This window comes from Onychomys torridus, chromosome 3, assembly GCF_903995425.1.
Source record: "Onychomys torridus chromosome 3, mOncTor1.1, whole genome shotgun sequence".
Classification (NCBI taxonomy): Eukaryota; Metazoa; Chordata; class Mammalia; order Rodentia; family Cricetidae; genus Onychomys; species Onychomys torridus.
The window spans coordinates 28323802-28394419 of NC_050445.1; the positions used below are offsets into that span (position 1 = coordinate 28323802).

The 70618-nt window shown below is 44.0% G+C and overlaps 4 protein-coding genes across 7 annotated transcripts in view; all 4 read right to left on the reverse strand.

Annotated features, from left to right (window-relative positions):
* Positions 1–2704, reverse strand: part of Clcn1 (chloride voltage-gated channel 1) — a 28724-nt gene extending 26020 nt beyond the window's left edge. The window contains exon 1 of the mRNA XM_036182637.1: positions 2519–2704. Coding sequence (XP_036038530.1) covers positions 2519–2704 — 186 coding nt within the window. The remainder of the gene's footprint in view (positions 1–2518) is intronic.
* Positions 2705–8168: 5464 nt separating this feature from the next.
* On the reverse strand, positions 8169–26880 carry Casp2 (caspase 2). Of its 2 annotated transcripts, XM_036182349.1 has the most exons (11): positions 26758–26880; positions 24218–24368; positions 23781–23948; positions 23552–23633; positions 22636–22730; positions 22163–22339; positions 17935–18063; positions 13870–13960; positions 10726–10875; positions 10464–10573; positions 8169–10307 (listed from the first exon to the last, which is right to left on the reverse strand). In XM_036182349.1, the coding sequence occupies exons 1-11, from the start codon at positions 26829–26831 to the stop codon at positions 10176–10178; spliced, it is 1359 nt and encodes a 452-aa protein (XP_036038242.1). In that variant the 5' UTR covers positions 26832–26880; the 3' UTR covers positions 8169–10175. The 2 variants fall into 2 exon arrangements, with proteins under 2 accessions (XP_036038242.1, XP_036038243.1); XM_036182350.1 differs by lacking the exons at positions 8169–10307; positions 10464–10573 and adding an exon at positions 13727–13785 and having other exon boundaries at positions 10731–10875.
* A 575-nt stretch (positions 26881–27455) lies between these two features.
* On the reverse strand, positions 27456–30001 carry Tmem139 (transmembrane protein 139). 2 transcript variants are annotated; one of them, XM_036182035.1, is made up of 3 exons: positions 29362–30001; positions 28625–28885; positions 27456–28192 (listed from the first exon to the last, which is right to left on the reverse strand). In XM_036182035.1, the coding sequence occupies exons 2-3, from the start codon at positions 28867–28869 to the stop codon at positions 27793–27795; spliced, it is 645 nt and encodes a 214-aa protein (XP_036037928.1). In that variant the 5' UTR covers positions 28870–28885; positions 29362–30001; the 3' UTR covers positions 27456–27792. The 2 variants fall into 2 exon arrangements, with proteins under 2 accessions (XP_036037928.1, XP_036037929.1); XM_036182036.1 differs by lacking the exon at positions 29362–30001 and adding an exon at positions 29192–29247.
* An 11630-nt stretch (positions 30002–41631) lies between these two features.
* Gstk1 (glutathione S-transferase kappa 1) lies at positions 41632–46402 on the reverse strand. 2 transcript variants are annotated; one of them, XM_036181665.1, is made up of 8 exons: positions 46218–46402; positions 45407–45488; positions 45092–45220; positions 44459–44559; positions 44274–44309; positions 42588–42704; positions 42154–42247; positions 41632–41865 (listed from the first exon to the last, which is right to left on the reverse strand). In XM_036181665.1, exons 1-8 carry the CDS (start codon positions 46287–46289, stop codon positions 41816–41818), a joined length of 681 nt encoding a protein of 226 aa, XP_036037558.1. In that variant the 5' UTR covers positions 46290–46402; the 3' UTR covers positions 41632–41815. The 2 variants fall into 2 exon arrangements, with proteins under 2 accessions (XP_036037558.1, XP_036037559.1); XM_036181666.1 differs by lacking the exon at positions 46218–46402 and having other exon boundaries at positions 45092–45242; positions 45407–45474.
* Between the last annotated feature and the right edge of the window lie 24216 nt (positions 46403–70618).

Sequence of the window (70618 nt, forward strand, 5' to 3'; positions counted from 1 at the left end):
TCTCACATCTTTACTGTCCGTTCACACATGTCTGTTTTCCATTTGTTGTCCGACCCTGTTTCTGTTCCACCATTTTCTCCCAAACCAGGCACATCTTGATCCATAGTAGCTTTATCAAGGAAGTTAACTTATTCTTGGAAGTGAAGGTACTAAGGACTGTCAGGAATCATACATCCATATCATGCAGGCATTTCATGTGTCACCCTGTGTTCCTCATGTCTCTATATTTTCCTAGTACCTCTGCATTTGACCTCCCACCTCAGGATCCCAAATTAGACACAGAGAGGCTGTATGAACCTAGCTAGCAATGGCCTTTATGTTTTTACAGGGCCGGATGGTGGCCGCTTGCATTTTGCCTTGGTATGCTTGTCTGCCTGGAGACACTCAGCTTCCTTACTGAAGTTGTACAAAGTCCATCCAGCTCACATTCCAGAGCTTGTAGACACAAACAGGAACTGGGCTCAGAAAGGCAAGTTAATGTACTTCCCAAAGTACCCTAACTGGGTTCTACCAACAAGTGAAGGGTCCCCCCACCTCCGTTAGCATTTGTGCCATGAAGGATTTAAGAGTGTTAATCATTTCATGCTGGACCCACACACCCTCTACCAACTCATTCTCTGGGGCCAGGGTCAGGCCAGGCCATGTGGCTCATTCTGGGAGAGCCCGGGTAGAAGAGATCTCATTTCACAATATGAGTGGCAGTTTGATGTTTCAGTCCTGAGCAGGCACATACTAAGTATCCTGCTCATGAGGTTAGTGACTGAGGGAAGCAGCATTTCTCTTCAAACTCTGCCTATGATCCAGAGATTAAAAAATACTTCCAGCTGGGCATAGGGGTGCACACTTTTAGTCCCAGCACTCAGGAGGCAGAGACTTTGTGAGTTTGAAGCCAACCTGGTCTACATAGGAAGTTCATACACAGTACGATCTCATCTCAAAACCAAACACAACAAACCAGAAAATATTTCCCTTGAAGATCAACTATTGGGGCTGCCTAAGCACTCTGAGTTGTGGACGGGGAGAAATGAGGAAACAGCATGCTCTCTTCCAACACTCTGGCTGAGAAAACACTGTAAGAGCCAGATGTATTCTGCTGGTCCAACAGTAACCACCACACTATGGCAGGTTTGGAGGGGGGCGAGAAATCAAAACCCAAATGTACAAGTGATGGAATGTCAGCAAAGTGTAGAGAGTCCTCTAGTGTGTGCAGGGCTAAGGGTGGGAATGGAGGACAGAACCATCTTGACACAATGCTGATGACTGTGGACCCTGGGAGCTCATTACACCCTCCTACTTTATGTGTAAGTCTGTAGTCTTTGCTCCCAAGCAGGACAAACCCTGCTCCCAAACTAACTTGCCATTCTTTCCTACACAGCGCATCAGTTCTTTTAGCCAAGTATCCTGTCACCAGAAGGGGCTCTAACTAGCCAGGTGTCGGTGGTGCACACCTTTAATCCCAGCACTTGGTTGGCAGAGGCAGGTGGATCTCTGTGAGTTCAAGGCCAGCCTGGTCTACAGAGTGAGTTCCAGGACAACCATTGTTACACAGAGAAACCCCAATCTTTAAAAAAATAAAAAATGCCCTAACTGCACCTTTGCTCAAGTGGTCAGCCTGCCTTCTCCAGAAATGTGGCACTAGGGTGAGAATGAGCTGGCTTTGACATTTATATCCTGCTCTTCAACACACCTCCCTCCCCACTGGGACCTACCCTTAGCAATTGCTCAGAGAACGATCCTCAAGACCCTGTGCTGACACCACCCATACAGCCCACCTCCAGGTTCCCAGCCTGACTGTCAGCAACACGCTGTTGAAGTCTGATCTCTTTCCCTCAAGACTCTTTCCATTCTGTCCCATTCTCCATGCTTGTAGTTAAGAGGCACACTTACGTACATTAATAGTGACTTTTAAATCTCCCAAGGTAATTTCACCTTTCCTGTCTTGTGCCCATCCCCATTTCTCTTCTTTTAGTTGTCCATATACCACTGATCCCCCACCCCATGGTAATTGCCCCAGGACATAGCTCTGCAATTTCCTAAGTATCTTACGTTTCATAGGAATCTTAAATTGTTTTATAATTAATGTGTGTGTGTGTGTGTGTGTGTGTGTGTGTGTGCGCGCGCTCACGCGCGTATCCTACAGGGCATTCACTGAGTGAAGAAACCCCATGCTGTCTGCATGTAGGTGAGGGTAGAGGAGATCCTCATAGCATTTACAGTTCCTACAAGAACCATTCTGGTTACGTAAGCATGTAAGCACGCATTCTTCATGTTAGTGTGGCTCTGCTGGTTCCCCACACGGTTCGAATATTCTGCTAGTAAAGGCTATTTGAAAGTGCACGAAATTCTTAAGTAAATACACGAAACCCAGATCTTTAAAAGGCTTTCATATTTTGAACATATTTACCATTTAATTTTCAAAATAAATGCCATTCCCCCTTCTCACCTAACTCCCAATTCCCACCAATCCTTGTGGCCCCGCTGACACCTGCCTGCCGTTTCCCTCCCGCCCAGACTTTACCTGTGTTGGGTGGGCATTGTGCCTGGGACCCACGTCCTTTCTGGGCCGGTGCTGAAGGCCCCCATTCTCTGAGGGCAGTCCATAGCTGGTACAATGCTCAAAGGGCATGTACTGGTACTGGGGGGCACTGCCCCACCAGCTTTGCTCACCCCCATGCTGCTGGGAGTAGGACTGGGACCGCTCCATGTGTCCTGCCCCAACCCCCAGCCAGGCCTTGGCCTGCTCGCTCTCCCCCCAGCAGCTCCTTAAGCCTCTGCTTTTGCCTGTCCCCAAGGCGTCTGGGGCACCATGCCCACCTCCAGCTATTTATAGCTATCACTCCATCACATGACACCCCCCCTCCCCTCACACTGCCACATCTGATCCTCCTGGGGTCAAAGCAGGTGTGAGTGCAGTGTGGGGGGTGGGGTTAGGCTGAAAACCTATGGGACTGTCCAACAGGGAATTCCCTCTGCGAGCCAGAAGTATTGTCCCTTCCCTAGGAGGCTCACAGCTCTAGGTCACTAGTCCCTCTATAAATATCATTAGGACTACGATGAAAAATTTCCTAGTGCAATTTCTAGGCTGAGTGTAGAACTGAGTATAGAACGTCCATGAATACCTCATGGGAGGTGAGGGGAGAGAGAGTCGAATGAAGCCACTCAGAATTCTGGAAACGTTAGACAGGCTACTCACCTGGGAGAGTAGCTGACGCCTCTCTGCCATCTCTCCCTGTCGCGCTGTCTTCAGCTCCGTATCTCTTAAGGGTTCAGTCCTCATCTGGACCCTGAACTTTTCTGTGGCCAGCTCTCCACATACATCCCACTCCCAGCTTTCTGCCCTTTGAGTCTGCCAGAGGCGGCTAAAAACACTTGAGTGCCTCCCCCTTGATCCCACCCTTATCACCCACTGGGTGTGGAATGTTGTGGGAAGCAGGGGTAATAGCCTTGGGTTCTGCAGTGTCTCGCAGTTCCCAGACATATGTGTTAGCCCCATCAGCAGCTCGGATCAAGAGGGAGGGACTGAGCTTCCATCTGGACTGTGATGCCCGTGACAGCTCCACCACAGCAGGTAAGATAACAGGTAAGAAGAGGAAGTAGGCTGGAGTCATAGGGAAGGTGGGAGTGGGAACCCGGTAAACAAAAGAAGATGGCGTGGTAACCTTCTCTTTCCTAGTCAATAAATTAAATTTGACCAAGGACAAAGTACTCCATAAGGCATTGCGTTTTTCCCATCAATTTTTCTAGGACATTCTTCCCCGATGAACTCACTATAGAAGAAACTAAGGCAAACTGAACTTCAGGATCCACCATCAAGAGTGGTCAGGGACTGAAGGGTATGGACAGCGAATCTCTGGTCTACAGTGTGATTCTGACCTAACACAAATGGAATTGCTCAAAGTGGGAAGCTAGACACCATTAAAAATACCGTTTCTTTTGCAATTAAAAATTAATTTTTACTGTCATTTTTAATTATGTGTCTGTGTGAATGTACACATGAATACATGAATACAGGTGCCCATGAGTCCAGAAGGTGTCAGATCTCCCTGCAGTTGGAGTTATAGCAACTGTGAGTGGCCCAACATGGTGCTGGTGGATCCTCTACAAAGACAGTAAGTTCTTTTAACCATTGTGCCATCTCGCTGGCCTTTAAAAATCAGTGTGTGTGTGTGTGTGTGTGTGTGTGTGTGTGTGTGTGTGTGTGTGTGTGAGAGAGAGAGAGAGAGAGAGAGAGAGAGAGAGAGAGAGAGAGAGAGAAGAGACGAGACAACTTTTGGGAATTGATTCTCTCCTTCCATGTGGATTCTTGGGCTTGAACTCAGGTCATCAGGCTGCAAGTGCCCTTAGAAAAAGTAGTCTTGCTGGCCTAACAATACCTTTTCTAGATGTTGAATAATATTTATCAAAGAGAATTATACATGAAAACCAGTGAGACATCACATCACACCTGTTAGGATGGCTGACACCAAGGACAAGTGTGGCAAGCACTGGTGAGGATGCAGAGAAAAAGGAACAACTGGGTACAAATAGTGGGAGGAACTGTCATGGTCCTTACGGTAAACAGTAAGTTAGAAACAGAGCTACTGTATGACTCAGATCCTACTTATGCTTATAGAGAGAGGAAAACAAACCACCATCTCTCAGATATCTGTTCTTTTGTTCACTGTGGCATATTCACAACAGCCAAGATACAAAAACCACTTCCAAGTCTGTCAACAAGTGAATGCATAAAGGACGTGTAAACACATGACTCAGTGGCAAAGACACTTTCTTTTAGACAATGCTAAGATGTGAGACATATTCAAATACTGTGCTTGCTGTTTATATGCAGAATCATAACACATACAGAGTTGAAGGCCACGGGCTGAGATGGAGCGGGCTTTGGGAGACTTGGGAAGATGCTGGTCATGGGCATACTTGAGTTATTCAGCTCTGAGTTTTAGAGAGCTAATAAACATGGTGGCTACAGTTAGCAATACTGTGCTGTGTACCTGAAATCTGCTAAGGGTGCAAACATATACATAGTGTGAGGTGATGGTTAAGAACCTGGATCCTGGGGATCACTTCACAATGCACATATCACGTTGTGTGCCCTCACTATGAACACCATTTCTAATAGTCAAAGTGAAATAATAAAATCATCATTTCTTGAATCAGTCCTGAGATTGCAAGGCTTACAATCCACCCACCAAGATCACAAACATGGGTAGGAGAGGGAGTAATAGGTCAGATGAAGACAACAGAAAACCAGGTCAAGGGATTCCTAATAAAGAACAGAGACTGTACATTCTTGGAGGCCTTCAGAGACAGTCTTTACACACGTGTGGAGCCTGGCTCTCTGAAGGTGACCACTTTCTGCAGGAAACTTTCGGAAACAAGTGTCAGATGTGATCGCTGCTTCCAAAGTATCCCTGAGCACATTAGTGCCCTAAAGCAGAGCAGTGTGGTCATGGACTGAGAGACGAGCAGTGACTGCAAGGAGCCCATGCCTTGCCAAGCCGAGTGGGGAGGCATTTGGTCCACAGGAAAAGTACCAACTGCAGTTATAAGACCCAGACTCTCAAAGCAGGAGCATCAACATATGTAAGCTACTAGTGTTGGACTGCAAAGATTTAAGAGTTAAATAGCTTGTGTTCAAAATTAAGAGTAGTTTAAACCCCATGAACTATCATTTTACAGGAGAACTAAATGTGAACTATGCCCTCCCATTACTCCAAATTCTTAATGGGCTTGGTGCTTAGGCTCTGATTTGGAGAGTCCCCGTGGGCTGTGGGTAGTCCTGCAAAGGTCCTAAATTTGGAAACAAATTCATACGCAAGCATGTATGTATACTCTCCTATGGTCCTTGATACTAAGATTTAAATTATACAAGAAGATGGGGATATAAGTAGCTGTGTATGAGATTTGTCTTTTAGCATCTCTACCCCCAAATTTTAAGAACAGATTGATTTTCTTTCCAAGTTATGCTTGTTATCCAGCTCCAGCCTCTGCTAGTTTGACCTCCCCACTGCACAGGGCAATAAATATGACGGTAACTTTGCAGTACTGGGGACTAAAGTGAGGCCAGGCTAATCATGCATCCTATCACAGAGCGATACTCTCACCCAAACATCACTGTTTCTATGAGTCCAGCAGGCAGTTCATTACAGCCAAGTGAAGCACGCCCAAGGGCAGATTAGACAAGGGGTCTGATGAAGGGTGTGACAAACGGGTCATACACTGACCACCACTCTTTTTTTTTTAAGTTTATTTATTTATTATGTATACAGAAGAGGGTGCCAGATCTCATTACAGATGGTTGTGAGCCACCAGCTGGGAATTGAACTCAGGACCTCTGGAAGAGCAGTTGGTGCTCTTAACCTCTGAGCCATCTCTCCAGCCCTGACCATCACTCTTTAAGGATGTTTTTATCCATCTCTTTTCCTGTGTGTATCCAGGCAACATGGAACCCAGACCCACCTACTTCCTGTAATTTCAGCAAAGCAACCACTTCTCCAAGGTACTTTGTTTGCAGCAGGTCTCACTCCATAATACTCTTTATCCTTTGAAGAACCCTTGGTGTAACAGGCTTTGTTGACTCCCCATGGGAAGCCTTACCTTGTTGGAGGGGCTGGGGATGGGGCTGGGTTGGGGAACAAGGCTGGGGGGGGGGCAGGAGGAGGGAAGGGAGGGGGATCTGTGATTGGAATGTAAAATGAATTAAAGAAAAAAAAAGAATCCTTGGTCTTTCCCCATGCTCTGCAGATTAGGACTTCCGGTGTAGTATACCAGTTTTTCACCTGTTCCTGTCTTGTCGAACACAGTATTTTCCTGGCATCGTCATTTTTAACCCTTACAGTGATTTAAGACATCAACCATTTCCTTCTTTTTAGGTGAGGGCAAACAGAGCTATCTAAGCCAGTGTCTCAGCATCATTAAAGGCAGCACCATCATAAAATCAGACCTATGTGATTTTAGAGAACATGCCCTCAAACCTACCTACCTTTCTTTTTTGATAGCTCCAAGTCTCTGAGCCTTGTCTCTCCTGGGGAAAAACAGGGGAAGTGACTCCCTGATGGGACTCCAGGGAAGCAGGCTCCGAGGTAGGTGCCTGGAACACTGCACCAGCTCTAGCCCTGTGTCTTCCTCTTTAGACATTCCCTCCCCTTCTTACAGCTTTGCTCTGGTGAACGGTTTCATTTCTTCCTGTTTTCCTTTCCTGTTTGAGAAAACAGGATGGGGAAGGGCAGCAGAGGGCGGCCCCCACCTCAGGGAGGGGATAATTTTAGAAGAGAATCCCCTGGCAGAGGTAAGTGGGGGAAGGGAGGAGAGCTGTGAAATTCAACCTGACAGCCTTATTCAAGGGCGGGTGGAAAGGACATGGACTCCAGCTCAGGCGGGCACTGCTCTGTAATTCTCCAATAGTCCATAACTCCTGTCTTTGCTATCTTGAAAATGGGTACCTATGTCCACTTCACTTCTAGAATTACGTATTCTCCATCATTTGAACTACTTGTTCAAATGGTACTTTTTCTATGGTACTCTGGCCATCGCCCCTATCCTATGCTCCTTTGCCCCCAATGTTCTCCCACCTGCACTCCCTTCTCTGGTGACATGCTTTGACTCAGCTGGTTGACCGACACCCCTGTCATCCATCCCTCAGCAGCTTTCCATAGCTCTTCATTCTCCAATGTTCCAACAGAATGTCCTGCTTCTCACAAGCCTCCCTAGCCACAACTCAAACCTCTGTCTCTCCATGCATGCACCCCAACTTAGAGTCCATTGCTTATATCTTCTTATGGCCCACCTAGAATCTGCTAAATTTTTGTCTATTTTGAAAAACCTTCAATCTAATTTGGGCCAAATAAAAAATGGAATTCCAGTATCCTCCCCACTTCTACCTCCCCTTTTCAGCTCCACCTGCTATTTCGGCCTCCAACCCATAACCTATAAGCTGTAACCAGTACTACTTGTTCCTCTAGCTCATTTGAACATGAGAACTCCCAGGGTTAGGCCAATGAAGATAGGCCCACAACTGGCTGTACTGAAAGATAGTGATAGCAAACTCCAGGGGTTTCAGATCTAGGCATGCCTTGTGAGGGGGGAGAGATGATGCAGCGTAAGGGGTAAGGAAATGAAACACACAAGCTTTAGAAGACTGAGCAGCTACAAAAACAGACACCAGGCATACATCAGCAATAAGTATCAACGTTTATTGGCACCTGATGGCAATACAAAATCTTGGCAGTGGGAAGTGTGAAGAATCTACCACACAAATATATGCATCCTATACTGACCCAAAGGCAGAATTTGGCAGCAAGTCTTCAAACCACCTGGTTCATACAACAAATATTAATTGAGCACCTCAACTACCATGGGCCTCAAATATGCTGGGCACCATGGAGATGTGAAGGAAGTTGTCTCACATGTGATATGTCTACAAACAGTTTAAAAACAAACAATAAATCAGTGGATAAAAATAAAATACCTGAAAAAAAACCCAGAAGAGTTCAAATACTAATTAAACTGCATACTATAATAGCAATTTAGAAATTGTTAAAGGCAGGATTTAACTAGAGTTAGCTGTTTGCCTCCTTCCTTTATTCAAGAAACATTCATTGAAGACCTAGTAAGTTCCAGGTACTGGGTACACAGTAAGTAAGAAACATGGTTTCTGCTCTCTGGGAGCTTTCAGTTTAGTAGGGAAGGTATCAACAAGCAAAACATGCAAATGTGCCTTTACAAACCACAGTAAGCACAATGAAGCGCCACCAGGACGCAGTCAGAAGAGGTACAGAAGACTGCTTGTGGACAGCATGGACCAGAGGCCTCCACTAGACTCGAGAATCAGATTCTATCCTAAAGAAGTGCTCAAAACACCTGCGGCAGTGAAGGAGGAACTGAGGGGGCTGGAGCACAGTGAGAAATCACCATTTACTGAGATCCAAAGGGAAGGTAAGAGCCAGATCTCGTAAAGTGGGGTAAGGATTTGAATTTTAGATGAGGTGTTCTAAGCAGGGCAGTGACATCATCAGATATTTTAAAAACTGAAACTACTGTTATGTGGAGAATAAACTGGGAGAGAAGCAAAAATGGAAATGCTAAAGGTTTTAAAGAATAAAAAAGTTTCATAAAAGCAGAGACAAGTGCTTCTAGGTTAATGGACTAGCATGTATGCTACTATCCTCACTAACACACAGACAGTGAGAAGGGGGTAATGCCTCATCAAACTGAAGGAACCGTATGCTCAAGCAGATGGCGGGAACCAGATACAGCACTCCTTCAGTGGCCAGAAGATCCTGCAAAGGAGGACTTCACAGACTTGGCAGAAACAGTGACTGGGGGGAAATGAAGAGGGAATCAGTGCAAAGCGAGACATTTCCTGGAGGCTGGATGTGAAATTCAGTTTAACTGCACAGCAGAAATCACAGCAAGGAAGGAGACATCCTGGTGACAGGTGACAGTGTGAGTGAGACACAGCACACTGAGCCATCACTGCGTGTTTATACTGAAATGCCTACAAGGTTCATTTCAGTGACAATTCATGCAGACCTGAGGGTCTGGTCAAAGCAGGGTGCACAGAGCACAAAGGAGCCCAGGGTAAAGCTGAGGAGACGGTCCTTCACCTCAGACCTACACTCAAAAGTATGCACAGGAACTTCTGCTCACAGTAGCAGGGTCTGAGTCTCTCTGCCTCATCAAGATAGATGTACACACCCACATTAAATTGGGACATCTTCCAAATCTTCACTGTGGGAAAAATGAGGTTGTAGATATGAAAAAAAGATAGGAGATGATCTCTGAGATACCTTAAATGATGTTTAAAAAAAAAAAAAAAAAAGCAATGACCAAAGTATCCCTCAGAGCCCTGGGAACAGAAATATCAGACATTGAGAAATCCACATGCTCTCTCCCCACAACAATACTGTGTTCATAATGTCGTTTTCCAGGCTCTTTGGCTGTAGCCAAAATGCTTCTGGCAACAAATCCATTCATAGCTGGCTCTACAGGGAGAGAGCACCACACTGGAAGAGCTGCCCTTAAGTCTCACACCCAAAGATGGAGATGGTCGACAGGAAACAAGCCTGGTAGAGTCTCTTATCCCTGAGGGGGTAGACAGAACAAAAACCATCCTGAAGAGAAGGCTCCATTGTGCCCCAGCGGTCCAGTGGCCTCCAACAGATGAACAGCAGATGATATCACGTGGGTGGGTGGCCTGGGAACAGGTAGAGCTGCCGACATAGAGTACTACAGTACTCAGACATCTCTTTGCATCGGTGGAATTCTGTACCAGGGGCATAGCCTTCACGCTCCTTGATAAGGGCATTCACCTGGGAAGGCAGAACCAATGGTCCAAAGTCTGAGATCACTTAGTGCTCCCATGATACAGACCACTCAGAAGGGTAGACTAATAAAGTGTGCAAGGCAGGAAGGAAGGAGAACACTGAAGACACAAAGGTTTGTAGCGCCAGATGGCACTGACTTACCTTAACCAGCATGTCAGCCACATGCATGTCACAAGCTCTTTCCGAGAAAACCCGAGTGAGTGCTTCAATGTACCAGGAACCTCGTTTGGTGTTCCGCATGGCAGCAGTGCCTACAACCGGAGTGTGAAGGTCATGGGCAATCCTCATAAAGACAGACTTGTATGGCCTCTTCTGTCCTCCCTAGTCAGAGACCAGGTATGGAAACAAAAGAAACCCAAGTCTAGGACAGTATAGTCTACATTCATGTTGTGTCTCAGAATACCTTTCAGGCAAGCATAGCCACATATCATGTCCGAGCGAGTGGGCAGTCTCATCTTCATTAGTTCCTCTTGGCCAGCATCGCTCTCCTCACACCCAGGGGATTGTGGGGGGTTCTTTCCATCTTGCTGGTCGACCCCTCGATCCGTCTCCTCTATCAAAAGACCAACAGAAGAGATGAAGATGTTATTCTCCCCCATCTTTTACAGATCTGTCGTAGGTACACCCAAGTTCCCTCTAATCTCGACTGAAGAGCCATTTTCAGCTGCTGCTCCGACCTATGGCTAATGAACTAAAAATACATAAATAAATAAAATTAAAAAGTCATTACTTCCTGGACACGCATCCACTGCTCAAGGGGTAACTTTTAAAGGCCAGGCACATGTACCTATATAATTCTGAACATGTCTCATTCTGCCTAAGGGTAAAAGTGCCAAATTAGAATTGCAAATGGAATTAGAAATCATCACATTAACCTGTTCAGTTAGTAATGTATAGAAATAACACCTTTTTTTCTGTATTAAGACAATAAAATAGTGGTATTCTGTCTTATGAGAAAAACGAATCTGCTTCCTATTCATATTCTACATTAAAATTACAACCTCAAACCTTTCCAGTTTTTTTAAAAACAAAAACAAAACCTCTGAGACTAAGTATGATCAGAGGTTTTCACACTTTTAAAACTTTTTTATAATAGACTACTTGTTTATTAAGTTTGTAGGACAAATTATAGCAGGTGGCCAAGATTCAAAAAAGGGAGAACTTAAAATTAGAAAAAAACTGAGTATTTTCTCCTACAAAATGAACAGCTAATAAAAGCTGGTGTTTACTTCAGGGTCAGGAAGGAGTCACGGCTGTAGAATGAGATGGTGTGAAGGTGCACACGCCAGCACACCACACCTAAGAGCGTGCCTTCCACAGGACGTCCTGTGTGAGACTCAGGAGCAGAACCGACCGATGTTCAGAGAACTTCTGGGAAAAGTTCACTGACTCAAAAAAAGGGTTTTTTTGTTCCTTTTTTTTTTTTTAAATTAAGCATCGTACATGTACCAGGCACTGTCTTCTACCATGATCTAAGATCTAGGGACACACTGAGTTAAAAACAAAGGAGAACGAAACAAAAAGCCAAACCCAAACACCATGCTCTCATCAAGCTCACTCTCTAGTTTGGGAGTCACTGTATCACGGGAAGATTGGCAAGTTCAAATCTTCAAAGAAGCATTGGCTTCGGGTCACACTTTAATGGACTGGACTTTAGATATGGACTGGATGGGCACAAGGAAAGATTCAAATGACTCCTAAAAAGAAGCAATTTCTTCATCCAGCCTAGCACTACATGTAATTCTGAGGTGGGAAGAAAATGACCAACAAATGTTTTCGTTTTGTTACTGCCTCTTAAGCGATCTGGCCAGGCTACACATATCCTTTAAGGATGGAGAGCTTGCATCTTGCCTTCGAGTTTCAGGCCTCTTATTCAGTAAACATTATCATCTTCTCTTCACAACTGATTTCTACATTATTTCAATTTTTAGACACAAATCTCAAACTTTTAAGTGCTACTGTGTGTAAAGCAGTGCTCTGGGTTTTTCTAGAAATGAAAGATGCATGCCTTTACATGCCCTTTTCTTAGTGCAGGTCCCTGCCATGGTGACGTTCCTGAAAAACGCACCACACTATTTCATAGTGAAACTCCCCAAGTATTATCTGTTGAAGCTCAAAACCTCAGCTGTGACTAAAGGTTTGTAACTAGTTTGAGCAACTGCCTGTGATTGGCCACAGCTCACTACATCGCTTACAGAGATGCCAAGCTTTTTAGATCTGAGTACTGTGGCTATGTTACATAATGTGGGGCATGGTAGCACACTGTATAACCAGAGGATGAACCTTATAATCTTGGGCTTGTCATGCTGTAATGCTGCACCATCCCTTTTTCTGGGACTTTCTCCACACCTGTGTAAAAGCATGTATCCATGGTCCAGGTTAAGCCTTTCCCTATCCATAAATATCTTTTCAAACTAACCTCAGGTAAAACGATCCATTATGAGTGTATGGGAGTAAGCCCAAAGCTGCTATTGCACAAACTTTACCCTTGCATGAGAACTAGCCTCAAGCTGTTCTTCACATATACTTGATTTCCTGAGTAATCCATATACTACTTAGACACACTTAGATATTTTCTTCTGCTTCTGTGATGTCATTTATAGCCCTAGTCACACTACAGGACCTTAAAATATACCCCGAGGGAAACATAAGGCATCTGCATGTTTGGATATGGTGAACTTTAACCCAAACATTAAGGCATTTGAGGATGGTGATCATACTGTAATAGCCATGACTGGCTTTCTCTCCAGATTTACCATGAACCAGGTAGAAGCCAAGTAAGCATGTAGGTGCGAATTCACTTATCATCACAACAGCTTAAAGAAATTGTATATAGTAACTCCCCACAGTTTAAGAAGGAAATGGAAATGGAGTGATGTGAAGGGACTTCTCTAACTTCACATGGTTATTAAGTCGAGTCACAATCTGATTCCGAATTTAGACTCTTAATTACTACTGCTTTCTTCTAGATGAGGAGGCCTGTGTGTCTTCTGAGCCATGTTCCACAGGCCTAGCTCTTAAAGGGGTAGGAGAGACTGCATGCAAGAAAGAGGAGGATAGAAGCAGCTCAGGAGAGTCCGAGGCAGACATGGGTGCTGTCCTGTTCTCCTGCATGCTCTCAGAATGGTAAAGAAAGGAGGCAAGTGCATGGCATTGTGAACATGGCACAGACAGAAAATGGAGAAGGAAGATTTGGAAGAGACAAGCAGAAATCCTGAACTGGAATGAGAAACAAAACCAAGTACATTGCAGTTAATAAGCAGAGAAGAGGCCAGGTTCTTAGGAGAAAGGCAGACACTGGCAGGAGATTCCTGAGAACAAGATACGGAGGTGTTTAGAGCTGGCAGACTGAGAGCCACGGGCTGCCCAAGTCCTAGCACACCCATGCATTGGGAGACACTTACAGAGCAAGAGAGGCGGTGGCAGCAGTGAACAGAAGGAGGTGCCCAGGGATCCATAGCACCTGAGAGGAGCAAACAGCAGAGTGAGAGCTGGAGGAGGCTGCCCGGGAGCCACCACCCAGTTGCTGGTTTGCCAGGGCACTCACCTCCACGGCATGCTTGGATGAAGAACATTTTCGGCTTGTTCTGTAGGCTTGGACAGTTAGCATTGTCAAAAAGTCGAAAAACCTCTTGGAGCTACCAGAAATAAATGAAGGAGAAGGGAAGTTAGGTAGCCAGTGAGACCTCTTAAGTCCAATACATACAAACACAGCCATCATCTGAAAGGTGGAGTGATGGCTGATCTTGTCAACTTGACTAGTGTGCCTATGATGGCACTGAATTTCCAGACAGATCTAATTGAGGAGGAAAGACCAGGAGCCCAGACTGAAAGAAGGGTCTGGGGCAAACAAAGCCAAATATGCTGGCATCTCTTCTTCTATGCTGCATGATCTACTCAAATGCAGGTATGTAGCCTTGTGCTGCTGTCTCCAGGGGAGAGCTGGCTTCCTTGCCACGGTGGATTATTGTAGTGTCCCACAAAGGTTTCCCAGTGAGATGATCTGAGATTGCTTTACCCAGCAGGGTGCATGAGGGGATGGCCTGACCATGTGCATGGTTACTAGGTGACTAGAAGGGTCTGCACTTGGCTGTGCTGGGGGAAGGTATTTTTGTTCCACCCCTTGGCACTCCTATTAAATAGCCCTTTGGAAGAGACAGCAGGGGTGAGTGGGTTTTGATTCAGGCCCTCCTGAGGTTATCCTGTTTCTGTTTCTCTCCCCTCTATCCCTCTGCCTCATTTCTACCTAATGCTCTTACCCCTCTCTCCTCAAGAGTTGCTTGCCATAACAAAGTGGGAGCTGGTCTCCTATAGATTTTACCCTTACACAGGGAGTCCAGACAGACTGTCCCTCCCTTAAGTTGTCTCTTCTTACGAATTTGGTCTCAGCCCAAGAAAACTAACAGTGAAAACTGGTGCCAGAGACTGGGGTGGGTGGGGTGCGCGTGTGTGTGCCCCAATATAGTAATAAACCTTCCCCCATGGTTCACAGACTTTTGGAGCTAATTTGTTAGAGGAACATGAAAGAGTCTGAAGCTGCAGGCTAGAAAGCCCTAAAATGGTGTAAGCAGGGCTTCATGGGCCATTTAAGTGGGAATTCAAGAGACCAAAGTGCAAAGAGAAATATAAACACAGGCTAGGCTCAGGAGACCACAGAACAAAACAAGGACTCTGATGAGATCACACTGTGTTCTGCTCTGGTGAGGAATATAGATGTAGTCTGTCCATATCTTGAAAACTTGAGGTTGACTTTAAAATAATGGACTAAATGGTTTAGCAAAGACTGTTTTAGCATAACATTCAGGTTGTGTGACACGGTTATCACTCATTAAACTTACCCACATTTACAGTGAGTAAAGTGTACAGCATAAAAATATAAAGATACAGTTTTATGAAGAAAGACTCTTGAGTTGGGTTCAAGTTAAGGACAGGGTGGGAGTTCTTTATCATCAGACTCCCATGTCATAGGTTCTCAAGGAGAATAGAACCCAGTGCTAGACATCATGGGAGAGAGTTCTATTACAGCCATTAAAGCAAAATTTGAATTCTGCATTGGACAATAGGAAAAGTGCATTGGGGGAAAGATCCCAACCAAGAGAGTTCCAAGGTTGAGGGTACAAATTCACACAAAGGAGAGGACCTGAAAAAATAATCCTTAGGTGTTCCCTGATGGATACAGGATACCTATGGAAGTACTTTCCAAGGTTCAGCTAAGAGAACAGAGGCTGCTGAAGCTATGGCTCAAGAGGGCCATGCTGCACCTCAAGCTGGCAGCAGAGTGAGGTTTAATCACAGATACTTGCACAAAGGTACCAGAAAAGCCACCATGGATAGGGAATGTGAAGCCTCAGCAGGGCTGGATACCTGTATGGAACTTCTGAGTGGATCAAAGTTAAAGTGAAGTTTAAGTTGTAATGGAGACCCCACATAATAGGGGAACCAGAAACACGGGACCTTTGCTAAGGAAAGCTGTTGGCACCAAGTGAAGCAGGCCCCAAAGAGCCTGTATAAGCCACACACTAGAGCTGGAAGGACAAGTTTACCACGTTAGTTGGAGCAAATGATGCAATAAGGAACCCCTTATGGATGCTGAACATGGAGCTTCGTGGTTGGTATTCACTCAGGAGGGTTTCAGTCTCGTTTTCATCCACTTTCGTTACTATGACCCCATTCTTTTTCTTGTTGGAACAGAAATGGTTATTCTGTCACTGTATATGGAGCATACTTGTTTGTTTGTAATTTTACCCCCAGACCCACAATACTTTAAGCTCATCCTGTTGAACAGTGTTTAAACAGTTAAAACCTCGGAGATTCTTGGAGATACCTTTTTTTTTTTAACCATGAGATGCCCATTAAGTCTTAAGAGAACCGGAAATAGCTTATAGTTTAAAAGTCGTGTGTTTGGGTGTAGAATATTATTTTAAGGTGTGTTACTTTTGTTTATGTTGCATTTGTTTAACTCTGTGAAGCTGTGTTACTGACAGTCTAATAAAGAGCTGAATGGCTAAAAGTGAAGCAGGAGAGACAATATATAAAGGGAGAAATCTGGGAAAAGGGAATTGAACAGGAGCCAAAGAAGGAAAACATCAAGGGCCAGCCACCCAGCAATTCATGGAGTAAGAGTAAGATTTACAGAAGTAAGAGAATGGGAAAAGCCCAGAGGAAAAAGATAGAATAGTTTAAAGTTAAAGAAAGCTGGCAAGAAAAAAGCCAAGTTAAGGCTGGGCATTTGCAATTAAGAATAAGCTTCCAAGTGTGATTTATTTGGGAGATGGGTGGCTGGCCCCCTAAAAGAGTAAAAAAACAGCCAACATCTTAGGACAGAACTTAAAATCATCAAGAACAGTTTCTTTTTTGCTTTTAAAAATTGATTACTTTTATTTATGTGTATGTGTGCCTGCATTAGTTTATATAAACTATGTGCTTGCGGATGCCCATTGAAGATAGAAGCTATTGGATAGTCTACAACTATAATGACAAGCTGTTGAGTTGACTGATGTGGGTACTGGGAATGGGACCTGGGTCCTCTAAAAGAGCAGTAAGTACCCCTAACTAGTGAGGTATCTTTCTAGCCCCTAGACCAGTTACTTAAACTATAGGTCACAACTTCATATGAGGTCTAAATGTGGGGCTTGTCAAGATTTATCAAAAGGTTTCTGCATGAACAACAACCAACAATTCATTTAAATTCAAATGCATAACGAACCTGAGGTGTTTCTATAAGTGCTTTGTTGGTGTTCTATTGCGTGACACCATTTCAGCCTTAGTTCTGAAGATGTGACGTAGACACTATGCATTCCATGTGCCAGCAAAGCTGCCTTAAACACCTAGCCCAGATTCCTACAATGTCTTTACTGGACATACAAAGTTTTCTCTTTAGAGAGGCATAAAGGTCTAATTATAGAAAATGGACTTTCAGCCGCATGGTGGTGGCGCACACCTTTAATCCCAGCACTCAGAAGTCAGAGGCAGGTGGATTTCTGTGAGTTTGTGGTCAGCCTGATCTACAGAGTGAGTTCCAGGAGAGCCAGGACTATTTCACAGAGAAACCCCCTATCTCAAAAAACAAAAAAGAAAACAGACTTTTCATATTTTTCTGTTGTTACGCTTCAGCACAGACATATAAGACTGGTAATCTTTGAACTGTACTGTTTGAATGTTTGATTTAAAAAATTGCTGTTTGAATTGCTAGACTGAGTTTCATAAAAATTTATTAAATGAATTTTGGCTTGGGATTGGGACAGCTTTTCCAACAATTTCTGAAATAGCACAAAACATATATCTACCAATTCATTCTATGTATTCATGTGAAGCAGTGTTCTTAGCATTGATGACTATAAAATAAAAAATGAATCAACTCTGAAAAACAGTGAAGATGTTCTATGTCTGGGGGTATTCAATATTCAGCTGACATGGTATAACAAAGTGCCTTATGTCCCCACTGCCATGATGGACAGTATCCCTTCAAACCATGAGCCCAAATAAACCTTCACTTAAGAAGCTTCTTGTCAGGTATTTGGTCACAGCAAGGGAGCAGTAGCTAATATGGATGGACAGGCAGGAGGCAGAATGGCCTGTTTTCAATGCTCAGCTTCCACAAAATTATACACACCTGAAGCAGTTTGCCATCCACACCATAGATGCCACCTTCCACACCATGTGAGAGGAGTGCCACTATGCAGGAGTCTGTGACCCGGTGTGCAGGCAACTGTGCAAAACTCTGAAGTTTCTCTTGCATTTCCTAGAAGACAGAGACACCTGCTAGTGTTGTTCACTCCAGTCAGCACCAATGTAGACACGAACCTCTGGCTTGTTTGAAAGAAACCCTACCCACAGAACATCAAAGTGTGTTTCTGTATATTCCTATGACCGCCGATAAGGCACAAACTCTCTGAAAGGCTAAAGAAAACTATGTGCTCACGAGAAAAATGCACGTGACTTTGGTTATCCAACTCTGAATACGGAGTCACAGGGTCACTGAAGTAGGTAAGAACTGCTGCAATAAAGTGAATTACTAAAGAAGCTACACAGTGTGTGGGGGATAGCTCCATAGGTGGGGCATTTGCCATTAAAGTCTGAGGCTTAGAAATGTACCCCAGAACATGAGTGACACTGGGTGGGCATAGGGCTTGCCTGTAATTCTAACACTTTGAAGGCAGACATGGGGAATTCCTAGAGGAACCTGGCTAGCTATTAGTCACACTGGAAAGCTCTGAGTTTAACTTAGAGACCTCGCTTTAGCAAGTAAGGTAGAAATTGACCAAAGACTCCTGAAATCAACCCTAGGACCTCTAAATACACACACATGCACATGCCTCAACACATGCGAACACAAACACATACACGTTAAAAAAAATTATGTCAGTTCATCTTATCAAGATATGAAGAAATTATTATGAGGATGAATCTCTGCTCCTAAGCAGAGCAGTCACAGCACACAGCCTCCTACTTACCACCCCTCCATTCTCAATAAGCAGCTCACCTGTGCATGCTTTGGAGTTTCTAAAGGTGTGAGTTCCCAAAGCAGTGATTGCAGCAGCACCCAGAACTTGTGTGCAAAATATGAAAATCTGACCTTCAGCAAATTGTTTTCATAAACTCTCCCACTAATACTGGTATTTCAAAGTTTAAGAGCTGTTAATCAAAACCAGACATGATGGTACACACCTTTAATCCTAGTACTCTGGATACTGGAGGCAGGGGCAAGAGGATCTCTCTGCCACCCTGGTCTACAGAGTGAGTTCTAGGACAGCCAGGGTTGTTACACATAAAAATTCTGTCTCCCAAACCAAAAGAAAAACACAACAAAAACAAACAAACAAAAGAGTTGCTAACTATCTGCTTGGAAATACTTAGGTTCTTTGTTTTTGTTTTTTTAAAGACATGGCCTTTCTATGTAGCCCAGGCTAACCCAGAACTTACTATGCAGCCCATACTGGGTTTGAGCTCTCAATCCTCTTGCCTCGGTCTCCTGAGCTAGTGCTGGGATCACAAACACTCATTATCACACTTGGCCTATTTGAATACTTCTGCTTGAATACACTGTAATAACTGGAGATGGTGAAATTGGTTTTGGTGAGAAAACAGAGATTTTTCTGGGTAAGTAGAAGCAAGCCACAGCAAAATATTTGTTTATAAAATATATAATTTCACAAGAATGAGTAACTGTAAGTGCTCTATGGAGTCTAGTTAAAATTAATTTTGCTTGAAGAATGTAATAAAAACTGTATGTACATAATATACATACATTATATATTTGGCCATTCTAAACTTGCTGATTATTACATCAGTACAAAGGAAGATAATAAAGCTAAGTACATATATACTTTGTAACTGAATATAAAACAAATCATTCAACAAATATAGATTAGTTATTTGGGTGGATTTTTCTACAAGTGACATACCTTGAAATACAATCTGTAGATTTATTTTTTACAAAAGTATAGTACTTCTGTAAATAGCAGGGTTTGTAGCTCTTGGGGATATTTTGGCTGGGGGCTGGAGATCATATGAGGAGTATAGCATCTATAAACAAATGCAAAGCTATATAGATGGCTGCCATTTTCCAGGGGAACACATACAACATCCTTACATCCTCCTAGCCATCTGTAACCCAAATACAAATTAAAAAAACAATAGCATATGTGAGAGTAAAACTTACCACTTTAGAACACACCTTCACTTGCTAATGTGTTAGACTGTGATTCAAGAGTCAAGGAGCCTCCTGAGGCAGACACAACACACATTTGATGACAGACACTGAATACATAACTGAGTGGTGAAAGCACTAGTTAGTGTGCTCTGCAGCACCAACAGCAGAAAGATTCTCTATAATTAATTACACTATTTTATATTTGAAGGGAATTATCACTAGTCAAAAAGGACTGATAATGATAAAAAAGAGGGTCTTAGATTTCTTGGTCCTGTTTCTCTGCTTGCTAAATAATCATATGATAAAAAGACAGTCTTTAGAGGCCCCACTGGAAGAGGGCATTCTGCACATTCCCAATGCAGCAAAGTATGATACTCACAGCAACCACCTGGCTTATGACATGTTCATATCATTTGCACACTGCTCTCCTGCCTAGGCTATCTCCCCTAGGAGCGTCAGTAACTTCCACCTGCTCTATCCACTCTTCTGACCTCATCTACTCAGGTGGTTTTTACTTTCACCTCCTATAAGAATAGAAGCTCTAGCTCTGTTAGTGATACATGGGAACAAACAGATGTTGAGAGCTCACTCCACATCTGTCCTTGAATTCAGAACCACATTACATCTGTGTGTGTGCTAACAGCCCTCAAATTACAAAGTGCTCAAAATTTAGTTTCACTGCAACTCAAGTGACAGAAAAACTAGGGAATGAGAACTCAGACTCCCTTGAACCTGCCTTAGATACATCCTAAATGGAAATGGCCTATAAAAAGTACAGCTCAGGGATTCATGAAGTCTCCTGAATGTCTCAAAAACCAGCAGCATTCAACTGTATTAGTGACACAGTACTGATTCCTTTATCAGGCAACTAGGATCCATTGTCAGACATACTATTTAGAAAACCATGACAAAATAGTTCCCTAGAAAACTATAAGGAATGGACAGACCATACCCTTAGAAAACAAATATAGCACAAATCTGGTTAGGTGACCTTCCATTTCCCTCAAAAGTAGCTGAGGTGGGCAAGCTACCTACTTCAAGTCCCTTTGATGGTGGGAAAAAGTTGTTCCAGCTATGGCTTTTGTTCTTCCTGGTGCAGGGGATTGGATTCAGGGCTTTGCATACGCTAGGCATTTGCTCTAACCACAGTGCCACAATCTCAACTCCCAGCTATGGCTTTGAAGCAAGAATGGATCTATTAAATGGGCAATTGTGGCCATGCTGGCAGGAGTCAAGAATAGCACTGAAGTACCACTGGCCACATCCAAGGAATAGCAAATACGTAATTCTTCTCAAGGAGGGGGACAGCCAAGATGACCACAACAAACTCTCAATACAAAAACCAGGATCCTCTACCTCAAGGGACCAAAGGGAATTTTTTTTTTTTTTTAAAGACAGGGTCTCACATAGCGTGGCTGCCACCCCTCAACTTACTATGTAAAGAAGGCTGGTCTTAAACTTGAACTGCTGATTCTGCTTCCTCACCATGGCTTAGAATTTTAAATTATACCTCTGATATGCCCAAAGACCAAGTTTAGGAACATACTATTATAGAACAAAAATAGTACAGAGTAATGTACAAACAGATGATTATTAATTTCAAATCAGAAATCCTAAAAGCAGTGAAGTGACCAGTGAAGGTCAGAAAGAAGTCAGTGAGGACCAGCCCACTCATAAGGAAATGCTTATGTCATATGAGACCTGTCCAGAAGCAACCTACCCTAAAATGATCCAACAGACTTAATCAGACTATCACTAAGTAGTATTTGCATATATTTTTCTACTTGCAAGAACGGAATCTGCCAAAAGTAATGATTTAAACAATACTTGAGATCGTAAGTAATGGTATCAACTGTGAAGTAGTGCCTGTGTAGCCTGATTTATAAATATCCTTTCAGAGTTTGTGTGGAAGGATCTCAGTCTCATCACTTCCTGAGTGACTGGGAGTCAAGTTTCTGAAAACACGAATGTGGGAACCCAATCCTGGACTACGGAACTCCGTGAAAGCAGCTACCCTGGGACAGCAATGTTCAGATGACCGGCTGGCCCTACCTCTTTTTACTAGATTGCAGGAAGCAGCACAATGGAGTGAGAAACATCCAGCAGGCACAAGAGGAACAGAAGCAGCCCCTTGCTCCAAAGTGCAGCCCACTCCTGATTTACATGTCAGCCTTCCCACCTCAGATACCTGTGCAGTCTGATCATGTAGAACATGGACATTATAGCCCAAAAGCTTGAAGAGGGTGACTAGAGTACTGTGGTCCACATCCCCTCCAGAGCGAAATTCCAGGTCTTTCTCTCCAGTGAAGTGTACATTACTCAACACCAGTGCCAGGCCACGAGGCTGAGACTGCAACCTATAGGCCTAGAAGGAGGAGGGCAATTAGACCATGAGCTTCTTGATGATAGGCAATTTGGTTACCCTGTGAGATCAAGCATTTCAAAACACAACCCCAACAACAACCCTCATCCCAAAAGCAGAAACCCTGCAAATCCAACCTCCGCTATTTTTCACCATACCAGGTACAAAGAAAATGCCACAGGAGGTGTCAATCAGCAATGACTTTTTGACAAGGCAGCAAGAAAACATGCAAACTAGGTTCAGAAGACCTAGGAAAAGTCTCTCACTCCCCACCTCTCCTTGAAATTATGCAAACTCACCAGCTGGTAGTGTGCCTGATAAAATTCAGGAGTGCATGGCTTCACCTGAAGGCAGGGAGGCCCATCACCATTATCTAAGGAGTGTTCCGTAGTACCTGTGGTAGGGAGAATGCCAAAAGCTAGTAGACATTTCAGCACTGTTCTTTACAACTCCCCTAATTAATCATTTTAGCTGTAGGCTGCCCTTTAAACTGAGGTTTGAAAGAACACTGTTCTTACTCCTCCAGCATGTAAGCTTCATGCTGTTACAGACCCTGTTGGCTTCTGCTCATCACTAGGCCCCCACATGTGGCTTCATACAGAAGATACTCAACTCGCTGAATGATGGAAAGGGCTTCTGAGACAAACCTGGTTATAATCACCTCAGTATATACAGGGAGCCCTGAGTTTTTTCTTGTTTGGCTTTAAAGAAAAGACAAGTCAAATCCCACACAGGAAACCATAGTTCCCACCTGAGTAAGTGGCACAAAAAGCCAACTGTTCCCTTTTTTGGAGAAGGGAAAATGTTTGTACTATCCCTTTTATATATGGTAACATCAAACTGAGCCTTGCTCACCTTAAATAATTCACTTGAACTATAAAGAGAAGATGCAATTTGCATTTTAAAAGGGAGGGGCTAAAGTAACACTTTTCTACTTGTATAAGTTATAGATCCTTGATTCATGCACCCTGTAGGAGCTCAATAAAGATTTATTAAATTGACAAAAAAAAGCCAACTGTTCTGAAGAACACTACCTGTGATGGATGGAAATAGGTCCAACTTATATCCCTTCTAACCTGCCCTGTTAGCATGTCAAAAGTTCATAAAGAACTGTTCATTCAGGAAATACACCTCACCTTTAAGGGAAAAGTGAGACACCATTGAGAAAAGCAGGTAAGTCAGTGTGGGAGAGTCCTTTGTCCCATTCATTCTCACCTGTGGATAGGCGAAGCTGCTTGTGAGGGGGGCAGGTCTCACACACCGAGAAAGGGAGACTTGTGTCATAGTCACAGCTCAACTGTAAGAAATCAAGACTCACCATCAAAGACCTTAGAGAGATGATTCTGTCCAAATCAAATCAAGTTTCTCTCTCCCTGGGTCCCCTGCTCCATTTCCTTCCTGGTCAAACTAACCCATACCAGGATACATTTCTAGGACTTCATACCGGTGGAAGTACATGCTGAATATCAGAGAGGGTCGTGAGCAGTAAGTCTTCCAAGTGACTTTGCCTGGTCTCTCGCAGGGCCTCACAGAAAGCATCAAAAGCCTGGGGACCCCTCTTGGGCAGCAGGTTGAGGAGTTCCACATTCTGGCTGAAACTGCCCCCTTTGGCCTAAGGCACAAAAATAAAACATTACATTACATTTACTTATCTAGTTATAAGTGCTATTTTTCCACATGAGTTTTCTAAGTAGTGTTCTCATTCGTCTTAGGAATTCCTTTTTACAGAGTGAGTGTGCACAGGTGACGTTTTCTGTCACATTCTGAAGGCTGAGAAGGGCATTCCATTTCCTCAGCCAGGGAGCACATCCTTTTCAAAGGAGGTTTCCTCCATCCCACCCCTAAGACCAGTTTATCTTGGCGCCTTTTTCACCTCTATACCTGGATGAGCTCCCTCATTTCCAAAGTGATGATGTCCTTTTCTAGGAGATGTTCTAACAGTTCACTCAGCAGCAGCTGTTTGGCCAGCACCACACGGTTCTTTTTCAGAGTTTCCTGATGGTCAGGATGCATACCACAGAATGCCAGTATCCTACAGAAAGAAGGCAGACAGAGGAGCTGTCAGGTAAGCCTGGACACAGAAGAGAAGAGAGGTGGGTAAGAAGAACGAAATGGACTTAGGAGAAGATGAAGCAGATTTTGTTAAATCTCTTTAAATCAAAAAGTACTAAGGAGTAACATAGTGACCCTAAAGAAACAAGGTATAATTCTCTAGAGAAAGTTTACATCGGACTATCTGAAATAACGATCTGACTAGGAGAGGAAGCAGCTATCTTGGTCACATTAATATAAAGAAGCATAGATATATCCAAGAGAGGAAACATTCCTCTGATAGGCAAGCCCTAACCTTCAGAGAACATGGCATAATTTTTTCTTAGAAAACTAACCTAAGTAAAAAATGAGCTTAAGACAGAAATAAAAATGTAAAGCCAACAGCCACGTTTCTAACACACACACACACACACACACACACACACACACACACACACGTTCTCTAGACTGCTTACATAAATTATATCAAAAATATTTTACAATTCCATGATAAATACTAAAAAGTGATCAAAATAATACAAGGTGTGGGTAAGCAGAAATTGACAAAGTCACAGTAGATAGATACCAACGATGAACACGACATAACTTGAAATCACAAGGATATGTGATTACAAGCAAGTGCAAGCCGGTTAGATTATTTTGGTGATTTAGTTTACCAGCAATAGCTGTGTCTGACAGAGTCCCTGCTTTTGCTCTCAAGTTTGGAAAGAGACCTGCTTCTGCTCATGAATAAAAAATCCCATTTCCAATATTTGTCCTTTATGTGCCCACTATATAAATCCAGATCTCCAGTTTGTTTAGTATGAGAAGACGAGTAAGGTCTGATTGCAGTAAAGGTGATATTGTAACAGGCTCACTTTATACAACAAACATTTTTAGATGCATCCTGATTTCAAAGGGGGTAAAATATAGGGGAGCAAATGAGCATCTTCAATCAGTGAAATACCAAGCATTGGTCAAATGCCCCTAGCTTAAAGACTCCTTGAGCTAGAGGTCTACAGTTAGATGGAAAAACAGGGTCCTGGGAAATTGTGTTAGCAAGAGGTATAGAGGAAGACCAAGTATTTAGAATGTATCCGCTATTTCAAAATTCACTGGAACCTGCTATAACAACATCTACATGAATTTAAAACTTCGGTTAAGAATCGTTTTACAAGTCAAAAACACAGTAATGGGGCTAAATATAAAATCAGGTGAAAATAAAATTAACACTGCAGCTATTGGCTGGGCATATCCTTAGGCACATAATCAATGGTACAGCAGAGTTCTTAGTTCATCAGGAACATTCATTTCTTCAAAGGTTGTCGTCTCTTAGCTTCCACACTACCTTCTCTCCAGGACCACACAGCTCAACACACTCTGGTTTCCTTTAGAGGGCATTTGACCTGTTCCCCATCACCTCCTTCCCTTTGATAGGACCAGGCCTGGAGCTGTGTGTAGACCAAGCAAGTCTAGAGGTTCTGACCCTCTTGCCTCAGCCACCAGGGTGCCAGGATTACAGCCCCTAGCCTTTAAATACGGACAATGCACTAGGACTCCCCTGCAAAAAAAGAAAAAAAAAAAAAGAAAAAAAGCCTCTTCCCTGGACAGTTTCATCCCCACGCACAACTTACTGACTCCAATTCTGAACCCTCTTGTGTCCCAGACCCGAATTTTGAACCAAGCAGTCACCAGTTTTTATCTGAAGCACCACCCATTCCGCGCACACCTGCTACTTCCTTTATTTCAAACTACTAGAAGAGGCTTAAATATGAACTTTCCAAAAGTTTTCAATCACCTGGAATTTTAAGAAACCCGTGGAAAGGGGAAGGAAGAGAAACGACATCAAGAGGATTCTAATGTTTTGATTCTGTGTCCTCTGAAGGCTCCCGTTTCTAAGTTAATGTTACAGATTCGAACAGGAAACATTCCATTCTGTCCTCCCGTGCCAAGTCTGCATCGAAACCGACTGGGGAGAAGGCGAAGGCACGGGAACCGTCTAGCCCTCTCAAAGGATTCCAATCCCCTACGCCTGCGTGGAGTTCTCTGCCAAGCCTCTATTATATGGAAAGCAGTGCAGGTCACGTTACAGTCCAACCCAAACCCAAAGCGCCCCAGGCCGAGCAGCCAAGTCTGCAGAGAGTCTCCTCGGCTTTTGAGGAGACTCGCGTTTACATCCCCAGGCGAGAACTGCAGGGTAAAGGACGGAGCATCTTTTCCAGAAACGCCGCAGGCGAGATCTGGCGGGGCTGACAAGACCCACCCCCGTACCGACTCCCCTGCGCCGGACAAAGGGAGGCAGCCGCAGCCTCTGCCCACGCGGGACCAGGCCGAGAGGCCGAGCGGCCGCGCCACTCGCCGGGCCGCCTCCCACGCCCTGCCCTCCTCACCTGCTCCTCCGGTCAGCCGCCATCAGCCCTTTCCTGTGCAGAGTGGACTGCGACCTCCCGCTCGGCGCGGCCATTTCCAGCTTTCCCCCGGGCTGCACACGTACCACCCACAACACAAACAAACCCCAGGCCCCGCCAGCCCCCGCGTCCCTCCCCCCCCAGCCGCCCACCCTCGCCGCGCCTGCGCACCGCCCCGCCCCGCCCCGACGCCAGCAGGCCCCGCCCCCACCGGGGCACGCGCAAGCGTACACGGCTTGCGGGGGGCCCGCGCAACCCAATGGGCAGAGAGGAGGCTCTGGGAGGAAGGGGAAAGGGCGGGGCAAAGAGCGGGGCTTCTCCCACCGGGGGGTCTGATTGGCTATGGATTCCCGCGGAAACCGCAGCCCCCTCCCCCTGGAACCTCCCGCCCCTCATGCAATAACTTCCAGGAGACCAAAGTGGGCTGGGCTTCTCCTCGTTGTTCGCCTAGAACTTCCAGGGTCGGGTGCACGAACATGGAAAGCCCTAGAAGGTGCGCTTCGCCGAAGCTGGGGGTGCTCTTGGCCGCACTTATCCTACCCTATGTGGCCCAAGACGAGATTATCAAATCGTGTGGATTGCCCAATTGGTATTGAAAACAATAGGCACTGGGATTAGGATTTGACTCTTGATGTTTTTACTAGCCTCCTGTTCTTGTGCAAACTATCCAGCTCCCCTCACTCCGACTCTCTCATTTCCCTGGTAGGTAATACCCCACCAGGAATCTAAGCGAGGCTTGGTGAAGCACAGCTGTCACTCCAAGATACAGCTCCAGTTTCTTTTGATCACCTCTCTCTCATCTTTCACCTTACTCTGGAAATGCTGGTCATCAGGTAGGCTCCAGAATGTTTCCAGAAGAATCCAGGTGTGCCACCTATATCTCAACTGGGAAGGACTTGCCATAGCCTGACTCCCCGCTGGTGTGAAGGTCCCATTTGTGATGTCCAGGCCAAACCAGTAGATATTAGGAAATGCTGGACAAATGAGTGCAGAAATGACAGGTTCTGAGAGCATCGCTTAGGGAAGTATCCTTTTATCTTCATAGAAAACATTGTCATCGTCAGGATGAACAAAACAGATTTCATAGGCAGGGGGTGGAGTAGCGGGCTCCAATTTGGGGGCCACCCGCAAGCTTTGCAGATCAGGAGCAGTGGATACAACTCGTGGACCCCTAAGTCGAAGAGGTCTTCCAGGGTTTCCTCTGCGAGTCATTGTCCCCTCTGAGCCCACTCGCCTTTTCAGCCTTCCTGGGCTGGGCCTCTCTAGCTGGATAGGCTGCACCCCCTCAGCTCCTGGGGATAGGACAACACTGTTGTAAGGGGGTGGTTGCTCCAGCTCCTGGAGGTGGTGTTGTGATTGTGAGTCCATGACCACCACCGCCTGTTCATAGGTTGGCACCTCAAAAGCTGCATTGTCCCTGTGGGAGGAGAAATATGGACATTAGTGGCTGCCTGAAAGGAGTCTTTTTTTTTTTTTTCCCTCTTCTGCTCTTGCAAAGACCGTCTATTGTCTGCTGACAGTTGCTCTTAATAATACCAGCGACAGAGGAAAGTAGAATCCTGGCTTAAGAGACCAAAGGCATAGAGAGAACAAGGGCCTATGGCAGTGGTTCCCAACATGTGGGTCATGACCCTTTGGAGGTCTAATAAGATATTCTACATATCAGATATTTACATTATGGTTCATAACAGGAGCAAAATTACAGTTATGAAGTAGCAATGAAATAATTTTATGGTTGGGGATCACCACAACATGAGGCACTTGTATTAAAGGGTCCCAGCCTTAGGAAGGTTGAGAACCACTGGCCTAGGGGCGTTTTCCTGTCATCAGGCTCTCCCCATTAACTCACCGTGCATTGCCCGAGGCCTCTGGATTCTCCGTCTGCCTTGAGCGCGGCCTTGATTGGAGGCCTCGCTCCACAGCACAGGCCAGGAGGCAGGCAAGAAAGCAAAAGCCAGCCAAGCAGAGGAAGAAATAAGCAGCAGGGGCCACATCGGGCTGGATGACCAGTAAAGCCAGCCCCAGGAGGAGCGAGGCACTGCTCAGAAAGAGAAATGGCTGCTTCAGGTTTCCCCACAACTGCCTCGGCACCATGGTCCCTCCAGGGCACCTGCAGAAAGACACACAGCTGTGTGTTAGCTAGCCATTGGCACCACAGCAGTGCCAGACCCCGAGGTAAAAATATGCTCCTCTGTTTTCAGTCTGAAAGACATGATCTTCAGGGCCTCCATCATTCTCTCTAGGTTATCGGTGTGGAAAGCTGGGAAACAAGTCCAGTTCGGACTCTCACCCTCATGAGACTTTACAACGCCATGGCACTGCCATGGCACTGCCTACTGCGTTCCTTGCTTTCTCTCTCCCCTGCAGTCCCACTTCCAGCCCCCAAGTACACCGTGCAGGATTCAGGGCCAGTTACCTTGCCTGTGGCCGCAGTGCACACAGGCATCTCTGGAATCCAGGTGATGGGTCAGGCTTTCCCCATTTCCTGTTCTGGTCAGACCTGCGTTCTTCTTCTCCCAGTTAGATCCCCCGTCCCCCACCCAGTATGACCCTGCTGGAAAGAGAGGGAGAGGGCCCATCACTTACCTGTCAGCCAGACTTTGCTGTCTGCTACAGTTGAGTCAACCCATGCTCTGGATGGAGGAGAATGTGAACCCAGACACAAGGCCACACACAAGGCCCCAGGGACACCAACTAAGTGAGAAAGAATCTTAGAAAGGCCCAAGCCAACCACCAGAAGGCCTAATGACTTTCTGCACCCCACCTAGTCCCGACCCAAGCCTCTTCCCCCAAGTCATTAAACTCTGATTTCATGTTTCCTGTCAGCACAGAGGCTGGGAGGTGCGTAGGAAGGGGACACGTTTTCTCTGAGAAAACAGCCAACAGTCAATCTCAGGACAGCTCCCACCAGACAAACTCCCTGCCAGTTTCCTGAGGTCGGTGTGGCCGGAACTCGCAGACCCTCTCCGCCTACACCAGCGGGACGCCTGCCGCCTGCGCCCCGCCCCTTCTGGAGGCCCCAGGAGCTCTGGCTCACCTGTCTCATAGGGACGCAGAAAACCGGTCTCAGACCTGGAAATCAGGGGCAGAAGGAGGAGCCCACTTGCCCCACCCTCTCTTCTGCCCCAATCCTTCCTTCGGGCCTAGGTTTTCTCCACCCCGTTCTCCCAAGACTGACCTGTTACTGGTCCACCTTACCTTTCCCTTCACCCACCACTAAAGCCCCGCCCCCTCCCCTCTCAATGGTCTTTGTACTTGGGACTGGAATCGGAATTAGTCTTCCCGTCCTTTTACTCAAAGCATCTTGGGTGCTGATCACAAGCCTAAGCACAAAGTACCTTCTGATTGGTTTTTGTACTTGTCTTTCCTGAATGACTGGAACAGAGACAGTGGCGTATTTAGAATACTGGGTACAGAGGAAGCCATGGTCGTAATCGGAGTGGTGCATCATACCTCAGCTGCTGTGTCTGTGGATTCTTTGTCTCGGAGAGAGTCGGAGGTGTGCTCTTGCTTCCCAGCTCAATTAACTGGCTTCTTACAAATCCAGCTCCTAGCTGAAGCCCTCTTTGGAGTCTGCACTGCGTAACTACACCCTTACTTTCTCAGCTCCAGCTTTTGCCTGGTTATATAGTATTTTCTGTTTCTTTCCTCTTCTACTTTGAGTTTCTCAAGAGAAGTGATTCCTTTCTATCTTCTTCGAATCCCCGAAAGTAAGTGGAGTCTTGACACTAGGGAGATTCGTGCGATTGAGTTTATGCCCTGATCAGGGGCTGTACCCACTCTAGCGCTCTGGTTGTGGGTCTGGATGTGAGAACCAGGGAGGAAGGTGGCTGGGGTCCTGTTGTGTCTCAGAGCCAGAATAGAATGAGTGGACTCTGTTCCTTCCCTGCGTTAGCATTGGGCAAACCCAAGAGAGCCTAGAATACAAATATAACACAGGGTCTTCAGTTGTGTGGGCCATAGACAAGACTGATGGGGGGCGGGGAGACAGAGAGAAAGACAGAGAGACAGAGACAGAGAGACAGAGAAACTGAGAGACAGGCTATGGATTTGAGAATGAATATATCTGAGTAGTATATGGGTTGTGGTAGGGCTTCCGAGGGAACCTCTGTCCGAGCTTGCTTTGGAGGGAAGGAGGGGCATGGCCGGCTGTAGTCCCCATGTGAGATGTATCTCTATATAAAGTAGGAATGGAGACGGGGAGGAGGGCAACTTGTACCAAAGTATTTCGTTTGTTTGTACCAGTTTCCTTACTATTCAGCTCATATGGAGAAAATATAACTGGAATCCAGAATTAAACCCTCAGTTAATACTCCAATAGGAGGAAGTTGGTGAGGAAGTCCTTGGTATACTTTGTAAGTTTTCTTAAGGTGTGGGTTGGGAAGGGAGAGGAATGGGGTAAGAGGCAAATGGCCAGAGGGTGTGGGTAGGAGTGTCTACTGCGTGAGGTCCTGGCTGTGCTCCTGAGGGGGAGAGCTGGGACCTTTATAGCTTATGGCTCTTGGTTGCCAGAGGAGGCTGTAACGTTGAGATCTAATAACTGTGATAAGCACTAGATGTAAGTCAGAGAGTCTGGACTGTTTCGGTCTGTGTTCTTTAATTTGAAATCAATTGCATTACTTTCAAAAAGTTATAAAAGTTATGAAGATTAGTAGTTATCTTGATACCTTTTAACAGTTTTGTAATTCTAGGCTGTTCACAAGACGGACCATACTCTGGTTCATGCTAGTGGACACTCGTTACTGTGCAACTGTGAAAGGTTTTAGAAATTAGGCGGCATGTATTTCACTTGATGATAAAGTCTTTACTAGAGTAATTTCTGTTTAGGAATCAAACTCAGGGCCTTTCATAGACTAAGCAAACACTCTGAACTATCTATCCTCGGCCTCATTAAGTTAGCTCTAAAATCCATGAAACATTTTATTGAATGGATATGCTGTGATTCTGTTAACATAGCATTCTGAAGTCTTACTCAATAACAGCCAGCTTTTTAAATTCACTTTATCGTTAAAAATGGTGCTAGAGGAGATAGCAAGGAGGCTAGAGAGTGCGAGGGCCAGAACAGGGGAGGAGCAGAGGAGTGGTTGTCAATGGGGTTCTTGTGTAGTGACAGACATTCTAGCATTAGATGGTAGTGGTGGCTTGTGCACGTCAAAGACTGCTCGGTGCAATGAACATCTTACACGGACTTTCTCCTAGTTTTTATGGACTGAATGATGAATTCTGAGGAGAGAATAAAATCTAATGTAAGTTTTTATTGAGAGAAAAATAGATAACGAAAGTTTTATTGCCCTGAATACAAATGGCCAAAAGGCTGCACTTCCCTTTTCTGTCAGCTTAGTAGCTGTATCAGTTACTGTCCTGTGGCTGTGATGTGATACTGGCTCAAGCAGTTGAAGGGAGGACAGGTTTATTTTGACTAAGGGTTTAGGGATGTGAGGACTTTTGTAATGAGAAAGATGTGGCAGCAGGGGCTTGCTCCTAGCTGACTGGATCAGGAAGCAGAGAAAGGAGAGTGCTGGTGTCATCTAGCTTTCCACTTATCCTCCTCCCGTTTCTATTATGTATGGAACTCAAGCTCATGTGATGGGACTGCCTACAGTCAGGGCAGGTATTTCCTCTCAGCTAATGCTGTCTGGAAACACCCTTAGACACACCCAGAGTGTGCCCCACTAATGTCTGAAGAGTTCTGTTTGGTTTTGAAATCCAATCAAGTTGACAACATTCACCATCACAGTATCTTTAGCCTTTGACAGATCCCACTGAGTTCCATTTACTCCCTGTGCCCATTGTTCTCGATTTTTAGGAGATTATCTTAGGGTTTCTATTCCTGTGATAAACACCATAATCAAAAGCACCTGAGGGAGAAAAGGGTTTATTTTATCTTACAACTCCAAGGACATACTCCATCAGCGAACAAAGTCAGGACAGAATCTCAACACAGGAACCAGGAGGCAGGAACTGAAACAGAACCATGGAGGAATGCTGCTTACTGGCTTGCTCCCTGTGGATTGCTCACCTTACTTTCTTTTACATCCAGAACACCCTGCCCAAGGATAGCACTGCCTTTAGTGATCAGGGCCTTGCTACATCAGTCATTAATCAAGAAAAATGCCCTCACAGACTTGCCTACTGGCCAACATGAAAGAGGCATTTTCTTACTGAGGTTTCCTCTTCCCAGATGATCCTAGACTGTGTCAAGTTGAGAAGGAGAACAATAACAACAACAACAACAACACCCCACCACCAAAAAAAAAAAAAAAAACAAAAAACAAAAAAAAAAAAACAAACAAAGAAAAGACAACCAAGGTAGAGATGGTGGAGTAATAAGCTGATGAGATAATAGGTTCTTGATGTGATTGCCAGGCAGGGAGATGCAGCTGTCCTCTGCTGTGTGTTTATCTCTGTGGCCTCTTAGTTCTGCAGTGTTGTGAGTGTGAATCTGGATTTCCTTTATAACTGTGGCTAATGTGTAGGGTGTTTGGTGTGTACGGCTCACTGTGTTGAAAACACAAAGTGAGAAACTTATAGTTCATATAATATGAAATAATTACTGTGATAATTTCCACTTTATGGATGAGGTCAGAAACTTAATGAATATAGAGCTGGGGATATAGTTCAGTTGGTAGAGTGTTTTTGCCTAATGTGTTTGAGACCCTTGGTTATCTTTGGTAGGGCATGAACTCGGTGTAGTTGTAGTACATGTCTTAATTACAGCACTCAGGATAGAAGCAGGAGAAGCAAGAATTCAAGGTCACTAGCTTGGGCTAAATGAGACTCTATTTCAAATAAAACAGGAAACACAAATGGTAGGGGTCAGGTCAGTTATAGCCCCAATTCTTTTTCTTTCTTTCTTTCTTTCTTTTTGGAGATTTATTATGTATACAACATTCTGCCTCCATGTATGCCAGGAGAGGGCACTAGATCTCATTATAGATGGCTGTGAGCCATCATGTGGTTGTTGGGAATTGAACTCAGGACCTCTGGAAGAACAGCCAGTGTTCTTAACCGGTGAGCCATCTCTCCAACCCAGAACCCCAATTCTTAATCACTGTATACCTCATCAAATACTTTTGGGGGACATAAAAATGCCTCTGACATTCTACAATCATTACTCTGCTCTTGCCAGAGGAAGGGTTAGTTGAAATATTTCCTCCTGTTTGGCATCATGAGAGAAGGCTGGTACTGAGGTATTCCCATCTGAGAAAGAGTGAGGAAGTGATGAGTACAGTATTCCATTAAGATGCTAACTTCCCATCACCTAATTAAGACCCAATAGGCATAAACTCAGTGCTGATGGTTCTTCTTAAAGCATGTGGCAGTTTGGACATAAAGTAGCACCTCGAATGATCATTGAGGGCTAAGAGGATCAGGAGAATGCTGACTCTATTAACAGATTGATCCATTGATAAGCTCATAGCTGAATAAATTAGGAGGGAGGGCCTTGTTGATGGAAGTAGGTCATGGGAGCATGACTTTAAAGGATGTATTTTAGTCCTAGACCCTGCCTTTATCTTTATTTCTGCTTCTTGACCATTGTAACGTGAGCAGCCTCCTCTGCCTGACACTTTGGCCACCTTTCCTCAGCCTAAAGTAATGGATCCAGCTGATCTGAGCCTACAGAAACCATGAGCCTAAACAAACCTTCTTTAAGTTAATTTCTCTTTGCATATTTTGACTCACACATCATAGTTAGATATATCTTTGAACAGAAATAATTGATTGAGCCTACATGAGACCCTGCTTTTTTTTTAAGGTCTTGTTTGGTCCTTGGTCACAAGCTTGTTGGGTAAGGCTCATTATTGTTTTCAGTCTCTGAAGGATCCAGCCAGTTCAGATAAAGTGAATGAGTTAGAACCAGACACACCGTGGCCTGTTAATTCAGCAGTGCTTTCTTCTTTGTTAATCCCTTATTGCTTCCTGAGAGCTGTAAATCCTCCAATATGGAAGTGTAAATATGTGATCTCACCCTCAAAAGCAAGGCTTAAGATTGCACACCACTCACTGGGAAAGAGTGGCACAGACAGTGGGGTTTAGGTAGCCAGTCTAACTCAGGTATTCACCAAGCCACCAAAGCTTTAACGAAATCTGAGAACTTGACCATTGCCCAGTAACAACAACACAAGTTTTAGTCCAGGGTTACAAATGTCAACAGGTGGTAGAGAGAGTCCAACACGTAGTGGAGGCACAAGGCTGCAGTCCACAGGCTAAAAAGTAGGAGATTCGTGAGTTCTAGGCCAGCCTAAGTGACTCAGTGAGACATTGTCCTGAAAAATGTAAGTAAACAAACAATTAAGGAGCAGACAGATAAACGAGTTGTATATATATGCATCCGGAAATACCAACAAGCAGAAAGCCTCAGGGTTGGGCATGCAGTTTAGAGACTGACAAACCTGTTTTCAATTTCAATTCTTCCACTTACAGACGCTTACAGGACTCTGAGTGGGTTTTCTGAGCATCAGTTCCTAGTCTATAGACTTGTGAAAATAAACAACCTTCCCTTATCAATGACTTCCCACCCTGTGCCTCTCTCTGACTTGGAACTGCAGCTAAAGCCCGATATGAGTGTCATGGGTGTGTCTAGTGAGGCCAGCAGAGGGCACCATCTTGTCACTGGAACCCGATGTCATTGAGGAGCACTTGTTTACGATGTACTTCATGCTAACCTCCTGGGGGACCTACCCAGAGAAGCAGCACATTTGATTTTGGTCTCCAGGGTTTTGTGATATAGGCAGAATGATAAGACACTCATAAGATTTAAATAATGGTAAATGACGGTCTGAGAAAGTATCAATGTTGTATATTAACAAATCAGAAGTCCTTTTCACTAGAATATAGTTGTTCTAGTTCATTAAAACAATCTATATTTATGGTATACTGTATAATAGTTAAGAGAAGTATGTAAAAAAAAAAAAATCTTTCTACCTCCAAACCTCACCCAACCTCAGTACCTCTCCCTAAAGGTCATCAATTTGCCCAACCAAAGAGCATGAACAGATAAAAACTGATACAACCTCCCTAAATGTGTTTGGGAGCATGCCATTAATATTGATTTATATTTTGCTTTTTTCATGTAACTATACATTGGAGATTATTCCTTTTCAGTATAAATACACCATTTTATTATTATTAGAAATAGAGAAAATAATTTTATAATGAATATACATACTCACCTGTAAATGGATGTTTCTCTCCTGCCTTCCTGTTCCCAATACAGGGCAGTCAATCCAAATAATTGCCTTGGAGGTTTAATATAAATTATAAATGCTTGGCCAATAGCTAAGGCTTATTACTAACTAGCTCTTACATCTTAAGTTAATCCATTTTCCTTATTTATATTCTGCCACATGGTGGTACCTTTATTAACATGGCACATCCATTGTTCATCTCCTGTTCTCCCTGCATTTGGCTGGCTACTCCTGACTCTGCCCTTCTCCTACCCAGCATTCTTAGTTTGGTTGCCCCACCTATATTTCCTGCCTGGCTGCTGGCCAATGAGCATTTTAGTAAACCAATTTGAGTGAAAAATCTTTACAGTGTACAAGAAAATGATTCCACAGCACTCACCACACGTTTTTACAATCAACACTATACTGTACTTGCTTTATTACATGAATACACATTAGTTTATCATTTTATTCATTTTTTCAATGCACCTTAATTTTTGGTTCATTTCAAAGGGGTCTGCAGACAACAATGCTCCTCTGCCTAAATACTTCAGCATGAACAAAATAGAGTTCAGTGTTTGTAAGTTCTTTCCTTCTCCCATGAAACACAGAAGCTTCTAGAGAAAAACATAGGGAATACTCAATATATTGGAGGAGGCAGGAACTTTTCTGAACAGAATTTCAACAGGACAAGAACTACCTTAGCCCAGGGATCAACATATGGGACTACATGAAATTTAGATATTTCTGTAGAACAAAGAAATTATCAGCAGAGCAAAATAAACAGCCCACAGAATGGGAGAAAAATCTTTACTTCAGACTGTGAGCTAATAACCGGAATTTTTACAAAGAATTCCCAAAATTAAACACCAATAAAGTTGCCAATCAAGAAATGAGCTAATGAAATGGAAGGTTCTCAAAAGAAGCACAAATGGCCAATAACTATTTCCAAGTGTTCAGTACCCCTAGTCATCAGGGATATGTAAATTAAGACTACTTTAGACTACTGCACCACCACTGTCATCTAGAAATCTGAGCTGCGGTGGTGATGGCACACACCTTTAATCCCAGCACTCGGGAGGCAGAGCCAGGCAGATCTCTGTGAGTTCAAGGCCAGCCTGGGCTACAGAGTGAGTTCCAGGAAAGGCACAAAGCTACACAGAGAAACCCTGTCTCAAAAAACAATAAATAAATAAATAAATAAATAAATAAATAAAAATTAAAAAATTTAAAAAAATCTGACTAATGTTGGAGAGGATGTGGGGAAATAGGAACCCTTATTCTTACCTGGGGGGAGTGCAGATTAATACACCATTATGAAAATCAGTTTGGCGATTCCTCAAAAAATTAAAAATAGAACTGCCATATGATCTAGATACACCACTCCTGGGCATATACCCAAAGGACTCCATATCCTACTGCAGAGACACAGTGCATCCATGTTTATTGATGCTATATTCACAATAGACAGGAAATGAAACCATCCTAAATGTCCATCAATAAATGAACAATGAAAATGTGGTACATATATACAATATGGAATATTATTTAGCAATAAAGAAAAAAAAACAGAAGGACTCTGAAAATATATTAAGCAAGATGATCCAAATTCAGAATGAACCACATGTTCTTCCTCATATATAGATCCCAGCAAATGATGTAAATACGTATGTAAACAGTTATTAGTGGATATTGTGGTTTGAATGAAAAATGTCCCCCATGGGCTCATGTATCTGAACACTTGTTCCCCAGTTGGCGGCACTGTTGGAGCAGATGCAGCCTTGCCTGCTGAAATACATCACTGCCGTTGAGCTTTGAGGGCTTACAACCTCACCCCATTTCTTGCTTGTACCCTCTGCTTCCTGTGTGCTACTGGATAAGCTCACAGTTTCCTGCTCTGGCTGCCTGCTGCTACATCTCCCTTTCCATTATGGACTCTCCCTCTGCATCCATAAGCCAAAATGAGCTCTTTCTTCTAGATTGCTTTTGGTCATTGTATTTATCAAACAGCAAAGTAACTAACATAGTCTAAAACTTGGAAAAGAGAGAGTATTATTAGGTAATGAGGGAGGATGGAATGCAGACAAAAGGGCACATGAGTCATGAGTCGTGACAGTGCCTGTAAAGCTATTTGTTTTCGGGTTTCAGTTCTGTCAAAGTTTTTTTTTGTTTTGTTTTTGTTTTTGTTTTTTGGTTTTTTGAGACAGGGTTTCTCTGTGTAGCTTTGCACCTTTCCTGGAACTCGCTTTGTAGACCAGGCTGGCCTCGAACTCACAAAGATCCGCCTGCCTCTGCCTCCCGAGTGCTGGGATTAAAGGCGTGTGCCACCACAGCCTGGCTCAAAGTTTTTTTTCAGGCACTGTCAACTGTCTATTAAAGCACCCAGACCTATTTTACATTTCATAGGAATCCAATGTGTGTTGCTCCTTTGAGACAGTAATTGTGAACGTTGGGCTTTCTTTGTAATTCCATTGACCATTAGTGCAATAGGAACAAGACGTGACTAGACACCAAACACATGTGTCACACTGAGTCACTTGGGACAAGTGATTAAAAGACATTTTGAGGTAAGGTGCAGGGAATCATGAAGTTGGCCTAGCCTAGCTGCCTTGAGAGGCAGGCATCAGATTTTTCAGGGTAGAGTTCATAGCTTCTGGGACACTGTGCTTTCAGTTCCTGAGAAACCTAGGCACTCCCGCAGGTAGTGAAGGCTGCTTTGTGTTTCTCTGTATATTCCCTCAGAAGTCAAGGAGGCATGCATGGGAGCCTGACAGGACAACTGGTCTTAGGCATTAATCTTGTGTACCCTGTATAGCTTGTAAAAGTCATTGTCTCCTGTGTGGGAGCCCACAGAGGTTTCCTAGTGAGATCTGAGCTTGCTTTACCCAGCAGGGCTGCATAAGGGGGTGGATTGACCACGTACATGGTCACCAGGTGTTGGGATGGTCTGCCCTTGGCTGTGCTAGGAGGAGGTCTTTTGCTCCATTCCTTGGCATTTCTATAAAAAGCCCTTTAGAAGAGACAGAAGGGGCCTGTGGATAAGGATTTAGGCCCTCCCAAGGCTATCCTGTGTTTCTGTCTCTCTCTCTATTTTTATCTAAATCTCTTATCTGTCCCTACTCAAGAGTGCCCTGGGGAAAATGTGGGGGTGCTCCCCCCAATCCTGGCAACAGCTGTATTGTAATTGCCACTATATTCTATTTCTGATAAGGGAATAAAAAGTCTGATTTCTCTCAGTAAAAATTGTCACAGCCTGAGTCTTGCTGTGACCTCCCCAACTTGAACCTGGCTTAATTTCTTGCAGGCATATCAGGAAACAGCCTGATAAGTAATTGTACAATGAGGGATTTTGTAAACTGAAATTTCTTGATTTTTTTCCTTCTGTTTAAGACAATATGAAATTATTCAGTTGTGGTAAATAATATGTAAACCTCTGCTATGAATAAAGTATGCTTTTAAAATAAAGAACTAAATTACATGTATTTGTGTTTGTGTGCAGTCCTGTGTGTGCCAAGGTGCATGTTGTGTGTGCATGGTTGGAGTGGTTCAGAGACAACATTCAAGAGTCAGTTTTCTCTTTTCACTATGAACACTAAGTGTTCAGCTCAGGTCATCAGGCTTGGCAGTTAGTACTTTCACCCCCATCTATGGGCCAAGCCACAGTGTATGAATGAGAAGACAGTGCAGAGACACTCATCTTTATCCCTAAAACTCTATACTCACTATTGCCAGGGTAACTCTAAAGTATACAAAGCTACTCATTGTTTTAACTTGGCCTTCTATTTGTAAACATTGGGAGTCTTCATACTTTTTTTATTTTATGTGAGCTGCGTGTACTATAAGACTCCCTTGCAGAAGAGAATAGTCCATTTGAGATGTACTTCTGGCTTTACATCATAGTGAACCTGGGTAAAGATGGTTTTAGATCCCAGAAGATGCAGGGATCACAGAAGAGAAGAGAAGGGAAGACAAAAGTAATAGGGTATCCAGGGGGAAATGGGATATAAAATGAGAAAACCTGGGGAGAGAGCAATGAGAAGCTGGCAAAAAGGCTTAGCCTGATTTAAAGCTCTCCCTGGTTCCCATCATGGGTCCCAAGTGTGGACCCAGCATCAGAACATGCTTACCATATAAGTTAATATGGCATCAAAATGCAGAAGTTTCTGATTATTGAACAGTAGGGAATAAACACAGGCGGGGATTTAGGTAAATAAATGGCCAGAGGGAGAGAGGAACGGAAAAGCTGAAGGGACACAGGTGGGAACAGGTGTTAGAGCAGGCTGGGCACAGAGGCTCAGTGTGTGGTCGGTATTGTGTTCCCTGAAATATTGTGTGTTTTCCGAAATAAACATATCTGGGGTCAGAGAACAGACAACCACTAGAACAAAGCCAAAAATGGTGGCTAGAAAATGGGAAGAGTAAGCCATAACAAGTTGGGCAGTGGTGGCACACACCTTTAATCCCAGCACTTGGGAGGCAGAGCTAGCCGGATCTCTGAGTTCAAGGCCACTTTAGAAACAGCTAAGCATGGTGACCCACGCCTTTAATCCCAGGGAATGGAGGCAGAAAGAGAAAGTTATATAAGGTGTGAGGACCAGGAACTAGAGGAGTAAAGCATGTAGTTAGTTAAGCATTTGGTTGGTTAAGCGTTCAGGCTTTGGAGCAACACAGTTCAGCTGAGATTCATGTGGTGGAGGACTCAGAAGCTTCCAGCCTGAGGAAACAGGATCACCTGAGGAACTACCAAGGTGAGATAGCCGTGGCTTGTTCTGCTTCTCTGATCTTCCAGCATTCACCCCAATAACTGGCCTTGGATTTGAATTCATTACTAAGAACTTTTAAGATTCCTACTACATCAGTGTGTTCTCAGGGTCTCAGGGAATTATGAACAATTAATAGCTCAAGCCAGGCCATGGTGGTGCACACCTTTAATCCCAGCACTCAGGAGGCAGAGGTAGGTGGATCTCTGAGTTCGAGGTCTACAGAGGAAATTCCAGGACAGCCAGGGCTACACAGAGAAACCCTAACTAACAACCTAACAACAATGAAAAGAAAAAAAAAAGAAGAAAATAGAAAGATTAAACAACATCTCCAGGCCACAGCATAAAGCCAGAGACTGCCTTGTTCTGGCTCTGCTGGTCTGTATAGCTGGACTCACATTAAATAGCTGAACACAGCTGGACTGTTTGCTGCTTCCCTCCAGTGCTCACTGTTATGGGGTCCCTGGCCATACTCCTCTCCCAATGTCCCTGGCTGGTCAGAGACAGTGAATGCCAAGTCTACCAGGCTTAGTTTTCTTTCTTTCTTTTTATTTATTTGTTTATTTATTTAAATGTATGAGTGCTCTGTCTGCATGTATGCCTGTATTACAGAAGAGGGTATCAGATCCCACTCTAGATGCCATCATGTGGTTGCTGGGAATTGAACCCAGGTCTTCTGGAAGAGCAGTCAGTGCTCTTAACCACTGAGCCATCTCTCCAGCTCCCTCCTCCCCCAAATTAGTTTTCTGTCTTCAATAGACAAGTAGGTTTTTTGAGTAGGAAAAAAGGAAGACTATCTCCTGCCCCTGCCCCACAGTGGCCCCAAAGTGCACTGAGGAGTCAGGCCTGAGAATCTGGAAAGAGTTATTCTTGCCCAACCTGTGGATCATGGTACACCAACATCAGCCAGGCAGACTCAGACCCAGAAATGTTTTGTCTAGTGGCATCAGGTTTATTGTCTGGGAATGCAGAACTTAAGGCTTTCCAAAAGGCACTTGTGAGGCACAAAAGTAAAGGCAGCCACAGCTAAGGCGGACTCCTGCTTCAGTCCACAGGGCCATGGAAGTCAGCTTGGTCAAATAGAGAAATCGAAGTTTACTTCCTAAGGCAATCTTAAAGTCTGGAACATTGGGTTGGGGGCACAGGGCCCATCCACTTCTCTCCTAGATAAAGAAAACCACAGATGTCTGTATATGGTTCTCAGATGTGTTAGCAGCAGGAGATGGTCCCAAAGAGCCACAGGACCTCCCAGGACCTGCTTGCCTTCAAGGCTTCCCTCTCTCCTACTGGGAAGACTTCCCACCCCTATTCACCCTTGATCAGCACCACCTACATAAGGCTTCCTTGTTGGAAATACCAGGAACATCTGTTGTTGTTGTTCTTCTGGTCATCTGATATAATGGATATTGAACTGGGGTCCAAAGCTCAAGAGAATAGAAACTTGAACTTACCCAGCAGGTAAGCCAGCAGCTCCATGCGATCAGAGCCAAATAACATGTAGGTTTTACCATCCACGTGGGCGACAGTGGTGGGCAGCCCAAAGGCCTAGAGGAAACAGAGTGGGGAGGAAGGTGATAGAGCAGGAGCTCGTTAGACTGAGGCAGAGTGTGTTCAGGTGACACAGAACAAGTAGACAGAACATTGGCTGAGAGGCGTCTTCTCTGCTCTGCCTCTGTGGCACACAGCTTCTTAGTTTTAAAACCGGTCATCTGCCTCCTTGCCTTCCTTGACTAGGCTTGTGGGGAGGAAGGAAGCAGATGAAGTGCTTCCGGGGAGCTGGGGAGGACTCACGATGGGGAGAAGTTGAGAAGGAACATGAGCACGTATGGTGACATCCCTTCTCTACCTGCAGGCTGGGAATGGGGATACACATGGAGTTGCTCACCCCGTATTTGCAGGCTGCCTCGGTGGTCTCCCGGAGCTTGCTCTTCACCTGTGCTGTGGCAATTTTCCCCAGAAGGCCTTGGGCTTGCTCTGTGGACATTCCTGCCTTCTCTGCGGCCTGGGGAGACAAGAAGAGCGTGCAGCTGTGTCTGCATTGTGAGAGCGGGAGAAAAGGCTATTCTTGTCCTTCTCTGCCCTCAAGTTTTCTTGGGAAGACCTTTCAAGTAACAGGTTATCTACCCTAGTCAAGACAATTTGTCTGCTTTTCCCAATGTTTTGAGATAAGTGGGAAAGGCAGAGGGCAAAAAGATGTCGTAGTCACAGAAACAGCACTGGAGGGCATCACAGAAACCAGCTAGCTCCACTTCTCCAATTCACACTGAGGGCACAGCAGTCAACGGCCATTTATTACTTGCTTAGAGGCACAGAGTTTGTCTGTAGCAGTTTAAATGCCGTGTCACTGGAATTCAAGTCCAAAGTGCCTTCTTCCCTGTGTCTTAGAATTACTAACAGTCTCAGGCTGGGTTCTGAGTCCTGCAGAATTTCCTGAAGATGCTTGGAATGAAGTCATTGGTACAGCTACCAGCTTGGCTTCCAGACAGTGACAGGGCTTCTGATTAGGATGCTTCTTAAAGTTTAGAATCAGTGGCTTTCAACCTGGAATCTCCTGGGGAGCTTTTAAAGCCCCCGTGTGAAGACCATTCCCTAGATGATGACATCAGCCTTTCTGGGGGTGACACTGGCACTCCGGGTGTTGTCAGTGTACAGCCCAGGTTGAGAAGCGTCAACTTGACCTAAAAGCCACCATCTCTGACAGTTCAATGAGAGAGCTGTTGAGCAACAGGGGAATGGGTAAGCCACTGAGAGAAGTGGGGTATTAGAAAGATTTGTTAAATATTAAGTAAAAGCAGGCTAAAACTATGCACACACACATATTTTTAGGAACTAGATATAGATACTAGAGGATAAACTAGCCATTCTTTGCATATCTAGCTTAGGAGTGATTTGATTCTCATATATTAAGAGAACATGTGTCAACTATCATCCATGTATGGGAGAAAAAGATCATTTTGAGTTTCTTTTCTTTTTTTTTTTGTTTTTGTTTTTTGTTTTTTGTTTTTTTGAGACAGGGTTTCTCTGTGTAGCTTTGTGCCTTTCCTGGAACTCACTCTGTAGTCCAGGCTGGCCTCGAACTCACAGAAATCTGCCTGCCTCTGCCTCCCGAGTGCTGGGATTAAAGGCGTGCGCCACCACCGCCCAGCTCATTTTGAGTTTCTTGACTTCATCCCAAAGAACCTGTGACTTTTAAAGGCCCATCCTTGTCTGGCATGCACTTCTATTTATTTCTCACTGAGCATCTGTTTAATTCTCACTTGTCAGTTATCTTTTTGTCTGCGGAAAGTCTTCTGCCTGTTATTAGGCATATATTAGTGAAGTTTGTGTTGGGAGTCTCTGGAGGCTAGTGATTGAACTCAGGCCTCAAACAGATTAAGTATGCACTCTACAACTGTGTTACAACCCTAGCCCATGGAACATTCTTTAAAGAACCTTCTCAGTTCCAACTTGATAGTAATTTGCCCCCCCCCCCCCCAGACACAGACATTTCTTTCTAAGTCATTAAGAATCTTTTATGTTCTCAGATTCCTTGTAACATTAGTAGGGGTTGGGGTCCAGTTCAGACACTCACAGCCAGGATGCTCTGGGACTCCGTGATGTCTTCATCCTAAGGAGAAGAGAACACTTAGCAGGAAGGAACTAGCAGAGAGAGGGGTATGACAGCAGGAGTCTATCTCTGGAAATTGCCCTGGGAAAGGTCAGAATGTCACCCAGCTGCCCGTCCCTTTCCTCCAGGATTCAGAGTCCAGCCCTTACTCGAGACCAAACACGCATCCATAGCTCTCTGGACACCTTCTCCAGCATCTCTGGTTGCTCCATGCTCACGGAGGTGAGGAAGCGCATGGCATTTAAACTCCCTGTGGGGCAGAGGCACATAAAGCTAAGATTCCGCTGCTGGACATTGGTGGCGCACGCCTTTAATCCCAGCACTCGGGAGGCATTGTCAGGCGGATCTCTGCGAGTTCGAGGCCAGCCTGGTCTACAAAGCGAGTTCCAGGAAAGGAGCAAAGCTACACAGAGAAACCCTGTCTCGAAAAACCAAAAAAAAAAAAAAAAAAAAGCTAAGATTCCTATTCCTTGTGTCCTGATAGAGAACCAGCTAGCTCATCCTTACTTCTGACACCACCCCCTTGCACCTCCTCCCGTCCGCCCTCCCCCTCAGTCACCTGCAGTCTTTAATCCCAGTCTCTCAGCCCTTGTTTCTGCCCATCCCCCACTTTTGGGTAGCTGATTCTGGGTTCCCCACACAATTAATTACTTGTTGATCTCCTAAGAAAGTCCCGACTGTTCTGTCCTCCACTAGATTCACCAACCTCTTCTGACCCTCTACTATTTACTATTCATTTTGGGATTCAAATTGGGTCCTCTGGGTTAAGAGCCCCTCCGTACCTTTCTTAAGAATCACATTGAAGAAATCCTTGGGCATGTTGATGGGCACCTGGAAGTGTTGCCCCAGGAGAGGAATCTCTTTGTTCATGTACTGGCCTTTTCGGGGAACCATAGCTGGAGGTTTGTTTCCTGGCAGTGCAGAGTCAAACAACTGTGAGAGAGGGCACGGGGGTCTGAGGCTTGGGGAACCCCTCCCGTAGAGGACAAACTACTAGCTTAGGAGGGCTGAGGTCTGCATACTCAGTGTAGGACAGGGCCCTCAGGCCACAGAAAACAACCCTCCTTGCCCAGTTGGGAGGGCATCTCCCTGCTCACCACTGTCATTCATGATCCCCGCGATGAAAGCCGGGTGCAATTGCAGATTGATGTTCCAGAGGTGTTGGTACCTACATAGGACCTGTCGGTGCAGAGATAAGAAAGGGAGCTTGTGTGGCATTTTGGAGAGGACAGATGGCTCAAGTGGCCTACAGGACTGTCTCGTGGCTCTAAGTGTAGAGCAGGGATGACCAGTCCACACTGAACTGCTTGCTTTCAAAGGAAAAAACTCGCAGCTCTTTGAAACAGATACCAGAATTCTTATTCTAGTGTGTGGTTTCCACGCTGTAGAGCAGGAGTTCTTAACCTGTGGGTAATGACCCTTGTGTGTGTGTGTGTGGGGGGGGGGGTTTGTCAAACGACCCTTCACAGGGGCTTCATATCAGATATCCTGCATATCAGATATTTGCATTATGATTCACAACAGTAGCAAAATTACAGTTAGGAAGTAGCAACGAAAAGAATTTCGTGAGGAACTGTATTAAAGGGTGGCAGCATGAGAAAGGTTGAGAACCACTGCTGTAGAGCATCATCCTAGTGCCCCTGATTCCCCGCTGGAACTTGACTTGCTTCTTTGGAGTTGCTCCTGTTCTTCCTAGGGCCTGTAGGAAGAGTATGTTTGACCTTGGGAAATCAGGACCCTACTTAGAGCCACTGTCCGTTTAAAGGCACAAAGTGAACTTCGGCCCAGAAACAGTCTGTGCTTGTCCTAACCTTGAGGGCACCGCCAGGAATTTCTGCAACCCGGCGCCCAGTGCCCCGCTCTGCACTCTCCCCGCAGGCCACAGGCCTGGCGGCTTCCCCGCGTCACCTCAAAGCCCAGCCAGGAGTAAGGGGACAGAACGTCGTAGAACAGCTCCAGGGTGCGCGGCGCCGGCCCCATACTGCAGCGGAGGGCGAAAGCGAATGAGAAGCTGCAGTCAGCGGAAGAGCCAATTCCTGTCCGCAAACTGCAGGTGGGAACGCTGAAGGCCCTAGTGCGCAGCCTCCGGGAGACCCCGCCCTGCGGGGCGGGCCCAGGGGGGGTGTAGCATGGTCGACCAATGAGGGCGCAAGGGCGACAAGGGCGGAGTCTGGGGTGAAGCGGAAGGTGTGACACAGAAGAAGCTCTCAAGGTGTGGGCGGCCTCTGGGCGGCTCTGGAACTTTATCATATGTCAAGCAAAGAGGCAATGCACAAGGATACAAGTTCGGAAGAATGAAGGGACTATAATGAATGTAACTATAATTATTATTTCTTGTCGGGTGCATGGCGTTTTAAAGACTGAGGCAGGGTGGAAGTTCTGAATTGCAACTTTTCTTGCATTCACTTTCTCAGAGATTAGCACAGTGGCCGGAATGAATTAGCACGTAGTGGCCTTTCCTTAAATTCATCCCATACATTACGACACACCTAGGGAATGTCTGAAATTGCAGATAACATCAAAGTCTACATACTATGTTTTTGTCTGTACATAGATATCTATAAGGTTTAACTTATAAAACTGACACGTTACTGATGAATAGAATAACCAAAACATACTGTACTAAAAATTTGTGCCCTGTTATAATAAAAGTGTTACCTGAACACAAATATTTCAGTACCACAGCACTTGATCTGATAATGGAGGTGACCACTGAAAGGAGGTTGGTAGTGTATACAGTGTGGACACACTGAACAAAAGGATGAGTTACATCCCAAGACAGAAGACACAGCACTTCATCAGCTACTATTATTTATTTATTTATTTATTTTCAATTAATTAATTAATTAATTAATTAATTTATGTAGCCTTATCTATCCTGGAACTCTCCATGTAGACCAGATTGGCCTTGAATTCACAGAGATTCACTTGCTTCTACCTTCCAAGTGATGGGATTAATGACATGCAACACCATGCCTAGCTCCATTGTCATTTATTACTGTATGTTTGTATAGTGTGTGTGTGTGTGTGTGTGTGTGTGTGTGTGTGTGTGCACGCACTCCAGCACACATATGGGGATCAGAATCTTTACATAGGTGTCCAGAACTAAACTTAGGTGGCCAGGCTTGCACAGTCTGGAGGCAAGCACCTTTACCTGTTGGGTCATCTCACTAGCTCTCACCACACTATTCTTGAGGCAAACAATCAAAAATTTATTGTTTTGTTTCCATTTGCCAATGTTAGACCTTGTTTACTGCAGGGAAGTGAAACTTTGCATAAGGGAGGTACTATTGTCCAAATAGCGCACCTATCACGGCCTAGGGGAGAATACACACACAGACAGCTTCACAGACGGCAAGATAGTACAACTTACAGAGTTAATACCCTGTGTGTCAAGTACTTGGTATGTCTGATCCTAAGGTCACTGAGAACAAGCTGCAAAACTTTTAAAAATGGAGGAAATTTTAATGTAATTCTTGAGACAGTGTTAGTGGGACTAGGGGCCTCACTGCTGCAATGATGGCTCGGGCTATTATTTACTACAACGAGATGTATATATTTTAAATCTCATTTAATGAAATTATCTTGGAAAGTATGCGTTTTATTAGCAGAGAAGCAATAAGACATTTCATTTCTTATTTGTGTGTTCACAAGGAAACAGTCACATGCTAGTGATCTCAGTACAAAGAGCAAATCTCTCCCTGGCCTGGAAAATGCTAAGTTTAGACTGGAATGCCTCCCAGGGGCCCACTGGCTAAACGCTCTCAGTTCCAAGGTTTGTGCTATTATGATGTAGTAGAAATGTCAAAAGGTGAGGCCTGGGGTCTTCAGGTCACAGGGGCTGCCATGGTAAGCTTCCATTGTCAACTTGACACATGTAGGAAGAGGGAATCTCAATTAAAGAACTGCCTTCATTGGACTGCAGGCCTGCCTGGGCTATATAACAAAGACATCTGGAAGGGAGCCTGAGAGCCAGCCACTAAGCATTGTTCCAGGGGCTCTGCTTTAGTTCCTGCCTTGAGCTCCTGTCCTTGGCTTCCCTTGATAATGGACTTATAACTTGTAAGCTGAAATAAACCCTTTCCTCCCCAAATTACTTTTGGTCATGATGTTTATCCTAGCAACAGGAAAGTAGCTAGAACAGGGGATATACCCTTGAAGGAGATTTTAGGACACACAATTTCTTACTTTTTGTTCAGTTTGAGAGTCTTGACTGTGAAGTGAATGGCTTTGCTCTGTCTAAGGCTACTTCCATGATGCATTTTAAGGTCCAAAAGCAATGGGTCAAACATGAATTGAACCCTCCCAAACTGTGAGTCAAAATAAACCTTTTCTTTTTAATGAGTGGATTATCTTAGGCATTTGTTATATTAGTGGAGAGTTTATTAACATAAAAAGGAATATACAAAATAAAATGAGAAATGATGTTGTTTCTGCCCATATGTAGATTGAGCCAGTTGATCAAAACCACTGAAATTGAGCAATTATATTTAACACTGAAATTAGTTTAAAAGTATATTTTTAAAAGCATAGAAATATAATATTTTATTTTAAAATTGATCATTACTTATTTTTAAATATTTTATGTGTTTTAAAAATAATTTGGATTAAGAAAAGTTGTCAATATAGTATGAATTTCTGAATACCCTTCGCTCCAGCTTCCCTGAGGAGGAGGAATACTTCACAAAAATAGAGCCTAATGATCAAAACCAGGAAACTAACATTGGCCCATTACTGTTAACTAAAAGACAGACATTATGTGCATTTCACCAGTTTCCCTACAAACATTCTTTTGTTTTTGTTCCAGGAGTCAACCAAGACTACCACTGTTGACATCATGAAATACAACTCTTGTTCAGACGAGATTTAGGGATGTTTGTTCTGAGACAAATTGAGTTGCCACAGCCTAGGAACATGGATTTAGGTTTTCTGTAAATGACATGCTCCACTGTGGAAGAGATTACATGAACTTTCATAGGAGCAGAATAAAAGAAAGTCATAAGCGCTCACATTTTCGTCTTTCCTTATTGATGTGCCTGAGTATTGCACACATGTGGGTACTTGGGGAAGTCACAGGTCAATATCAGGTATCTTCCTTATTCATTTTCCACCTTTAAAAATTTTTGTTTTATTTATTTTTTAACTGTGTGTACATGTGTGTGCTTGTGCACGTGAGTGCAAATACCCTCTGAGGTCAGAAGCATTGGTTCCTCCTGAAGCTGGAGTTACAGGCAGTCTCTAGTCATCCAGTATTGGTACTAGGAACTGAATTGGGGTCTTCTGGAAGAGTAGTGCACTCTGTTAACCTCTGAGTCTTCTTTCCAGACCTTCTTGATCTTATTTTTTGATCAGAGTCTTTCAGTGAACCTGGCGCTCACTGACAATGGGCTGGACTGGATTTCAGGTGTTCATGACTGCTCCCAGCCAATAGCAAGGCAGGAGAAAGGATAGGTGGGGCTGGCAGGCAGAGAGAATAACTAGGAGGAGAAATCTGGGAGGAAAAGATGAAGGAGCAAGACAGGAAGGAGAGGAGGACATCAGGGGCCAGCCACTGAGCTACATGGCCAGCCACGGAGTAAGAAGTAAAGAAAGGTATATTTATAGAGAAAGATAAAATCCCAGAGGCAAAAGGTAGATGGGATAATTAAGGTATGAAAAGCTGGCAAGAAACAAGCCAAGCTAAGGCCTGGCATTCATAAGAAAGGATAAGTCTATGTATGATTTATTTGGGAGCTGGGTGGCAGGCCTCCAAAAGAGCAAAAGAAAAGTAAAGTATTGGTGAAATTATTAAGGCCACTCACGTAGTTAAAAGGGAGGTTTATTTTGTGGGGTAACTTACAAGTGAAGGGATAGGTAACAGGGTCTGGGAAAGGTGTGGTGCAGTCTGGAGGTGTGATAGTTACCAAAGCCTCAATGGGGGTTAGAACTTCCAGATCAAAGCTGGAATGGCTGCCCACTACAGTAAAGAGTAAAAAAAACAACCAACTATACCCCTCCCTGTTCCATATTTCATGACCATTAGTCTAGGAAGCAATCAGTCAGTGTTGCTCGCTCTTGAGGAGAGGGTTAAATGCATTAAGTCTACTTATGTAGGAAGAATGAGAATTTGAGCACTTACATTAAAATCACTGCTGCAACAAATGGATATTTTGGGGCAGTGGTTCTCAACCTTGCTAATGCTTCGACCCTTTAATACAGTTCCTCGTGTGTGGTTATCCCCAACCATAAAATTATTTTTGTTGCTGCTTCCTAAGTATAATTTTGCTACTGCTATAAATCATAATGTAAATATGTTTGGAGATAGAGGTTTGTCAAAGGGGTCATGACCTATAGGGTGAGAACCACTGTTTGGGGAGTTGCATTGAAGCTATGCAGCTACATCATGGCTCATTAAACTTCTGCTACCAGTTGCCTACAGCAATTATGACTATGATGTTTAAATAATAATTTTTTTTGTTTCCCTCATTTCTTTTACATGTATTAATGGGAATTCTTCTGAAACAAGGGTTGTTCCGTCTTCACATCTGTTACTTATTTGTCAAATATTTATTCATATCAGTATAAACTAATACTTTAAAAATAATGTAATTATTAAATGTTAACCTAAGTTTCCCTAGTCTCTCTTCATATACTATTGTTATTAGTTATTATTAAAAGTTTGGGCATTATAGATGATATGGTGGGGGGACAACAAACATATATTCACTTCTGGTCTGTAGAGGTGGCTCAGTGGGTACAGTTGTTGCTGTGCAGTTGTGTTGATCTGAAATTTGATCTTGAGAATACATACAAGTATTAGTGTGTGCTTAGTAGCATTCATCTGTGACCCCAGTGTTCCCACTGCAAGACTGGAGGCAGAGACAGGAGAATCACTGGAAGCTCCCTGGCCAGCTAGCTTGGCATACATACTGTTGAATATCAAGGAACCTTGTTTAAACAAGGTAGAAGGCAAGGAGTGACCTCCTCATATTGAAAGGACCAAGCAGATGCCATAAGAGGCTGCTCAATCTTCTCTCAGAGATCAGGCCTCAATTTCAGTTTCCTGAGACTTGAGCAAGCAGTTTCTGGGAGGGCCATGAACAAAAGACACAGTCCTTGCAGTAGCTCCCTTTCTGCATGTACTCTGACCACTCAAAGTTCAGCCAATTGTTTACTGTCTGGGACCCCTCACCAACTTAGAACTATGTGCATGAGTCAAGGACAGAACCTGGGCCACTGAGTCAGCCCCCACAGTTAGTACACGCTAGGCCAGCCAGCCTCCATGGCAGCTCAAGGACATTGCCTGGGACTTGTCCAGGCCTGCCCAAAAATGATAACTGTAACCTCCAACCAGTAAATTCAAAGGTTATACACTCACACAATCATATGATGCAAAGGCTTGTACCACCCTGCCTGAAGTTTTTCCTTTTAAAAACCCCTCACTCTGAGAGCTTAGGGCCATCCTTCTCCTGGAGTGTTAGACATGGACCAAGCCCAGGCTTGCTTGTTATCAATAAACCCCTGTGTGTTTTACGTTGGGTATCAGATCTGTGGTGGTCTTGCTCAGGGGTCTTGTGACACGGGCACAACAATGTGAGGTGCCCACATCCCCACACTGACACACACACACACACACACACACACACACACACACACACACAGAGAGAGAGAGAGAGAGAGAGAGAGAGAGAGAGAGAGAGAGATTAAAACTGTTTTTGCTTCTATATTCCATCATCTTTACATTGCTGAGAGCAGTACCTGATATTAAAAGAAATCTTTAGACACCTTGGAGTACTTTTGAGCAAAGAATGCTTCAGGCAGTGCTTAGCATCAGGAGAGGTTCAAAGAGCTCCACTCTGCAATATGGGCAGCCAATATTTACAGATGGAAAAAATGATTAAGGTTCCGAAATAGCTAGTCACCATGAGGAGTTGGCTGTACTGGGACATTATCTTAATGGTTGACTACCCCTGCTTCATTGAACTTGACTGCTCATGATTGCGTGAAATCTAGCTACGTGCTGGGAAACTCAGACTCTTAAGTCTCAGTTAATTTCTTTAATAAATTGGACTGCAGCTCCTTTTAATAGAAACTCAAGGTACAGAGACAGTCTTCAGCTACTGGAGCCATTGGCTCTGTACTTATTCAGTTGAACCATAGATACTGATAAGAGCTGTTGAAACCAAGTGTCAAAGAAAATTATATAAAGTGGCCAAAAGGACTCAGTGGAAGAACTAAATATAACAATAGTCACTAGACACTGGAGGAGGGCATGAAAGGGTGTTGTTTATAAACTAGATTCTCGTCTTCTGTATGTAACTCAGAGACACTGATTATATTCGAAACCTCAATAAACAGGGCTATAAATTAACTCTGGAAAAGCTTTCAATGAGGTACCTTTTCAATTTAGTAAAAGATGGATTATTTAATGATGATTTAGCATGAGAGATTTTTTAGTAAAATATAGTTGGATACATATACTGCAGTTAAACTTGGGGCATCAAATAATTAGTTGTTTAAGAGGAGTGAGTGAAATACTTGAGATAGTTATGGACAAACATCTGATACATATCTGGAATTGTAGACTGCATGGCTGGATAACTGCCATACCAAATGAAGAAATCTGAGAAAACTGACACATTCAGCTGAATACAATTAAAAAATGTGTTGGGCAAAATCTAGTGGGTGGGAAAAATGAATAAATATAATCTGTGTTTATTTCATACTCAAAAGTTAATTTTACTTATCCTAGTATAGAAAGAGCCAAAGTTCAGTTCTTTAAATCAAAAGAAACTTAGTGGGAAAATGTAAAAGTGAAAAGAATAAAATACTCAAAGAAATGGAAATTAGATGACTTTCAAATATTAAAAAAATCCTGCTCACACAAACTTACCAAAATTTCCAGTTAAAGCTACACTACAATATTTTTTTGCTGTGTAGCTGGCAAAGATCAAGATGTTTGATGACTCGCTCTTGGCAAGGATTCATGAAAAGGCATGTTCTTATGTAATAAGTGGGAGTGTACTTTGGTAAAGCTTTGTGGAGGGCATTGTAGGGCCATCTTTCTGATTTACAAAAGCACAGACCCTTTGACTTCAGTAGCTTTGAGAATTTATGATAACACAAGACATTGTATGTGCATCATAATCTGGTATAGGTTATTTATGTATGCACTTATTATTTTTGTCTAGGCATGGTGGTATATGTCTTTAATCTTCACACTGGCAAGGCAGAGGCTGGTGGATCTCTGAGTTTAAGGTGAGCCTGGTCTACAAAGTGAGTTCCAAGATGGCTAGGGCTACACAGAGAAACCCTGTTTCGAAAAAACAATTTTTCTCCTTTTCTGTTTATTTCTGTATCTGTGTTGTATGGTGTGTGTGTGCATCCAAATTCTGCTCACCTCCCAGTCGCCCCATATCCTCCCCTCACCCCAGCAGCACCCACCAAAACAAAACAAAACAAAGCAAGCAAACAAAAATCAAACAAAAACAGGAACAAAGCCCCCCCCCCCCCCCGAAACTAAACCAAAACAAAACCCTTAGCTTCTCCATCTTTCCTGCCTCTTCAACACCTATTCGTTTGTCCTGGTAGCATTGGGAGCTGTGTGTCACAGAGTATATACCCTTTTGTTCAATCAGCTTCATTGCAGTGAGTCACTGGTCTGGTTCAAGGCCTCTAGATTCTGGTACACCATCATCACTGGATCTTCACTGAAACTCCTCTGGGATATCCTGCAGCTGTCTGGAGTCATGGAGATCTGCAGATATCCTTCCAGAGGACCAGTCCCTTCCCAAGCTCCAGCAGGTCCTAGATGGGGTAGATGGTAGAGTGTCCAACCCAAGGCCTGGTTGTGGACCTGGGTGGTAGCTGAGCTGGTCAGTTTGGGTCACTGGGACAGACCGAGTAATGCTTGTTAGGATGCTATTTGGCCACTTGTGATTGGCCAGAACAAAGATGATGCTCTATAGACATTCATAGCTGTGGTTTGCCCCCTGTCCAGCATGGGAAGGACCTCAGGCTAGACTCTGGAGCTGGGCACAGTCAGTGCTTAAACATTATGAATGTATGGAGCCAGATTCTTTGCTAAAGACATGAACTTATCTCTCCTATGAGGTTATTTATTATTGCACTATTTGTTGTAATAGCAGCATATTGTGAACTGTCAAAATGCTCATTACTATGATTTCAATTTCATGATCAACATTTAAAATATTTTGAAAGTTTGAAAATAATTTAGAAGCTCTTTTTTAAGATTTTTAAAGAATGAATTTTGTGTGTATGAGTGTTTGCCTGATATATGTATGTGCACACATGTATGTCTCATGCTCTAGGAGACCAAAAGAGGGCACTGGTTGCCCTAAAACTAGAGTTATGGATGGTTATGAGCTGCCTTGTGGGTGCTGAGAACTGAACCCAGGTTTCCTGCAAATGCTCTTAACTACTAAGCTATTTCTCCGGCTCCTAGAAGATCTTTTTATATAGCTTTTGGATTAAGCATGCACACAAATCTGTTATATTAATCTGTGAAAAGATCAAAGTATCAAGCAGTATATATTATCATTTTAAAATATTGACACACTCTATGGGAATAGACAAATACATATAGGTGGTACTATATCCGCAAACTGGCTACGTAGCTCAGGCTAGCTTGGGACTCATGATTTTTCTGCCTCAGTCACTCAAGCACTTTGTTTCCAGGCATGTTGCATCCAGCCGAGCTGTAGATGCTTTTATTCTCCCTTCACCATCAGGAATTGCTCAGCAACATGGAGCTTATCAGTGGCTACGCTTGCTCGGGGACTGGCAGGTTTTAAGTCATCACTGCTATACATATGCTTCTTCATGCTGCTGAGTGAAGACACAGAAAATTGAGAAAATCATCTGTTTTTGAGGAGTGCAGCTTTCTAGCTGACAAGGTAGGAGAGAGCTGTTGCTGTGCGTGACACTTAATATTTGTGTGCTTTTGGAAAAAAATGAGAGCATGTAATACACCCAGAAAGAAAGCCAAGGTTAAAGGAAGAAAGCAGAGGGGAGTTGGGGTTGAACAAAAAAGGACTGAAGTAGGAAGAAAGAAAAAAATGAATAAAGGAAGGCTCGTCCTTAGAAACTCATTCGAGTAGCACAGGGAGCTAGGAGACAGTTATCATGGACGGGGCACAGCACAGCTTATGTATTTTACTTTGACTTAAGGGAAATTCCACTGAAGAAAGCTGTGCAGCAACATGTGGGACACAGCGTTGAGATGTAATGTTTGCCAAGATGCAGCTGAGTATTTACATCGCAGCTTCTTGAAGCCTGACATTTTCCTAGGGACTTAGCGCGGGTGCTGCAGTATCCAGTGTGCTGGCTTTCTCACTTCGAAGTCACAGCAGCATGTGAGACCGTGAGCCGATGTTGTTACAGCTCTACCATGGTATATACCACACTCGGCAGTCCAAGACAGAAGCTCTGGCAATGTAGGTGGGAGTGTTGGATATGACTAATAACAGGCACCCCCATCTCAGAGGTCCTCAAGACACCCCAAGGTGCTAATACCGAAGCTGAGAAGAGAAAGCATATGCCGGCATGCCTTTGTCAAGCGTGTTCACATGGACAAAGACAAGAAAAAGAAAGTGGCTGTGTTGGGGGGCATGCACAATTATCTTCATTTCTTAAACTTTTTGAAGATGAGGCTTGTGTAATCCCTTCCTCACCCCCTTCTTCTTTTCCTCTTTTCTACTAATTTTCCCTCCCTCTCTCCCCTCTCTTTTTTGTAAAACAGCTTTATTGCATTATAGCGGACATATGGAAGCTACACATATTTAAAGCACGGACCTTCTAAGTTTCCAAATGTGTGTCCATCTATGAAACTCTTCCTGCCATCAGGACAGTGCCATCTGACCCTCCCACAAAGTTCTCTCAGGATCCTTTGCCATCTTGCCCTCCACCCCTTCCTGCTTCCCTTCCCCACACCAATCTGTTTCTATTTATGGTACTTTACTATACATATACATTTCTTTTTCCTCTTTATTTATTCTATGTGTCTTTTACATCACATATCTTGGTCCCATTCATTTCCCTGTCCCTTTGTATCTGCCTCTCCCCCAAATAACACAAAAATGTAAGAGAAGAAAAGGAAAAGAAAATAAAAAGGGGAAAATAGTTAAAAATCTCATCATGGAAGCTGCAGTGTGACACAGCGAGTCACTCAGTAAACTTTGTTCATGTATCTTACTTGCAACTGTTCACTGCAGAGTCATTGGTCTGGTTGGGGCCTCTGGTTTCTACTACACTATTCATGCTGGGCCCTCACTGGGACTCTTCTTGGACATCCTGTTGTTGTCCTGTGTTGTGGAGATCCTGTAGCTTTGGGTCTGTGGGTCAGGTCCCTTCATGTGCTCCAGCAGATCACAGATAGGGCGGATGTTGGAGCAGGTCAAGTCATAATCCTGGTTCTGGGCCTAGTCCACTGCAGGGTTGGTTTACTTGACAGTGTCTCCCCTGTCCTCACCACAGAGTGAGCTCTCTAGCATGGCCCTGGGCTAATTAACCTCTTGCAGCAATGAGTGATGGGTGAGGTCAGTTCTCCTGCTATCAGGCTCTCAGGGTCTGCCCTCTCACACCTACACCATCAGGCCAGCTCTATTGTGTTACCCCTGAGAGGTACAGGAGACACACTCTCAAGGCCAGTTCTCCTACCTGCCTCAGGGTGGGGATGAAGTGGGGGAAGAGGAAGGAGAGCAACTCTCTCTCACCTATGCCACCACAGGACAGATGGGTGATGGGGACAGCTTTCCTGTGCTCACTACTTTGGGGCTGGCTCACCCACACCTCTGCCAGGTGCAGTTTACAAGCATCATCCTGATCCAATTCTAGAACATTTCTACCATGCCCAGAACTTACTCTGTGCTAGTTTGTATTCAGCTGCACTCCCAGCCCAGCCTCAGAAAACTCCTCTCTGCTTTCTTTCTGTCAATATAGATTTGTCTTTGTGACTTTGCACACAGATGTCGTATCATATATTGTCTTTTATACTTGGCTTCGTTTGCTTAGCTGGCATGCTGTTGAGGTGTGATCAGGTTATTAGTCTCTACTGTCAAACATGTTGTATGGATGTCTCATATTTTGCTGCTTTTCAGTGATTGGGTTGTGTCCAGATACTGGACATTAGGAACAATGCTGCTGTGACTATTTGGATCCAGCCTTGGCGGAGTCATACATTTGAATTTCTTCTGAGTGGGATATCTAAAAGTGTAATTACAAAGTCCAATGATAAGTGTGTTTAACTTTTTAAGAAACCAACAGACTTCTAAAACAGCTGTTCAGGAAGTGTGGTGGTTTAAATGAGAATGATCCCCATAAGCTTGTGTGTTTAGATACTTGATCCCCAGTTACCAGAACTGTCTGGGAAGGATTAAGAGGTGTGGTCTATTGAAGGAGGTATGTTAACAGGCTTCAAAAGCCTCCTACCATCTCCACTGTGCTCTCTCTGCTTCCTGTTTGTGCTTTAAGATGTGAGCTCCTAGCTGCTGCTACGTCACCATGCCTATCTGCTTGCTGCCCTGCTCCTTGCCATGATGCTGTCCCTCTGGAATCACAAGCCCCAATAAATCCTTTCTTCCAGGGGTTGCTTTGGTCATGGTGTTTTATCAGAGCAATTAAAAACAAAACAAAAAACAGAACCCCAAGCCAACAAAAACTCCAAAAACAGGTGAGTATTATCACTACTGTCATCTCTATTATATTAGTGTAGAAATTTGTACACGGCCATATATCCTGTAGGAGTTGGGGATGGCAGCTGCAGCCTTGCCATGCTGAGCCTGCCTCTGCAGACCCTGCACAGAACATTGGTGATGACTGCCTCTGGAGCTGCTGACAGTTTTCGAGAATAAACCTGGCCTACACCCCCTGTCTGAACTTAGTCTCAGCAATGTTAGAGAATATGCTGTTCAGTTCTGTCCATAGGGAGTGGACAGAGTCCCTGTGATGTTATTTTTCATCTTTTCTTGTAAGGTGAATCCGTAAGTAAATTACAGGAGGTGGAAGCGTTTTTGTCTTTGTGCTCCTTCCGTGAGAAATGTGAAAGAGCCTTGGTAGTGTTTTCCTCGGGGATTTGTAAGCCCTCCCCTCCCCCCCTCCCCCCCTCCCCCCCTCCCCCCCCCTCCCCCCAGTGAACACATCCCCGTTCTTGGACCAAGATTCATCTTCTTAGGATGAAATAACATCCAAGCTACTGATTTAGTCTTTGTGCCTGCTGGATTTCTTTCTCACACAGCAGCTGGTAGCCTGCAGTACACATGCCAATGATGGTATGTGGGCTGCCAGGGACTCAGGAGCCAATTGCTCAAAGGACCTCTGGCTATTAGTTGCTTCCTTCTGGTTTTAAAGGTTGCTATCATCATCTGCCTCTACTGCTTTCACAGTTTGATCTGACCACCATGCTCTGCATTTTCACTTCGTTGAGGATTATGAAGGAATGTAGAGCGTCGCCTTCTCCATATTCTGACTAGAGTGGGAAGAAGTGTCATCAGGACTCCTAGGTGAACATAGTCATGATCGGTTGAAGGCATGCTGGGTGTGGTTCCTCAGGCTCTGACTACCTTTAGAGAAGGCTGACCAGAGCTGAAGCTGACCAGAACTGAGGCTGTGGTGAGGCTTTACAGGACTCTCTGAGTTCTAGTACTCTAGTCACAGTGCCTGGTTGCTGCCCTGGAAATGTAATTTGCTGAAAATACAGACATAACCATGGTCCTTACTTGCCTCCCAAATCTTAGGCCTTGAATCACGCCTTTCCGAAGACCCTTGTTTTCCAGAATGCTGCTGCAAACCTCCGGACTAGGCACAGGTGTTGGGTTATCTGTGCATTCTCTTATCACAGGCCTTACTATGTTATAATGTGAGACCAGCTTCTCTCAGACTATACAGCCTAGCTTGGCTTCATATTAATGATCTGATGATGTTGGGTGAGTTCTGGGATTACACAGGGTACTATCACACCTGGCCACCCCCCTTTTTTTTCCACAAAGATCTTATTTTTATCTTTATTCTTCATCCCCTGCTTATATTACTGTAATAAAACTTGGTATGTTACAGCCAGACACTTTTAAAAATTAGTTCTTTGGGAGTCTGGTACCATATGCTTTGATCATGTTCATCTTCCCCTGACTTTTCTCAGATCCACACCCCCTTCCTTCTCCACCCAACTTCATGTCCTCAAAAAAGAAAAACAAAACCTTCAAGACAATTTTGTGCTGCCCAAATATTCTGGGCTTTGTGGTCCTTCTTCTGTTCATAGTCAACTTACCAGGGGCTGCAATACACTCTTACAGAACACCGTCTTTCCTTCTCAGCAGCTAACAATTGCCAACACCTCCCCAGCGGCTAGGCACTTCTTGATTACTTTACAGTAACTCAATTGTGCCTTACAGCAGTTCCATAGGAGAGTTACAATGATAAGCTCCCATTTTTAAGTTAAAGAAACAGATTTAGGAAAAGGTTACAGATTTTTTTCCCCCAAGGTCATAGAGCAAGTTGGAGGCAGAGCCAGGGCTTGAACTCAAGTGTGCTCTGCTCTAGGAGCCATGCTGCGTTATCCTAAGTTCTGCGTGCTGTGTGTGTGTGTGTGTGTGTGTGTGTGTGTGTGTGTCTCCTAGATGCACAAGGTGTTATGGTTGATGTTAACCTTGGGCATAAGTATTACCTTCTTTACTGTATGGTGCCATTTTGCATGCGATATGTTTTTCGTAACTGTAAATGACGTTGTACTCCAGGTCTTGATTGCCCTCCTATGTCCTTCACTCAGTGTTGTCTACATGGCTATCAACCCACCAAGTTAATTGCTTCTGCCTCCTACACACTTTACCCTGGCTATCCACCACACCCCATTGACCCATTCTCCCCATTGGGGAGGCTTCGACTCATGACATCAACGACACAAGATCTTATCTGTGTGCCTTTAGGAACCGGTGCCAGCACTTCTCCTGGAGACTTTCGCAGGGGTGTATCTCTGAGTCAAAGGGCGTGTGAGTGCTTTATTTCAGCAGGTGTGTAAGGTCTATCCAGAATGACAGTGCAGTCTGGCACTCCAGCCAGCGGCGGGAAGAATTCCCCTTTCACATAATTTTTTGTTGTTTTGAGGAATGTCCAATGCTGTGATAGTCTCCCAACCCCTTATCCATTGAAGATACTTTTGAAGACCCCTTGTGGATCTTGTCACTACAGGGGGTGCTGAACTTTCTACATACTATGTTTTTCCTATGGTAAAGTTTAATATGTAAATGTGGCACGGTAAGAGGTTAACAACTATTAATGATAAAATAAGGAGAATTGTAACTGTGCTGTGATAAAAGTTATGTGAATGTAGTCTCTCTCTCATTCTTTCTTTCTCTCTCTCTCTCAAAAATCTTATGGCCCAGCTCTCACCTTTCTTCTCGTTGACTGTGGGTAGCTGAAGCTGCAGGAGCTGAAGCCCTGGACACACAGAGGCAGCTCAATCTTACTGCTGCTGTTGTTGTTTTTTTCTTTTTGAGACAGGAGCCAGGTGGCAGTGGCACACGCCTTTAATCCTGGCACTCGGGAGGCTGTGTAGCAGTCAGCCTTGCTTGTCCTGGAGCTCACTCTGTAGACCAGGCTGGCCTCGAACTCACAGAGATCTGCCTGCTGGGATTAAGGTGTGTGCCACTACTACTCAGGTTATTGTTGTTTTATACGTATATTTCAGGTTATTAGTAAGCATGGATGCCTCTTCTATACACCAGTCTGCAGGATTCTCACTGCCTGTTGGCATTGTGTGTGAGTGCACACGTATACATGTGCATTCCCTTGTACAGTCTAGCTAATTGTCTCTTGTTTTTTTTTTTTTTTTTAAATATAGCTAGTGAACTTGGCTGTCACTCATATCTTACTGAATGGAAATCCAATCAGTCTTTGTGATTACACCTTTTGGAATGTTCTTTAAACCCCCCTCCCCCAACTCTTTGGCCATAAGGTTATTGTTATTATTTAGTTGTTTTAAAACTTTATGTTATTTTTAATTAATTCTGATATTTTTTGAGACAGAGTCTCGTGTGACCCTGGCTGGCTTCAAACTCACCATGTAGCTGAAGATGGTCTTCCTGTCTCTACTTCACGAGTGCTGGTCTTACAGGTACCTGCTTGCCTGTTTTTTTGCAATGCTGTGAGCCTTATTCGTGTTAGACAAGCATGCTGCTGATGGAGTTACAGTCTCAGTCTTGTTTTACAGCTTTAAATGCTTCCTTTGGGATTTTCTATCCATGTGAACTTGCCTTTGAATGAAATCAAAGCAGGGGACCACACTCTGTCTCTCTGTAAATGCTGACTTTCTTGTAGAGTGCCTTTAGTAACCTGCTTTTAGACATCATTCACATTTGTCATGATTCCAAGAGTAAATAAATCTGCTTTTGCTGCAATCTTTGATGCTTCCTGTGTAACTCAGTTTGCCTCAATTTCTGCTATAGGCATTTCTGCCTTTCTACCTTTACTTCTTTTCCTCCCTTAAATTGGAAACATTTTTCTTTTCTTTCTTTTTGGTTTTACAAGACAGGGTTTCTCTGTGTAGCTTTGTGCCTGTCCTGGAACTAACTTGGTAGCCCAGGCTGGCCTCGAACTCATGGAGATCGGCCTGGCTCTGCCTCCTGAGTGCTGGGATTAAAGGCATGCTCCACCAGCGCCCAGCTGGAAACATTTTTCATACCCTCTATTCTGATCAGTTTCCCCTCCCCCAACTCCTCCCAGATCCCCCCTACTTCCCCACTCACCCAACTCCATTATCTTTCTTTCCCTTTAGAAAACAAACAAGTCCCAATTTAAAAAAAAAAAAAAAAAAAGAAAAAGAAAGAAAGGAAAAAAAAAACCCCAAGAAACATACACAGGAAAAAATAACTCATAAAAACACAAAATCAGAAACTATAATATACAAGCAAAAGGCCAGTAAGGGGGGAAAAAAATAAAAACAACCCTAAATAAAGAAATATGAGACCCAAAACATTTTCACAAACACATTCATTCATTTCATACCATTTACTGATAGGTATGAGGCCTTCCTTAAGTGTGGTTTGTACACACAGTGAGGCTCTGTAGGAGAAAACTAATTTTTCCTTTCTAAGTGGTTGCCATTTGGACATAGCTTCTTGGTTAGGAATGGGCGCTTATGTCCACTTCCCCTCTCAGTACTGGAGGAGGATTTGTTGTTATAAATTCCTTGTTTCTCCATAATAATCGATTGCCTTTACCTTCTCTGTCTGTGGGACACCTGGCCTGTGTCTGATACTACATCTGGTTCACGATCTTGCTTAACCAGTATCCATAAAACTATTTGAATTGATTAATGACTTCCTTTCATTGATTAGGTGGGAAATGTGATAATGGAGGTCAGAATTTAAACCACCTGTCTTCTCTTGAGGGAGAGGGACAGCAAAGGCCATGAAGTTGATCCCTTTGGGGCTCTGGCTTTGGTTAGAGCTCTTCCTACAGCTCACTGGGGAATTGTCATTCCCAATGCGAGCTAGCTTCTGCATGGGGCTTGAGAGATGGCCACACGCAAGGGCTGAGATCTCAGGTCTCCAGGAGAATTTAAAAGGAAAACACGAAATTTTTCATAACAAAAAGTTTACGGAGAGGAAAATAAATTCCGTCAATTTAATTCATATATTTGAATTGTGGTTTTTTTGAAGGTTGAATTGGAAAGTTATAGAAAAGATTTATGCTAAAGAAATGACTCGGTCGCCATCTAGTGGCCAGATTCCCAAACGTCACCATGTTAGGCATTGTGAAAAAACTTCCAAGTAAAATCAATATTCATCCCTAAAATGAGTTACCACCCTATTTAAAGATGAGGAAACTGAGTCTTCTGGGAGCTGAGCACCTTGCTGACACCACAAATATAATGCTGTACTCAATAAAACTGCGTCTCTGGAGTTCTGTTGCAATGTTTACAAGGAAGCTCATCTACCAGTGCCATCCTTTTGGGAGTTTGAATCCTGCCACATTTTGGTGCATTTTAGTCTACACATCAAAGACTGATTGGAGTCCCCGCTCAATTTTACAGGAAGTACAAATTTATGTGAAGTCAAAGAACCCATAAAAACCTTTAACTTTAGAGTCCCAAGAAGTACTTGAAAAGTATAGTAACCTCCCTCAAAAGCCTTCACTGGTTAGTTCTGGCAAAATGTCTGATGGGAGCTGTAACGAAATATCTGAGAACAACAAGGTAAGGAAGGGGAGAATTATTCTGGTGTACAATTTCAGAAGCCTCTCTTGATGGTTACCTGGATCCATCACTGTGGGCCTGTGGTGTGGCATAGTGCCGTGGTTGGGAGGGACTCATGGAGAAGAGCTCCTTATTACATTGTGGTTACCAGGAGGGCGAGTTAGAAGGATGGAAAAGGAGTATGGGAAAGACCAGGGTCCCACATACCCTTCCAGGACATAACCCCCACGTAGGGATGTACTTCTTCCAGCCAGGGTCCTTCTGATCCATTCAGCAATGACCTTAGCAGTGCATCCATCCATTGAGCCAATAACCTCTCAATTCTGCCATGATCTGGGAATAAAGCTGTCAACACCTAAGCCTTCCGTGGGACCCTTCAGACCCAAAAGGACCCTTATGAAGGCTAAGTGACAGGGATGATGTCATATCTCTTCTACTTTTCTGCATGATTGAAATATTTCCAAAATCAAAACTATAAAGGGAGCCAAGCCATCAAGCTCTTTAAGTGATTATATTTGCTACAGTGCATGAAGAAGACATCTAGAGCTGTCAAGAAGAAAAGATTGACCTGAGACACAACAGGGGGCTTTTCCTCCCCTCATGCCAGTGGATACATCTCTGGCAATCAGAAGTCTCCAGGGGATTTTAAGTAGTCGGTATGAGTGGGTGTAAGCATGCGTGTGCACGTGCATATGTAGTTCAAGGGCATATGGTTTTGCATGTCTCTTGCTCATAAAGTAATGGCATTAGAATGAACAACACAGCTGTAGCTCAGAGGTCATTATTGAAAACTGTACTTAGTAGTTTGGGTGGTGCTAGGATGACCAACTCTCTTGGTTTGTCTAGGGGAAAGGTTTTCTGATGAATCTCTTTAGGTGTGGCTGAACTGTGCAGTGACTGAGGCCCTGGGTTAAGGCTGGGTAAATGAAAGATGACCTAATCTTCCAAGGAGAAAGTGAATAATTTCCTTTGGTCAGAGGCTGCATGAGGTGGCATAGAGAATAGTTCTAGCCCACACAATCACCTGTGTTTTCAGCTTGGACTTTGGAGCTCATTTACTGATATGTGGGGACTGATTTTCTAGGCTCTAGAGGGCTGTCCTATTTTCTTACAGATACTTAGAGACATGAAAAGCCATCTGGCTTATCTTTTGTGACTAAACACATTATAGTCTGTGCTTCCCTTGGACTGTGTTACTTATTGATTTCTGAGGTATTTTTCTGGGCCTTTGAATACAAAGACAAATACATCTTTTTTCACTGAATGTACAAGTATGGTGTGTATGGTGGTCCTCCACTATGGAACATGATGAGAAAGAAAGGGGGCTTGTGTGGTTCTTGGTCTTTTCTAAGAGAGATATTGCTGCCTTTTTCCTTATGAACATTTCTGTCACTTGTGATCCCTGCTGCAATCGGGACCTCGATGTATCATCCACAAAATGGTTTGAATAAACCAAAGATTCGTTTTCATTCAAAGACTCTAATCGGGAGAAGCAAAGAGCTGCTTTTCCCAGGGAGGGCAGGGTGTAAGAGGACCCTTTTCAGATTTACAGCATCTTCTCTACTGTGGGTCTCTGAAGATGCTCATGTGGAAATTCCCATTTCTTTCGGCCTTGATCTCTTCTAACTGACTTATTGAGATCAAGAGATTTTCTCTATGTTCTCCCCTTCTCCTGGTAAAAGAGCAAAGGAGAGGAAGGCGAGGATCTAGAAAACACTTATACTTTGCCGGGTAGAAGTTTTAATTGTGGTCATTTGAGGCTAACTTTACATTTCCGACTCCACCCACAGTGTAAAGACTCCCCCTACCCTCCCCGCACACAGAATATTTTCCAGATATAATTTAGTCAGTCTTCCCATCTAAGACAGTTCACTCTTATAGGAATCAAGTTTTGATAGCTTAATCTTTGATTTCTGAATATCTATTCATTTGAATGAATACATGCATCAGTCTTCATATGTTGCTTTCTAGTATATTATACACTTACCATTACCTTTGAGTCTCATAACCATGGAAGTGGATATTATGATTATCTCTGTTTTTCAGATGGGGAAACAGGTTCAGAGTATCCATGATCACTAGAGCAGAAATCCAAGAGTATGTTTTCCTCATAGGCCACTAGGACTCGTGACCTCACATGTCATCATATAATAAGCCAGCCTGTTACTTCTTCAAGGAAAAAACACAAAACAAAAGCTTTGCCGTGCAGGGTCACACACAGGAAGAGAAACGGTCTGGCCTGAGGTTCAGCCTAGTGTGGATGGTTGGCAAAGATGTGATGATTTGAAAGTTGCAGATGATGTCATCAGGTACTCCGAGACTGAAGCTGTGGACCTCTTCTTGTTTGTTACCGTTGAGTAAGTGGCTTCAGAGTGTCTTTCAAAGCATTAGGCCCCGTGCTGGCCCTTAACACCCTTCACGTGGGGAAGAGGGGATGAAACAACGTTTTATTCTTACAAAGAACTGGAGGGCTAGGCTTTTTAAAAGACAGTCTTTTATATCCTCTTCAGGCTTCATACTTGCTGTTTAGCTGAGGACGACTTGAACTTCTGGTCCTCCAGCCTGTTGCTTTCAAGTGATGGGATTACAAGCTTGGGCCACATGCCTGGTTTATGCATGCTAGAGTGCTAGGGATGACTTGCTGGGCTTGGTTCTCGTCTTCCACCTTATGGATCCCAGGAATTGACTTTAGGTCATTCTTTACCTGATGAATCACGCCACCGGCCCTAATTTTATTTTTCACATTGATTGATTGATTGTGTATGGGCGTGGTGTGATGTGTGTGTATGTGTGCTCAAATGTAAGTATGTCACAGAGCATGTGTGGAGACCAGAGGACAGCTTGTGGGAGTTGGTTCTCTATGTAGGGTTGTGTCTGAAAGGTTTAAAAAGGAGTGGGAAAGAGCTGGAGAAATACAAAGCGATAAACTGTTGGAAAAACTGAATGACAAAGTTGTTCCTTTGTGCATTGGTGATTTACAGTGCAAACCAGCTGCCACACAGGACCTACAACTGTGGCTTGAGAGAAATCTAAACTTCTCTCTTCCTCCTCTTCTTTGTACAGGCCAGGCACTAAGAATATATTTTACATTCTTTTTTTTTTTTTTTTCTCCTAAGACCATGTTTCTCTGAGTAGCCTTGGGCTGTCCTGTAATAGCCCAGGATAGCCTCAAATTCAGAAATCCACCTGTCTCTGCCTCCCCAGTGCTGGCTTTACAGGCACGTGCCATCATGCCTGGCATTGCTTTACATTCTTAATGGTTAAACAATCTCAAGAGCAGGATAGTATTTCCTGACATTTGAAAAGGATATGAAATTCAAATTTTAGTGTCCAAAAATAAAATTGTGTTGGAGCATAGCCACACCCATTCTTTTCAACATTGTCTCGGACAGTTTTTTTCCCACTCCCACAGGAGTCGAGTCCCTGTGACAGATTTTTTGTGCCTCACAAAAATTAAAGCATCTACTGTTTGGCTTTTGGCAGAAAAGCTTGCTGACCCCTGACCTAGTGCCCTATTTTGTTCAAATCAACACTGTAACAATTCCCAGGCAGTTAAAACTGCAATGCTTGCTGCCTGGCAACCATTTCTTTTCTTGCCCAGTGGAGATGCAGGGGTTGAAGGCTTCAGGGCATCTGCCTTCCATTTTTCACCTTCCACTCAAGTAGAACAAACTACTACTGAACTTGTGCTCAAATTCTGTCCCCCAGTCTGAGAAGTGTCCAGGCCTGGTGCTCCATGTATCCAACTGGGTCTGAGTGGGCTCTGGACATTGTGCATCTAGAGGTGGTTGTTATGATTTACAGAGGCTCAGAGATACAGTCATGAGCCAATATCCCACACTAATAAGAGCAGAGCCAGGACTTGGACATGGTTTCCTGCCTATAAAGGCTACAAAGGGTGGATGTGCCACTGCCTAAGAGGTCCCAGAAGATTTCCTATTAACTTTCCACTCTGGGGTTCTCTGCAACCTGGCTTACTGCTGATCACACCCAAGCCCAGAGAACCACAGACTCTCTTCTCTTTATATCACTTTTTAGAAAAAGATTTATTATTTTTATGTGTATGAGTGTTTGCCTGCATGGATATATGTGTATCATGTGTGTACCTGATGTCCAGAGAGGACAGAAGACAGTTTCAGATTCTCTGGGACCAGAGTTACAGAGGGTTGTGAGAACTGAACTTGGGTCCACTACAAGAACAGCAATTGCTCTTAACTACTGAACTTCTCTCCATCCCTTTTTTTGCATCACTTAAAAAAAAATTCTCAGGCGGTGGTGGTGCACGCTTGTAATCCCAGCACTCGGGAGGCAGAGGCAGGCAGATCTCTGTGAGTTCGAGGCCAATCTGGGCTACCAAGTGAGTTCCAGGAAAGGTGCAAAGCTACACAGAGAAACCCTGTCTCAAAAAACAACAACAACAACAACAAATCTCTCTCTCTCTCTCTCTCTCTCTCTCTCTCTCTCTCCTGATGCAACTTGAGAGAGTGAGCATTCATAAAACATTATGTATGTATTAGGATCCGAAGATCATCCCACAAAAGATCACCACTCACCTCACGTATGCAAAAGTAAGAGCGTTTATGTTTTTGAGAGAAGAATTGCAAGGGTCAGTCACACAACAAAATGGTGACAACCCCCAAAGAAGCTCACAGGCTCCTTTCATAGACAGCTGGGAGAGAACTAGGTCATCCTAAACATGATTGGCCAAGCAAGCAGCAGCCACACTAATATGTTTCTAATTGGCTGGGGCTTTAAGTGCTGACTCATGTCTAGTATGCAATTTTTGTCCTCACCTGCCTATCAGAAACAGAAATTGAGACTTAACTGAAATTCAGGCCTAGAGAGGCTGGGGCTGGGAGAAGCCCACCATGGTGCTACTATGGCCTCTCACATGTATGTATAAATAATACACACATATCATATATAAACATACATAAATATATACATAAAATATGTCTTTTATATATAAATGAAAGATGAACCAGAATATTTTATTTTCTCAGTGGAGGCTGTTGGTAGATGAACATACCTACATAGAGCACCTTTGCTCTACCCACCCTTAACCAGGAATCATGCTATTCAGAAACATTGCTTTGGGATCCTCTTGGAAATTCTTATTTTGCTGGATGTGAAGTACTGAGCCAGGGCTGTTGGAAGAAAACTTCTCCCAAATCGAGGCTGGCCAAGACAGACTTTAGCTCTTAGCAACCTTTACCTTTTCTTTCGGTTTTTTCTCCCCAAGCTTCTCTTCTCATTCCTACCCAGACCTGTCTGCTCTCAGCCACAGGTTCCTGACTATTTCCATCTTCTTTTTATCAGTAGAAACTTCTGCTACCTCTTCCCAGAGGACACAGGAGGTGAGCATTTCCCTGAGTCCATTGCCTCTCCTGCAGCTGGCAGCTCCTGGCCTATTTAGAAAAGGAGGCAGAGGGCCTTTTATCCAGGGACCCAAGACAGAGGACACAGGAGGGAATGAAAAGTGAAATTACCTGCAAACTCAAAGACACCCAGGAGCCACCGTGGAACTACTCAGACCCCTGCCTGCTGCTGTAGGTGCCTGCAAACAAGGAGGTGCCTTTTCTTCAGAACATGCCCAGAGAGGGATTATCCATGTTAGTATCTTGTCAGGATTCATGCTAATGTACTATCAACTCCAAATCAATTTCCTGCTTCTTTTGTGATGTGTTAGCATATATACAGTGGGTGTGCAAGTTCTTTGTTAACGTCTTCTACTTGAAAAAATGTTTTTTTTTCTTCTCTATTTCATAGGAATTAGAATGAATTTTTGCAATCTAATATTGATCTCTACTATAACAACTTTAAGAAGGGAATAGTCACTTAAATAAATAAGGTATCACTTAAAAAAAATCAAACAATGCATTTTCACAATTACCAGGTGTTATGATTTATTACATGGGCGGGGGGGGGGGCTAGGGTATCTGAGAGTGTAGGGAAACCTGCTAGGCAGATGCAGCGGTGGTGGTGGTAGCGGCAGCCAGTAATATACAACCCACATGCTTCATTCATGTGGAGCGTTTATTATAATAAGAGGCAGAGACACAGAGAGTGGGGGAGAGAGAGAGAAGAAGGGAGAGAAAGAAAGAGGGGGTGCACACCTCATGGGAGGAAGAGGAAGGAGAGAGCAAGGAAGGGGTGGAATTCTTCCTTAAAAAGAGACCTTTATGTTAGGACACAGGGTGACACCAAGGGGCAGGTCAAAATATTAACATTTCTCTGTTTTGAATTATTACAAAAAGAGGTGAGTTCTGGGAGCAAGTGGGCGAACAAGGGCGTTGAATTCTGGAGGCTGCCTCAAGCTGGTAAGGGGTGAGAGGGGAGGCGGGAGTGAAGAAGCATTGTTAGCTGTCACTGTGGAAATCTCTGGCGTGGAGATCTCAGGCATCTGTTCCTTGAGGTTGCTAGGAGAAAAAAAAATAGATCATTATCACTGACCTTATGAGCTGTGTTAGCCATGGATAGAGTGATAACTGCCCCCCCCCAACAAAAAAAATGGAACAGGGAAGTGCCTGGTTGTACAGAACAGGCAAGAGTGAATGAGTGAAATACGAGAGTCCTTCATTGCGACATCTTGGAAAACCAGGTTCCAGTTGCTGGGCAGGTACCCGCCTGAGCCTGGAGAGGTGGTACCAGCAGTGAATTGAAGGATGTGTTCTTCAAGATGGTAGGAGCCATCTTATCTGTCATTTCTCTGGAGGTGGGGGTGATTCCATCCCAGTTGGCATCCTCAGTTGGGGCTTGGCATCCTCAGAAATGGTGCCAGCTGGTGCAGGGGCTGGCGTAGCTGGAGAGCCCCTTGGCCCAGGCAGGAGGAGGGAAACTAAAATATTCTTGAAAATGGACGATGTCAAAATAGGTTCAGGAGACTGTTAATTTTTATCAGAGGAGATATTTTGATGTAGTAACAGAACTTTCCCCAGGAACCTGTAGGTATCTGTAAGACAGCTGGGATAGATTTACATCATAGCAAAAGGGTTGAAAATTCATAGACATTTAAGGTCTTTTAAGAACTATTTGTAGTCAACGTTGTATCAGTTTATCAAAGCTGCATTTATCAGTATTGAAGTTTTGAACCTCTAGAGTTATATCTGATACCAGTCTATCC

Bases quoted from the DNA above. Each gene is read 5' to 3' on its own strand.
- Casp2 (XM_036182349.1), bottom strand. From the start codon at position 26,831: ATGGCCGCGCCGAGCGGGAGGTCGCAGTCCACTCTGCACAGGAAAGGG. The intron at 18,064-22,162 runs GTATCTGAGGTG...TCTGTCTTCTAG, and splicing joins TACATGATCAGACTGCACAG to GAAATGCAAGAGAAACTTCA. The intron at 13,961-17,934 runs GTGTGTATAATT...TATTTCTGGTAG, and splicing joins TGGATGGCAAACTGCTTCAG to CTCCAAGAGGTTTTTCGACT.
- Gstk1 (XM_036181665.1), bottom strand. From the start codon at position 46,289: ATGGGGCCGGCGCCGCGCACCCTGGAGCTGTTCTACGACGTTCTGTCC. The intron at 44,310-44,458 runs GTAAGGGCTGGA...TCTTCTCCTTAG, and splicing joins GGATGCGTGTTTGGTCTCGA to GATGAAGACATCACGGAGTC. The intron at 42,248-42,587 runs GTGAGCAACTCC...TGTTTCCTCTAG, and splicing joins AGGCAGCCTGCAAATACGGG to GCCTTTGGGCTGCCCACCAC.
- Tmem139 (XM_036182035.1), bottom strand. From the start codon at position 28,869: ATGGTGCCGAGGCAGTTGTGGGGAAACCTGAAGCAGCCATTTCTCTTT. The intron at 28,193-28,624 runs GTGAGTTAATGG...CTCCTCCCACAG, and splicing joins GAGGCCTCGGGCAATGCACG to GGACAATGCAGCTTTTGAGG.